Below are 72,089 nucleotides of genomic sequence, written 5' to 3' on the forward strand. Positions count from 1 at the left end.
TATGTTTTGTTATAAATTTGGTTTTTATTTTTGCATCCACCTACTTGCTAACCAATTTGAGCCTTATTTCCCTTTCTTGACTTAGCCATATTAAAAACCTATCGGCCTATGTTCTACCGATCCTTGTAGTTAGTGAAGCATTGGCTTGTAAGGTTCGAGTTTGAGAGTGTTGATTTTGAGCAAGAAAGTTGTGTAATCGGTTCAAGTAAGGTTATGAAAGTTAGTTAAGAATATGCAAAAGGTTTGTGAATAAAGTTGCAACACATGAAAACCAAGTGAAGTTGAAAAAAAAAAAGAGTTAAAAAAAAAGAAAAAAAAAAGAAAAAAGAGATGAAAAAAATGATGAAAAAAAATGAAAGAAATGAAAAAGGATGAAATAATGTTGTGAGGTTTGTATTGAAGGTTGTAATTTGAGGTTATGTTCAATTCTTAGGTTTTTCTTGAGAGATGGCCACTCTTTTGCTTCACTTAGGATTTGCCACCAAAATTTTCAAATTGATTCCCAACCTTAACCCCTAGCCATGACATTACAACCTTATTTAAGACTTGGACTTGGAGGAGCGCGGTTAAAGACCGATGGAGGGAGATAGATTTCAACCCTATGGAGAGAGTATGCATAGTTGAGATGTCGGGATGACCTTATGATTCCACATAACAATATCTATTTCCGGTTCCCTCGAGGGATCATGAGGAGCTAGCTAGGGGATGACTTGAAACTAGTGGAGAGAACGTGGACCGTCTTGGTTGGGACTAGGGCGGAGAGTGAATTCATTAGTTCTCTATGCTTAGCTTAGGTTTATCTCTTTCAACCCCGAGCATCTTATAACGTGTTTTCCCTCATTGAATTGAGAAAGGTAGTATTCTTTGGTGCATGTCTTTTCGTTCGAGTTCAAATGGAGCATTTTCTACATAAGTGCTTAATTGGTTTTCCTTAACCCTGATCATGTTATGTTTGTTGTGACTTTCTCTTTGTTTTGGCATTCCTTGGTCGAGGACTAGCAAGAGGCAAGTGTGGAAGAATTTGATGAGTGGCATTTATGCCACGATTAAGGTTCATTTTGATGGTCATTTTCCCACATTTGCGGCTTTTTTGCATCCTTTTCTTTGCACTTAGTTCCCTTTCCCTTTGTACATCTTCTTTCCTGGATTTTTCCCCTTTTTCCTACTCTTTACTTTGATTTCCATGCTTATGCTTTGTAGGAACCATCGGGGTTTTTAAGAGGAGGAAGCTAAGCTCAAGGAAAGCTGAAGGAAGCAAGATTCAGAAGAGGTTCGGCCGAACCTCCTGAAGGTGTGGCCGAACCAGGGTTTGGCCGAACGTCGAGGCAGAGTCAAGAAGCAATTTGGCCATTTTGCAGGAGTGGTCGAACCTCAGAAGTTCAACCAGACCAGGATCAGGGAGGTTTGACCGAACCTACCCATGGTTCGGGCGAACCTACCCTGTAATCCGGCTGAACCGACCCAATGTTCGGTCGGACCACTCCTCTATTTCAGTTGGCTCTATACGGACTATATAAGTCCCATTTTAGAACGTTTTGATGTAATTAGATTAACTTAGTTTTAATTTTCTGCACTTTTAGCTTAATCTAGAGAGAAACACTTTTAGTCTTCATTTGGTAAAGAGAGAAAGTGTGGATTTCATCATTGATGAACTTGGATTTTGAAGAAGAAGCTTGTTTAATCTTTTGTTGTTCTTCAACTTCAATTAATGATCAATCTTTTACTCTTTATCTTTACTTTTGCATTTAATTTTGCTTGTTTACTTTGATTTTCCTTCTTTGCTTTTTAATCATGTTGATGCTTATTGATTTGATGATTCATATTATTCTCAACATGATTTGTGAGTAGTCTCCTAGCCAAGGGTGTGGGGATGGTGTAGTTGCTAATTGTTCATGCTTATAATATTGGGTTTAAGTTAATTGTGATTAAAATCTTTGCATGCTTGATATTCTTTTATCTTCTTACAAGTGCACATTGTTAGAGTATTAAAGGTGAATCTTTGCTAACAAGAAACGAAAGTTGACTTAGTTAGGATTCATTACTATCGATTGTTTTTTGATTGCGCCTCCCAATATATGGTTCTAGTGTGGAAACATAGAGGCTATGTTAGGAAAAACCGATTAACCCCGGAAGGCGGTTAGATTGAACCTTATATCGATATTCATGCATGTTTAGTTCACTATTGATTTGCCTTTATGTTATTGCATGATCAAGCAACATCTACATATACCCATCTCCCTTGGTGTTTAGTTATATTGATTTTAACTCATTTTATCTTTAGTTTAATCTCTTAGTCATTCCTATCCTTTGTCCCGAGATAGCTTAAAGTTTAGTGATGAATGCGGTGTTTATGTGCTTCTCCCTGTGGTTCGACCCCTCTTCTTACCATATACTTGTATTAAGATAAGTCGAGTGTTAAAAATTGTATTTGATTTAGGTTTAGATGTCTAACGACGCAATTATTCCTCTATCAAATTGGCGTCGTTGCCGGGGAGACGGCTTCCATTGCTATTTCATTGCTTGTTTGAGACTATCTCATATTTTATTTGTTAGTGTTTGCTACTTTTGTTACTTGTCAGTGCTTACGTTCTTCTTAGCTTTGTTGTATGAACAGAGGACGAACCCGCTCAAGATCTTTGATTCGCATCGATCCAAAGCTAGAGAGGTCTTTGTCCCTACTTTGAAGAGAAGCAAGAGAAAGGAGTAAAAATTCTCACACCCCGACGAGAGAAGTAAGAGAATTAGAAGATACTCCACCCTCTTCACCCTCAAGTGAAGAATTAGATAGCCCTAACTCATCATCGAGTCCGGAAATCAACCCTTTCTCAACCTATAAGTTCAAGAGTGAAGAAGGTCCTAAAATGGGAGAGAATACGCCCTTGAGTCGTCTTGGGGCCCCTAAAGCCTTTAGAGCGCAAAGTGGGATCCTAACTTCTACTACTCAAGTCAACAATTTCGAGATCAACCTAATTTGATTGCTTTGATTGAGAGGAAACAATTCTTGGGTGGAAAGTTTGAGAGTCCTCATGAGCACTTAAAAGAGTTTGAGAAATATTGTGACACAATAAAGGCCAATGGAGTGACTCAAGAATATATTCGCCTTAAGATGTTTCCATTTTCACTAATTAGGAGAGGTTTAGAATGGCTAGAGAAGGAGGTGCCCCCTAACTCTCTCACAACATGAGACCAAGTGACTACGGCTTTCTTGAGGAGGTTTTATAACCATAGGAAGACCGTCGAGGCTCGGTCTTTGATTCAAGGTTTTCGCCAAAAGAGTGGTGAGTCTCTAAGTGCAGCATGGGGACGATAAAAAGAGCTTCAACGTCAATGCCCACACCATGGGATACCCAAGTATCAACTCATTCACACATTCTATGGAGGTCTCACACCTCAAGGAAGAACAAGCCTAGACGCCGCGGCCGGCGGTCCAATCATGAACAAAGGAGAGCATGAAGTGGAGTGTATTATAGAGGAGGCCGCAAAGCACTATGATGATTGGTATGAAGGAGAAAGGGATGCTACTTCTAGTAAGGGTGTTTATGCATTGGAGCAAGCCAACGCAATCAACAACCTCTCTACCCAAATCTCCAAAATGACCAAGCAAATGGATGAATTGATGAAAGAAAGGTCCAATCCTCATGGTAATACCTCCCCTTCAACCAAGGGAGGCAATGGTATGGATAGTTCCTCCTCCTCTTCTTACAATACAATGCCCCAAGGATGCATGTTTTGTTCTAATTGTGAAACCTATGATCATGATACCTCCCATTGTGTATACGCTTGTGAAGTTCAACCCCTTTCCCATGAACATGATGATAATATGGAAAATGTCAATGCTATGAATTTTGCTCCTAGAATGAGGAATGTAGGGAATGAGGCCAAACTCCAATTAAATGGGGAATTGGAATCAAGGTGGAAACCGTGGTTGGAACCAAAGTGGTGGCTGGTGGTTATGATAACCAATACCATGGTGGGGGAGGCCCTTCCAATTTCAATGGAAGAGGATACTCTAACCAAAGGGGGTATGGTAATCAAAACCAACAACCTAATTCCCGATACCATGACCATCAAAATCAAAATTTTGGTGATCAAGGTATGATAAGTGGCATTTATGCCACTATTTAGATCCTCTAATCGCGGTATTTTTCTACGTTTGTCCCTTGTTTGTACCCCTTTTGCTCCGTTTATCTCTTTATTATGTTTTTGTGCTTTTCCTCATGTTTTGTAGGCTTTTGGAGTTGATTTTAATAGAATGAAGAGCTTGGAGAATTGGAGTTCATTTGAAGAGCTACAAAGGAAGTTAAGGAGCAAGCAAGCAAGGCCATGCGGACAGCGCGGGTCGCGCTTTCAGAATGGCGCGGACGCGCCAAACCCAGCGCGGGCGTGCCTAACATTGGGGTCAAAAATATTGAAGGAGGCAGAATGTAGGCGCGATTTGGGCGCGGCTTAGGCGCGGGCGCGCCTAAGATAGGCGCGGGAGCGCAAGGGCCTGAACTCCAAAACTGACCTTTGTTCACTCGTTTAGCCATACCTTTTGATCTACAAATCGGATTGAGGGGACTCAAGTTGCATTGGAAACTAGACTTGAAGAGCTTTCCAACGGTAGGTAGCACGCCCCCAGAATCTTCCTAGAACAGAAGTTATGGTCGTCTGAAAATGAATGTCGCTGCCAGGCCAATCCCAGTGCGCGGGCGCGCAGGCCTCTATCGCGGGCGCGCACGAGCAGCTACGGGTCTTTTAAATGCTTCTTCCTCTCCTCTTTTTGGCCAAGTTTTGATGGTGGGTTTCTTTGGGGTTTTCTCTCTCCTCTTTGAGGGGTTAAACCCTAACATCTCTCCATCAATCTTCACATAAATTAGGCTTAGATTTAGTTTTAATCTTTGTTTTTATACTTTGTAATGTAGATTAAGAGTAATTTAGGGTATTTTAGAGAGAGAAAGTGAAGAGCTCCAATGGTGGATTGAAGAAGATGAAGATGCAAAGTGACATTGTTTTGGATTTCTTTTCAATACTTCAATGAGCATTCTAAACTCTATCTCATTTATTGTTCTTTCTTAATTTCTTGCTTGATTAGAGTAGTTGTTTAGTTTAATTGCTTCTCTTTGTTCTTATTGCTAGGTTTTGTGTTAGTTGTTCATGATTAGTGAGTAATTCCCTTTACTAAGGGATTGGTGATACCATGTGGTGAATCTTGAATGTATTAGGCTAGACAAATGTTGGTTATATGTGATTAAATATACCTTGTAACCATGTTTTACTAATTACTCCATGTGAATGGCCAATCATGTGTTGTAATTGGGTGGATTGAACTAAGTTATGACGATAGTGTAACTTAGGGATATCCATTAGGTGATCGATTCTATGCAAAAACCTTAACTTTCATAGCTTATGACGATAGTATGAGCATGTGTTAAGTTGGGAAAGCCTTTGACCCCGATAGGTGGTTAGATGGTATTGTTGGTATTGCCTTATATGAGATATTTGGTTTGCATGTAAACTCATTTCCATTGCCTAACTTTATTGAAGATCATTGTCATGTTTGACCCTCTCCCTTGGTGTTAGTTTAACTTTATATTAATCTCATTTTGTTTATTGTTCTATCCATCCTATCTATTTGACCTAGCTTAATTGGTGGTGGTGTTGATAGTGTTTATGTCGTCTTCGTGGTTCGACCCTCTACTTACCACTAAACTTGTTTAGTGTAGGTGTAGGTTTATAAATATTGTTTGGTTGATGGTAGTTAGTCCAACGACCTAATTATCCTTCACCAAGGTAACATGGGAAATAATCAACAAAGCAATGTTTCTAACCAAGGCACCGGAGGCAATAGGGGTCAATATGTTTCTAACTATGCCCAAACTAATAGGCCTCCGGGTTTCCATCAACCCCAACTTCCTCCACCTCAACAACCTCTTCAACTTGAAACCCCTCCAAATGATTCCGTGATGGCTAAATTAGATGCTCTATTGAAAATGCGTGAGGAGGACCAAAAGAAACATGAAGAGGCCCAAAAACGCACCAATGCTCACATGAAAATGCTTGAGACCCAAATTGCTCAACTTGCATCTAATTCATCCCCCACTTCTTCTTCTTCTTCTCACATTCCAAGTCAAGGAGTCAACCCAAAACCTTTGTATGTCGTGACAACTAGGAGTGGGAAGGTAGTAGGGAGTGACCCTTTAGTTGAGGAAGAACCCCAAGAAGAGGTGGAGTTAGAGAATGAGGGTGAAAAAACCAATGAGCCATTGAGTGTTGAAAAGGAAAAATTGTTGAGGTGCCAAAGGAAAAAGAAGCCACCCCCTTGCCCCTAAATCGCCAACCTAGAGAGGAAAAGCTACCCTTTCCACAACGATTTGTGAGAGCTAAACTTGATGCCTAATTTGGAAAGTTTTTGGAAGTCATTAAGAATTTTCATATTTTTGTCCCTTTTGTTGATGCTATGAAGAAAATGCCCCACTATTCCAAATTTTTGAAAGATCTTTTGAGTGGGAGAAGGGAGTGTGAGACGGTGAGTTTGCCCGCCAATTGTAGTGCAATTCTTTCCAACAAACTTCCTACCAAATTAAAAGATCCGGGTAACTTTTCCATCCCTTGTTCTATCAATGGCATTGAATTTGATAAAGCCTTGTGTGATTTAGGAGCAAGTGTGAGTCTCATGCCCTATTCCGTCTACCAAAAGCTTAGTGTAGGAACCCTCTCCCCCACTAACATTACTCTCCAACTAGCGGACCTTTCCGTTAAGTTCCCCATGGGCAAGGTTGAGGACATTCCCCTTAGGGTAGGAAAGTTCACATTCCCCGTGGATTTCTATGTGCTAGAGATGGATGAGGATGAGAGGATTCCTATAATTTTGGGTAGACCATTTCTAGCTACTTCTAGAGCTATCATCGATGTGAAGGAGGGTAAGATATCCTTGAAAATTGACAATGATTCCATTGAGTTTGATTTGAATAATGTCATGCAACAACCCTCCTCGAGTGGTGAATGCTTTAGGGTAGATGTTCTTGATACCGTTCTTAATGAAATTTCTCGCTCCTACTTGCATGCTACAAAGAAGACATACAATTCTATGAGGATTTGCTTGAGGAAAGCAAGAAGGAGTGCAAGGATGCGAGCATGGAAGAAGAGGCTCCTTACATTCATGACCTCTTTCAAGTGGAAGAAAGAGAAGAGAGCCCCAATGGTAAGGGAGCACCAAAGGTAGACTTGAAACCTCTACCTTTGGGCTTGAGGTATGCATTTTTTAGTCCTGATGAGTCTTTCCCCGTGATTGTCAATTCTAACCTAACGGAGGAGCAAACCTCCCTCTTGATCAATGTTTTGAGAAAACACAAGAAAGCTTTGGGTTATACCATTGATGATATCAAAGGTATAAGTCCATCTTTATGCATGCACAAAATTGATCTAGAGGGAGATGCCAAACCCGTTAGACAAAGGCAAAGAAAGCTTAACCCTTCCATGCAAGAGGTTGTACGGAAGGAAGTGGCTAAGCTTCTTGATGCGGGAATTATTTACCCAATTGCTCATAGTGATTGGGTATCCCCCGTGTAAGTTGTGCCTAAGAAAGGGGGCATGACGGTAGTGAAAAATGATCATGATCAACTAGTGCCTACTAGGCTTGTTACCGGTTGGCGCATGTGTATTGACTATCGCCAACTTAACACAAGTACATGCAAAGATCATTTTCCACTACCGTTCATTGATCAAATGTTGGAAAGGCTTACAAAGCATTCCTTATATTGTTTCCTCGATGGTTACTCGGGATTTTTCCAAATCCCAATTGACCCCAAGGATCAAGAGAAGACGACTTTCACTTGCCCCTATGGTACTTATGTGTATCGTAGGATGCCTTTAGAGCTTTGTAATGCCCCCGCAACATTCCAACGTTGCATGATGTCCATTTTTAGTGATATGATTGAGGATGAGATAGAAGTCTTCAAGGATGAATTCTCCGTTGGAGGAGCCACCTATGAAGATTGTCTATCTAATTTATCTCGTTGCTTAGAAAGGTGTGAGAGGGCTAACCTCGTGTTGAATTAGGAAAAGTGCCACTTTATGGTGGAAAGTGGGATTGTTCTAGGGCACAAAATTTCCCATGCCGGCATTTAGGTAGATAGAGCCAAGGTAGAGGTCATTGAAAAACTTCCTCCCTCCACCAACGTGAGGGAAGTGAGATCCTTTCTTGGCCATGCTAGGTTCTATCGGCGCTTTATAAAAGATTTTTCAATGATTTCTAAGCCTCTCACACCCCTATTGCAACAAGATAAGGAGTTTGTGTTTGATGATGCTTGCCAAGAGTCTTTTTGTAGGTTGAAAGAAGCCCTTTGCACCGCTCCTATTGTCCAAGGCCCGGATTGGTCTCTTCCATTTGAGCTCATGTGCGATGCAAGCGACGAGGCCATTGGATCGGTTTTAGGACAACGAAAGGATGAGAAACTTCATGTTATACATTATTTGTCTAAAACTCTCAATGATGCCCAACGAAACTACACAACTACCGAGAAGGAGTTCCTAGCGGTTATTAACTCATTTTGAGAAGTTTAGAACCTACCTCATTGGTTATAGGACAATTGTGTATACCGACCACTCGGCTCTCAAATATTTGATAGGAAAGAAGGAAGCTAAACCGAGGTTGTTGAGATGGGTTTTAGTCCTCCAAGACTTCGATTATGAGATGAGAGACAAGAAGGGAGCCGAGAATGTGGTGGCGGATCACCTTTCAAGGTTGGGCGGTGCAAGGTTTGAAGATGATGGTTTGCCAATAGAGGACCCTCTAAGGGATGATGTGCTATATGTCCTTGAAGTGAAGTCGGAGCCATGGTATGCGGATATTGTGAATTACTTGGCTTGTAGTGTCGTACCACCGGATTTCACTTCACAACAATGTCGAAAACTCAAGCACGAAGCCAAGAGATACATTTGGGATGATCCCATTTTATTTAAGAGAGGGGTCGATAGTTTGTTGAGGAGATGCATCCCCAACGATGAGGTTCAAAGTGTTCTCCATATGTGCCACTCTTCTCCTTGTGGTAGGCATATGAGTGCTCAAAAGACCGCCTCAAAGGTCCTACAATCTATGCCCTTTTGGCCTTCTCTATTCAAGGATGCTTGGATTTTTGTTAAGACTTGTGATAGATGTCAAAGGATGGGGAATATTTCTAGGAGGGATGAAATGCTGCAAAACCCCATCCTTGAGCTTGAAGTTTTTGATGTGTGGGCTATAAATTTCATGGGCCCTTTTATTTCTTCACATGGTAACAAGTATATTTTGGTTGTCGTTGACTATGTCTCAAAGTGGGCGAAGGTCGTGGCTTCCCCTACGAATGATTCTAAGATAGTGGTTAATCTTTTCAAGAAAGTGATTTTCCCGAGATTTGGTATTCCAAGAGCCATAATTAGTAATGGGGGGTCACATTTCAAGCACCACACCTTCGTTTGACTTCTTGATAAATATGGAGTGTCTCATAAGCGGGGGCTTGCTTACCACCCTCAAACAAGTGGTCAAGCAGAGATCACCATCAGAGAGCTCAAGGTGATCTTGGAGAAGACGGTTGCTAGAACAAGAAAGGATTGGTCTTCTAAACTCATCGACTCTCTATGGGCATATAGGACCGCCTTCAAAACTCCAATAGGGACCACTCCCTATAAGCTTGTCTATGGGAAAAATTGTCACTTGCCCGTAGAGATGGAGCATCAAACGCATTGGGCAATCAAGCAAATCAATTTTGATCTCCATAGTGCGGGTGAGCAAAGGCTTCTAGAGCTACATGAGTAAGAGGAGTTGAGGATGAATTCCTACGATAGCGCAAGCATGTATAAGGCGCAGACTAAGGCTTGGCACGATGATCAAATTGTCAAGAAGGAATTTGTCAAAGGCCAAAAAGTCCTCCTATTCAACTCCCGCTTGAAGCTTTTCCTGGGCAAGCTTAGGTCAAGGTGGAATGGGTCGTACATTATCACGGAGGTGTTTCCATATGGTGCTCATGAGATTTCCCAAGACGGACATACTCCATACAAAGTGAACGGTCAACGGCTCAAGCCCTACTACGTAGGATTCCCAAGTGATGAACCAATTTCTGTGACTCTTCTTGATATGCATCATCAATTTGACCCTCCTTGATCGATTCAAGGAACGTCGAGCTAACGACGTAAACCAAAAGCGCTTCCGGGAGGCAACCCGAGTCTCTAACCCTTTTCTCTTTCTTCCTTTCTTGATTCTTTGTTATTTTCCTATCTACATTGTTGGATTGTTGGATTTTTGAATTTTGATTGTGTTGGAATTTTTGGTATGCAGTCTGGTGTTTAGTGTGTTTTGAAGAGGGGTGTTTGTGCATATTGTGTTGCAAAATGAGCATTTTTTTAAAAAGCCAGGTGGTTCGACCGAACTCCATGAAGGTTCGGTCTAACCTTTTGAAAGGTTTGCCCGAACCTTCTTGAGTTCGGTCGCACCTCCTCTGGATCCTAAAGTTTAAAACTTTCTACCAGAATTGCAGAAATTAATAATCTAGAGTAGGTTTGATCGAACCTTGGGGGGGTTCGACCGAACCTTAGTTCGCCCAAACATTGCTGTGTTCGGTTGCACCTGCTCTGGAATTAAAAGTTGAAAACTTTCTGCCAGTTTTGTGAATTTCAAGTTAGAGAGAAGGTTCGACCGAACCTTGAGAAAGTTCAGCCGAACTATTTCAAGAGTTCGACCGAACTTACCCAAGGTTCGGCCGAACCTTTGTCGAATTTTAAAAAAAAGGAGGTTGTTCTTCATTTGACCTTCATTTCATTCGGCCCACTCTCTCTCTATTCTCCTCCTTCTCACTCTAAACTCCATTGCAATCCCCTCCTACAACCTCAAACCTCCATCAAACTCACTCCAATCTTCTCTTTTTCTCACTTATTTTCCATCCTCTACTCCATTTCTACAATCTCCACCCAAAAATTCCTCACAAAAATCCCATCTTTTCATTTTCCCCAATTTCTAGGGTTTGAGTGCTTTGGTGTTTTTGGGTTTCTACTTACTTACAATCAATTGTGGTATGGTTTTCCTACCTTTTGCAAGTTCATTTCTTCAATTTCTCATAGTTTTACCATGTTTTGCATGTTTAAATATGAATTGTGGTATTCTTGAAATTGTTAGTAATAACTTGCTTGATTCTTGTGGTTCTTTGGATTTACATGTTGTAATTGATTGGTAATTGATAGTAGAACATGTTGTTATCATGATTATGCATGTATACCTTGGTTTTATTTTATCTCAATGTCTTTGCTTAAAAATGTTGATTTCATGCTAGGGTGTTCATGCTACTATTTGATGATTGAGAAATTCATGAATTGGATGTTGTTGGAGATTGATTCTTGTTGTTTTTGGTATGATTTTGATGGTTTGGTGAATGAATATCACGTAATTAGGAGACATCATGCCAAAATTCACCTAGACTTTGTTAGGACTTATATATGAATGTCATAGGGTTTCTTGCCCATGCCTGGGTTTAAATGTGTCCATTTATGCCTTGAATTGTATTGTTGTCATCCTTTATATCTATTTCACAACTCAAGGCAACTACTTTCACGCATACACTTTTACCGTGGCTAACTTCTTATTCATCTCTTATCAAATTGTCCTAATAATAGCTCTTGGTAATTTTGTAGAATCATGATTTTCGGCAAGAGCAAGTCAAAGAGGAAGAGTGTGGGTGAATCTTCATCAACGAGTTTCCCGCCTCCTCCCGGCATAAATGATCATAGCATAATTACTCCGAATGAGCACTTTTGGGACGTCTACAAAGCCCTCATCAATCGTCCCATCCGTTCAACAAGGTTCTTTTGTCCTACAACGTTGCAAAAGCTCGGTATATTGGATGAGGTAGTCCGGTTAGCACAAAATTTTAGATGGGGTGAATTCATCTACCTTCATGCTCACACCTATGAGCGAGTGACTTTGGAATTCCTTCCCTCTCTCCGCATGGAAGTCATAGAGCCGGAGTTTAACGATGAGGAACCTCAACTTGTGATACATTTTCGCATGTTCAATGAGGATCACTCCCTCACCGAGAGTGATCTAAACGAGATTTTCCATTGGCATGCGACCGGGCTAGATCATCCTTGCGAGATGACTTCCACTCATCGCATCCCCTACAACGAGCAAGAATGGTGGAGGAGCATATCCACCAGGGATAGTTTCCGAACTAACACATCTAAGGTCAACAATATCATCCACATAGCCATCAGATACTTTGCTCGGCTTCTTCAATATGTCGTGTTCTTCAAAGCAAACCTCGGCTCAATGGTTAAGGATGAGGTAGCTTGTCTATTTTTGGCCGACAACCCTCATCGCCTCAAGTTCCAATGCTCCTCCAACTTCATCCAAAGGCTTTTGGATACTCGGGACAACCGTCTTGGTGACGACATTTTTATCGGGGGCATGATCACTATCATTGCCCTTTCCTTGAAGAATGGAGCTTACAAGGAACAAATAAAAATGCTCCCCTTTGTGCACCAAACCCGAGAGGAAGTCACCGACGAGTTCCTACCTATTCTCTCTCCCTTAGTGCTCTCCGTCACAACCGCTTCATCAACTACTCCACAAGCAAGCGCAAATTCATCCTCTTAGTGGACAAAGAGGTTGAATGGTGTGTCCTTCCGGACCCATCCCTCACTACGGTGGACCACTCCTCTCCTCTCAAATGGAAGATCCCCAGCAGCACATCCCCGATGAATTAAGAAGAACACGAGCCCGGGGTGCAGTTCTTCATCCTCCACCGGTCCACCGCCAGGAGCAAACTTTTCCCCCCTTTAGCGAGGGAGGTGAGGCATCTTCCACTTCCTCCTTCCTCCTTTGATATGAATGCCCTCCGTAGTACCCTCGAGGATATTCGCCGGGATAACCAAGCTTCCATTGAACAATGGGGGTACTACGGGAGGATGAATTATGATAACCTTGTACAAGCGGGCATCCAAGCGCCCTATGTTAACTACCCCTACCACCCTCCTCAAGAGGGTCCGGTTCCTCATTGGGACCCCTATGACCCCAACAACCCTACCCCCAATGTCTACCCCTATTGGGAAGGTCCCATTGACCCTTCTCAACGCATTGGCACCCCACCTTACGATCCTTATCGCCCGGGTGGGTGTGATCCGACTTATGATCCGGCTCGCACATCCACCCCAAACCCTTTTGATGGTGGTTGGGTGACTAGGGGTGGCCCTATAAGCATTTTAACCAACCCTTCCACCCATTTATGGACACTCCCGGGTTTGATTTTGAGAACCCCCCTTGACTTAGAGGGCAAGGATAAAGGACCCCATGATGAGGGTTCCCTTCCTCCCCCCGGAACTTCTAACTTTTAACTTTTGCTCGGGACGTGCAAAAGACTAGTGTGTGGGAGGATGTTCTTTTTGGGTTGGTTGAAGTGTACATAAGAGGGAAGTGTGGTAGGGTAGTGGCTTGTACATGAGGAGGACTATTGAGGATTGTGGCCTTATTGTAGTTGATGATGTTGATGTTGTGATGTGATGATGATGATGATGTGATGGTGATGTTTTGATGATGTTTTTATGATGATTTTTGCTGATTTTTGATGATTCTTGAGCTTTCTGTAGGTGAAGATGCTCCCAAGGAAAAATCCAAAATTCCCGACAATCCAAATTCCCTTAATCCAAACTTTGTAGATAACTTTTTTTTTTCTTTTTATCTATAACTTTAGTCTTTTTCTTTGGTTACTAACTTTTTTTTTCCTTGCTTTGTCATAGTTTCTTTTGTTTTGGCTCACCTTTATTGAAGCTTGAAAGTGGAAACGAAGGAAGTTAAGGAGCAACACAAGCTCCCTTGGTGAGATTGTATGAATTATCTTGTCTTCCATTTCAAGCGGCATTTGGTGAGTTCTTTCCTCTCTTTTATGTGCTCTTTCTTTGAGTGTTTAGTCTAGATTTAGCTTAGGAAGAAGTTGAATGGTTCGAGGATGTTTGCTTTTGGTTCTATGGAATCTGGGATCGTTGATGTTGTTATCGAACGATCACTTGTATGAAGATTGGGATTAAATTGGATTATATGCCTCGTGTGTGAACCTTTTTTATTTATTCCTATTTCTTTTGTTTTTTTTTCCCTTTTTTTGTTACAAACATGACTATGACAAGTTAAAATGATTTTTGATGTGGAATGTGCTCATTCATTTGGTTGTGTATGCCTTTTATGATGTTGCATCTTTGAATGCTTATCTTCTTAATTGATGAGGGTTTGCACGGTTTGAGAATGCTCAGTGTTGAGTTAGACACATTGTAAGCTAAGGTAGCCCGGTTTAGAACTTTTGAGAACATTTGAACCCCTAGTTCACGGAAAAGTGGTAAGATGGAGTTGCTCTCTATAGTGGATAGGATTCCCTCTAGTTAGTATTTGCTTATTTCTTATCCCATGTGAGCGTCATTTGTTCTAGCTTTCATCATTCTTGTGAGCGGCATTTTGGATCCTTAACTATGCATGTCTTAATCTTTGTGTTGGTATCTAGCTCCCGAGATCGTGACCAAACAACTCTAGAGGAGGAAGAGGGCATTTCTTCTCATTTTTCTTTGTTTTCTTTATGTTTTGTTACAAATTTGGTTTTATTTTTGCATCCACCTACTTGCTAACCAATTTGAGCCTTATTTCCCTTTCTTGACTTAGCCATATTAAAAACCTATCGGCCTATGTTCTACCGACCCTTGTAGTTAGTGAAGCATTGGCTTGTAAGGTTCGAGTTTGAGAGTGTTGATTTTGAGCAAGAAAGTTGTGTAATCGGTTCAAGTAAGGTTATGAAATTTAGTTAAGAATATGCAAAAGGTTTGTGAAGAAGGTTGCAACACATGAAAACCAAGTGAAGTTGAAAAAAAAAAGAAAAAAAAAAAGAAAAAAGTGATGAAAAAAAATGATGAAAAAAAAATGAAAGAAATGAAAAAGGATGAAATAATGTTGTGAGGTTTGTATTGAAGGTTGTAATTTGAGGTTATGTTCAATTCTTAGGTTTTTCTTGAGAGATGGCCACTCTTTTGCTTCACTTAGGATTTGCCACCAAAATTTTCAAATTGACTCCCAACCTTAACCCCTAGCCATGACATTACAACCTTATTTAAGACCCTTGGACTTGGAGGAGCGCGGCCAAAGACCGGTGGAGGGAGATAGATTTCAACCCTATGGAGAAGTATGCATAGTTGAGATGTCGGGATGACCTTATGATTCCACATAAAAATATCTTTTTCTGGTTCCCTCGAGGGATCATGAGGAGCTAGCTAGGGGATGACTTGAAACTAGTGGAGAGAACATGGACCGTCTTGGTTGGGGCTAGGGCGGAGAGTGAAGTCATTAGTTCTCTATGCTTAGCTTAGGTTTGTCTCTTTCAACCCCGAGCATCTTATAACGTGTTTTCCCTCGTTGAATTGAGAAAGGTGAGTATTCTTTGGTGCATGTCTTTTCGTTTGAGTTCAAATGGAGCATTTTCTACATAAGTGCTTAATTGGTTTTCCTTAACCCTTGTCATGTTATGTTTGTTGTGACTTTCTCTTTGTTTTGGCATTCCTTACTCGAGGAGTAGCAAGAGGCAAGTGTGGGAGAATTTGATGAGTGGCATTTTCGAGGCATTTCGAATTGTTTGTTGACACGAGAAAAGTCAGGCCACGATTAAGGTTCATTTTAATGGTCATTTTCCCACATTTGCGGCTTGTTTGCATCCTTTTCTTTGCACTTAGTTCGCTTTCCCTTTATGCATCTTCTTTCCTGGATTTTTCTCCTTTTTCCTACTCTTTACTTTGATTTCCATGCTTATGCTTTGTAGGAACCATCAGGGTTTTTAAGAGGAGGAAGCTAATCTCAAGGAAAGCTGAAGGAAGCAAGATTCAGAAGAGGTTCGGCCAAACCTCCTGAAGGTGTGGCCGAACCAGGGTGTGGCCGAACGTCGAGGCAGAGTCAAGAAGCAATTTGGCCATTTTGCAGGAGTGGTTGAACCTCAGAAGTTCGACCAGACCAGGATCAGGGAGGTTTGACCGAACCTACCCATGGTTCGGGCGAACCTACCCATGGTTCGGGCGAACCTACCCTGTAGTCCGGCCGAACCTACCCAGTGTTCGGTCGGACCACTCCTCTATTTCAGCTGGCTCTATACGGACTATATAAGTCCCATTTTAGAACGTTTTGATGTAATTAGATTAACTTAGTTTTAATTTTCTGCACTTTTAGCTTAATCTAGAGAGAAACACTTTTAGTCTTCATTTGGTAGAGAGAGAAAGTGTGGATTTCTTCATTGATGAACTTGGATATTGAAGAAGAAGCTTGTTTAATCTTTTGTAGATCTTCAACTTCAATTAATGAGCAATCTCTTACTCTTTCTCTTTACTTTTGCATTTAATTTTGCTTGTTTACTTTGATTTTCCTTCTTTGCTTATTAATCATGTTAATGCTTATTGATTTGATGATCCATATTGTTCTCAACATGATTTGTGAGTAGTCTCTTAGCCAAGGGTGTGGGGATGGTGTAGTTGCTAATTGTTCATGCTTATAATATTGGGATTAAGTTAATTATGATTAAAATCTTTGCATGCTTGATATTCTTTGATGTTCTTGCAAGTGCACATTGTTAGAGTATTAAAGGTGAATCTTTGCTAACAAGAAACGGAAGTTGACTTAGTTAGGATTCATTACTATCGATTGCTCTTTGATTGCACCTCCCAATATATGGTTCTATTGTGGAAACATAGAGGCTATGTTAGGAAAAACCGATTAACCCCGGAAGGCGGTTAGATTGAACCTTATATCGATATTCATGCATGTTTAGTTCACTATTGATTTGCCTTTATGTTATTGCATGATCAAGCGGCATCTACATCTACCCATCTCCCTTGGTGTTTAGTTATATTGATTTTAACTCATTTTATCTTTAGTTTAATCTCTTAGTCATTCCTATCCTTTGTCCCGAGATAGCTTAAATTCTAGTGATGAATGCGGTGTTTATGTGCTTCTCTCTGTGGTTCGACCCCTCTTCTTACCATATACTTGTATTAGGATAAGTCGAGTGTTAAAAATTGTATTTGATTTAGGTGTAGTTGTCTAACGACGCAATTATTCCTCTATCATCAAGCTACTAATAAATCAACAAGTGGCATGCTCACAAGAGAGGTTAGGTGAGGACCATTTGGAGAAGGGGGGACCAAACTTGCTCCCCACTCCTCTCCCATAGCCAGCCAACACGCCATCCTCAAGCCAATTACTTTGCGCCACGTGGCACCCCACCACTTGGGCACCAAGGCACCCAAGGTGGGCTGCTAGCCGCTACTTTACCCTATGGCCCTGCAGGCCACACACTAAGTATGCGGGCTGCTATGGCCGAGGCTTGTTGCTAGCATGCCACGCACCTTGTGCAGGCTGCTAGTTGCAGCCTGCTAGCATGCCTCGCACTCGGTGCGGGCTGCTAGCCGTTGCTTGCTAGCAAGCCTCGCACTTGGTACGGGCTGCTAGCCTCGGTTTGCTGGCATGCCACGCACCTTGTGTGGGCTGCCATCCTCGGCCAACTGCTAGCATGCCTCACACATGGTGCGGGCTGCTAGTTGGCCTTGCTAGACAAGGTGCGCTAGAACACTTTGCTAGCCACCTTGCTAGGCCATATGCCCCTAGCACTCGGTTTGCTCGGGGCATTCCGATGCTAGGGGTATTTTAGTAATTTTTTTGATTTATTAGTAATTTTCTCGTCTCGTCTTTTATTATTTTCGAATCGACTTCCGACGCTCGGTTTTGATGCTCCAAGCTTGAATTTCCAACACTCCAAGCTCAAATTTCTGACCTCTAAATATTAATTACTCGGGCAACTCATTAATTCCTTCCGAATTAATTCGTCACGTCGATTCGTTAGTTTCTTGGGTGTGAACCAAAGGGTTTAGTCAAGATTAAGTTGCAATATTAATTTATACATTAATATTACTGATCCGAAGCGGCCTCCACCCAGGAATTCCGAACACTTGACCTCACTGAATAATTAGCTTTCTAATAATTATGAACCCTCTATCGGAATAATAGACTTGTTCGAAGGACACCATTCCTTTCAATTTTCCTTAAACCATAACATATTTTCCTCTTTTGGTGTCCACATCACAAAACTGAGCTGAATTAATTTTGTGGCCTATAATTTTGATCCAAATATTATTTGGTTGGATAGGATGTTCAATAAGCTTTTCAAAGATATATCATAAGCCCAATTTCGATTAAAAACGAAGAAGATATGAGCAAAATACTAAACTCAGTCCAAATTAAAACCGACACCCTTTCACTAAAACGGTCATATCTCAAAATATAAAAAATCATTTTGACCTTAATATAATTGGGTTGGAAATTAGACTTGATAGGCTTTCCAACGATATATTATATGCCTTATTTCGAGTTACGGATCAAAAATTATCATAGTTTAAAAAACGCGTAAAAAACTAGAATTACCGCGCAACAGCTTAAACACCGTGTCACTGTACAAGATGACGTCTCACGATGCCTTATACCATGACACGATATTCTTCATCGTGTCACGGTGCTTTTCCGTGTCTATTCCGCGTTTTTTCTCACGCGCTTAAATGAATTTTGACCTTTTTTTAGCAGAATTGTGCACCGTGACACGACGCTCTGTACCGCCATGGTGGACAATGTCGTGACACGGTGTCCAGTATCGTGTTGCGGTACATAAACCGTGTCACGATGCCCAATTAGGGTTTTTTCGCGGCTCTATCGCTTCTAGGGTTTCGTGGAATCCCCGGTTCATTTCCTCTGTATATACCCCCATCATTTCTGCAATTCGAGGCACCAAAAATCATTCTCTCTCTCCTTACACCAAAAATCATTCTTTTCTCTCTCTTTAGCCTAAACCCTAGCCACCCTATTTTTCCATAATATTTCCCCCTAAGCACTCCAAGGAGTACATACTTGACCCGAGGTTCCATCCTTAAACCATGGCGTGAAAGGTAGAATTGACTGAGGGTTTGGACCAAATCAACTCTACTTTTTATTTAATTTAATTTTGTTTCAATTTGATTTATATTTTTATTGAAGTTACTAACAGTTTATTCATGATGTAGCAATTCAAGAAAACGCAAAAAGTGAGTAATTTACCACTTAATTACTCTTATTTTTATTCTTGTTGCTAGTATCATGATTAGGGTTATTATTATTATTTGATTTAACTGATGATATTATTGTTAATTTGCTTCCAATAATATTAATTTGGCCAACTAGTTTAGGTTACTTTTTAATCTTGTAATTTAATCAAGTAATCACAATATTTTAGAATTATATGTTGCATTGATATTCAACCAATTTTGCATAATAATAATTTGGAGCAAATTGAATCTTTGTTTGTATGCCTTTGAGATCGCAAGAATCACTTTTCACTCTAAGAATTGAGTAGAGGTCAATGCGGGTGAATGTGACTCCATGACTCACTTCGTACATTATGCTTTGACTTCCTCTTCTTACTCTCTCTCTCTGTAAGAAATGCATCAACAATCCCTTCAGTACTTCAAAGCTTGATTGTTCATCTTCACCTTCCTCAACAGAATCCTCATATTGGGAATTACTTGAGCCATGGTAATCTCCCTCCTCTTCCTCGGTTTTAGTATATTGCTTGGAATTCATGTTATAGGCATTTGATTTGTTGTTAGGGACAACTACTTTAGAAGACCCTTGTCCCTTAGGTATGTTAGAAGACCCTTGCCCCTTTAAAGGTCCTTTACAAGACTTCAAAGTGACCTAATACCCAAACCAAATATTTCATAAGTAAAATAAGCACAACACAAAACCTTACACAAAACTTACACCCTTTTGCCAACTAAAATTCCGAACCACATACTTTTTCTTCATAATTTTCTTCTACCTGTAGTTTCAACAAAGTAGCAATAAATATTCTCAAATCCATCAAAACCAGCAACCCATCAAAACCACATAACATAATAACACCACATATTAACAAAGCCTAATAATTTGAACTACATCTGTTGCATTCATCACATAGGGAAACTGTTAGCAGCTTAATCCAGTGGTTAACAACCAGCTCCACTGGGGAGCAAAACCTACACCTTTAGAATCGATCTGCGGGAATGAAAAAATTCACGCTCACAATTCAATCCCTAAAAACAACGCTACATAAAACTGTAAAACCCTAAATTTATATGCTTTCAATTGTTTGAGAAAAATATAACTTTAACAAATTTAAAAACCCGATTAATCGTTGTAAGGGGAAGGGAGTAAATTGGGGCACCAAACAAACTTCAATCAATTAAAAAGGAGTAAATTGAAGAACAACATAGACTACAAACAATTGAAAAGGAGTAAATGAGGAAACAACACAAATTACAAACAAACGAAAACCCTAACATTAAATTTCCCAATATCAAATCCAATCACTGTCAAACCAAAAATCGATTTCATAAACTACATATTCTACTTCAACCATTATAATCCTAACAACACGTCGATTTAGGTTATACCAATTACGTTTTCATCATAAAACTTTCTTGTTCGAAGGGTTGAGCTAGCCTACAAGTAGTGTTCTTCAGCTCCTCGACCACCGCTTCGAAAATTGGACGACGGTGTATAATTTAAGAAGAACGAAGTGAGTGGAGAAGGACGATGGTGAGCAAACACAAAAAGAAGAAGAAAATTCGACCTCAGAGGAGAGAGAATGAGAGAGGGAAAAATTGAATTCGAATCAAGGAGAGGATAAAAATAAAGCTCATATATGTAAAACATACAAGATACAATTTACATAGGAAAAGAAATACTGGTACAAAAAATACGCTAAAGAGCATAATGGTGTCAGACAAAAGCAAAACGGGATCCCAGCTGAAATTGAACAAAACAGCGCCAAAAGACCTTCTTGCCCCTAGTTATGCATTTACAAGTGCCTAACTTTCCTCCCTTTAAAATCCGAAAGTGAGAGAATATGGAATCAATATTGTTGGGTCCACTTGGTGAGAGAAATTATTTAATTATTATAAATGATTTCCAAATAAAAATATAGAACAAGTATTTAACGACGACCCAAAAAAATATTTGGAGTAAGTATTTAACAACGGAGGGAGTACCCAACTTTAGGTATCGCCCGTGTATGAAAAATTTTACCGTTGACCAATGAGCTGACGTAAATACCACGGACCCTTCACGCTACCCACATCTCTTGTAGGCTTGTATCCCAAAGCATCCACAGAAATCTAGCAACACACACTCTAATCATGGTGTCCGAAGCTCCCAAGGTATATTTACTACTCTTTTGTTTATTCTATCAATTCTACTCCTTCAGTTGATCAATTTTTTATTTCTGAATTTTCATAAATTTTTGGCCCTTTTTTTAATTTATGCTTGATTACTTCATTTCCTATTAATTTGATGGACATTATGGTTATTTGATTTGTCGCCGGAAAGTTCTGGCTTGCTGATTTTTATTTATTTTTTTAATTTTTGTTTGTTGTTTGTCCGATTGCAGAATTGGTGGTATTTTTCTTTATGACGATTCATATTAGGCGAACCCAAATTATTTTATGACTAAGGCGTTGTTGTTGAGTCCTAATCTTCTGATTTTTATTCTGCATGATATACCTTCGTCTAACTAGGGTTAATTGTTTCGATATAAGAAATTATTGAAAGTCACCCTTTTAGTGTATCTGAAAGGGTAATTCTGTTTAAGAAGTTGAAAATTTTGGATAAAATAATATCAATCAGCAATGAATAAATTTATATAATAATCACCTGTTTTAGGCTGTTGAGTTTAAAAATCTTATATTTAGTGAGTCCTTTTCTCATCAAATTTTGATTTTGTATGGGCTAGTATTTACCTGTTAGATCACCATGGCTTGGTTGAACTATTTATTTGACATAAAGTAGTTGATTATTACTATTATCGATTGACCTTGGCCCTTGGGTGTACCGAGGAGTGATGATGTTGCCCCAATCAACCCGGTTGTCGAAACATGTGATGCGCCTTTTGTGTGTGGGATGCATCATAAGGAGCATACCTACACCCACACTATTATCTACTAGGTAGCTATTTGTAACTTGCTGTCCCCATTTCCCAAACAGAGTTTTTGATAAGGGATTATAATGAAAGCCTATAATTGCTGCTTAGATGTATCTTGTAGTCTTGTCCTTGTATATGTTCTGTTGTTGAATTTTTTGTTGGTTTGGAATTCTTTTTCATCATTGATTAGTATTGTTCAATGTTAATTACTTTGTAGTTTGTACTACAATTGATTTAAGGGTGACTGATAGTTTTTATCAATATTTTGTTCATTTACAAGTACCTGTGAGCAGTATAGGGATGCTTGAGGGGAATGAAGTGTCCATACTTAGTGAGTCGATCCACCACTACTAGGATAGAGTCCCACTCCATGGACTTAGATAATTCCTTAATAAAGTCCATCATATGTTTTCCCACACCTTGTCCGGTATGGATAATGGTTGTAACAGGCCTAGAGGAGATAAGGTCGAGGCCTTGTTCTGTTGGCACACATGACATTGCTTAACATAGGAGGAGACATCTTTCTGCATTCCTGACCAATACCATTCAGCAGCCAGGCGTTGATAGGTGAGTCATGGTATTCCCTGAGCAACCGAGTCCTAAGCTCAGATTTGCTGGGTATGACAACCTGGCCCTTGTACTTCAGCACCCCATTCTCTAGACAAAACCACTTTGGGGCAACTTCTCCCTTCTGGAGCTTTGTTCGCAGCCTTTGCAGAGTTGTATCCTTCTCAATAAAGGCCTGTATCGCACACAAAGTTACCAAAGTAATACATTCCACCTCTAGTGGATATTTGCGAGACAAGGCATATGCTACTTTGTTTGTGGGTCCTGGTTTGTAATGGATGTCGAAGGTGTAGCCCATTAGCTTACTGACCCACCTCTGGTAGGCTTGCCCAATCTCTTGTTGCTCTAACGAAAACTTTAAACTCTTCTAGTCTGTTCAAACTATAAAGTGTCTGGCCAGGAGATAGTGTCTCCATTTTTCTATTGCAAACACGATAGCCATTAATTCTTTCTCGTAATTGGCCTTACTCCGAGCTCGCATTCCAAGTACCTTGCTGAAATAAGCTACTGGATGCACACCTTGCAGTAGTACAGCCCCCAGACCATGCTCTGATGCATCGGTTTCCACCACGAAGGGCTGGCATAGCCAGAATTGGTGCTTGAGTCATAGCTACCTTCAATGTGTCAAAATCTTGAGAAGCTTCCTGTGTCCAACCTCAATTATCCTTTCGAAGTTGGTCAGTTAGGAGTCCTGCAATCACAGTATAATTGTGTATGAATTTTCCGTAGTAGCCCGTGAGCTTCAGAAAACCTCTGAGTTCCTTAAGATTTTTATGTACTGGCCAATCCACCTTAGCTCAGATTTTGCGCTGTCCACTTCCACTCCCTGAGCTGATATCACATCACCCAAGTAGGCCACGTGCTCCTTCCCAATTTCACACTTCTTAAGGTTCGCATAAAACTGATGTGAGGCCAGAGTGGAGAGAACTTGCTGCAAGTGAACCCTATGTTCCTCTATGGAATGACTGTAGACAAGTATATCATCGAAAAAACCAAGACAAACTTGCGGAGAAAAGGTCTGAAAACCTCATTCACCAAAGACTGAAATATCGCAGGGGTGTTTATAAGACCGAACTCGTAATGCCCTTCATGCTATGTTACTCGGACTCTTTCATTTACTTCACGTGTCCGTGTAGACACGACACGTGTCGGACACCGACACCGACACTTGGACACTTCATTTTTAACTAATAACACAACTTTTTCGACACGTGTCGGACACCGACACCAACACTTAGACACTTTATTTTTAACTAAAAACACAACTTTTTCCAAGAAAATGGACGAGTCCGATGCTTGGACACCCGTGTCTAATTTGACACTTCATCCGAGTCCAAGTAACATAACCTTCATGTGTGCGGAAGGCTGTTTTGGGTACACTATCCTGACCCGAATCTGGTGGTATCCGGACTTGAAATCTAACTTTGTAAACATCGAAGCACCATGTAATTCGTTAAGAAGTTCGTCGATAACAGGAATAGGAAATTTATCTGGGACTGTTTCTTTATTCAGAGCTCTGTAATCAACACAGAACCTCCACAAGCCATTCTTTTTCTTAACTAATAATACTGGAATATGCACTAATAGAGGGTTGTATTATACTTGCCCTTAGCATGTCCTTCACCAACATCTCAATCTCTTCTTTCTGATACCGAGGGTATCTATACGGCCACATGCTAATGGGGTCAGTCCCATTTTTCAAGAGAATCGCATGCTCAATCTGCCTCGGAAGTGGGAGGCCCTCCTGAAACTCCTTGATTAACGGTTTAAGATAGGCAGGAGTGTCCAGCTCTGCTTCCTGAGTGCCCTCTAGGTGATTGAGCTCCAGCAGTAACCCATGCCCTTCCTTTTGAAGAGTTTTTACCATTGCCTTCAGTGAAATACAAGATCTCCCTAACTGAGGATTGCCCTTCAAAGTCACCATATCCCCTCCAGCTTGGAATTTCAGAGTCTGGGTTTTCTAATTGGAGGTGATAGAACCAAGCTTCTCGAGCCATTGAATACCAAGAATGAATTTCCCTATGGTAAAACAAGGAAATCCTTGATGATGGTCGGTAAATTCCTCAATAAAACTCCCTTCTTTCAAGAGGAAGAGATTCTCTCCAAAACTACTACTCACAACTTTTGTGAATGATACTACTCCCTTTCCCTCTTCTCTATTTAATACATTATTCCCTGTAACAAACTAACAGCTCAGAATAATAAACTTCTCTCAGATTACTTAATTGCCCTTTTCCTCACAAACTTCAGTAACAGAATTATTCCACATCAGCTAGCAAGTTGCATCAAGTTGCTGCTACTGGTTTGGCCTTCCTTCTAGCATAACAGTATGTTTGGATAAAGAAAGGGGAAGGAAAAGAAGGGGAGGGAGGAGAAGAGGAGGAGAGGGAAGAATGGTGAGTTTTCCTTCCCAATCTCTCCGTTTTTGGAGGGATGAGTTTCCTACAATTTAATCCCTCCATTTCTCTCCCCTCCAATTCCCTTACTCATTTTTTATCCAAATGAAAGATACTTATCTCTCCATTTCCTTCAATCCAAACACACCGTAAGTGATGTGAATAGCAGGCTTGGGCCAAGCCCTTGCACGCTCATCAGACACGTACAGTGTGTTTGGATAACATAAGAGGAAGGAAAAGAAGGGGAGGGAGGAGAAGAGGAGGGGAGGGATAGGGGGGGGGGGGGGGAGGGGGAGAGAAGAATGGTGAGTTTTTATTCCAAATCTCTCCATTGTTGGAGGGATCAATTTCCTAGAATTTAATCTCTCCATTTCTCTCCCCTCCAATTCCCTTCCTCATTTGTTATCCAAATGAAAGATATCACATCTCTCCATTTCCCTCCCCTTCTTTTCCTTCCATTTCCTTCTATCCAAACACACCGTTAGTGTTTTAGGTTTGGAGAATTGGTAATTTTGACGCTTTGAGGAGCTTATATCCCTCAGAAATTAGCATTTGGCAGTGACTTTTGGCCTTTTGAGCGTGTACATTGTGCCGAATGCTGGTAGCAAGGCCTAAATAATATAGGAGATTAGTGAACTTATTATTTAGACAATTATCTTTTGCATTGAATTCCCAAATATCATGATCTATTGACTATATCATAATACAGTGTCACAGTATTTCTTTTCTTCATGCTTTACAGGATCCTAGGGAAGAAGTCATCCAAGCATGGTACATGGATGACAGTAATGAGGATCAGAGGCTTCCTCATCACAAGGAACCTAAAGAATTTGTTTCTCTGGAGAAACTTGATGGTGTGTTACTTGAACTTTTCTTCATTTTGCACAACATTTTTACTCTAGCATGTCATTTATTTTTTTCCTTCTCTTGTAACCTGAAGAACTTGGGGTTCTGAGTTGGAAATTGGATGCTGATAACTATGAAACTGACGAGGAATTGAAGAAAATTCGTGAAGCTAGAGGATATACCTACACGGTATTAATTTTTCTTGCTTATTTATTTATTCTTTTGAGGAGAATATGAATTAAACATGTTTTATTTTTGACTTTTGGTCACCTCACACACTCTTTACGCGTGAAGGATTTCTGTGAGGTATGCCCTGAAAAGCTTCCAAATTATGATGAGAAGATTAAGCATTTCTTTGAGGAACATCTGCACACTGATGAAGAAATCCGCTATTGTGTAGCTGGAAGCGGTAATGTTTGAGCTTGCAATTTTTAAAAATTATTTTGTTATTTTCTTTTTCCATGGAGCAAGAAAGAAAGAGGAGAGGAGGTGGTGTTTATGCTAGAAGGAAAAATAAACTGATATTTGTGTATAATTCTTTGTTTAAGGGTATTTTGATGTGAGGGATCTTGATGATAAATGGATACGTGTATGGGTGAAGAAAGGTGCTATGATTGTATTGCCTGCAGGAATTTACCATCGGTTTACTCTGGATTCAGACAATTATATTAAGGTATGATTATTGGTATCTTTATTCATCTTGATATCAAAATTTACACATTGTGCTTGTCATAATGAGATATTTCTTGAAAAATGAGGACAAAGATAAAGATTAGAAATCAAACTCTCCTCATACTTTATGTAGATTTCTGGTCGGTGATATATGAGCGTTTCAGCTCTTGAGCATATAAAGTATTATCTCTAACCTGAATAAATTCATGAGAGTTCAAAACTTTCTTTAACCAGATGTGTAATAGCTTTCCTTTGCCCTATAGGCCTTGTATGTTATTGACTTATTGTGTATTCTTTCTCTTTTCATCTGCGAGCCTTGAATATTTGTACATCACATCTTCATTCATTATTTCACTGTTTACTTAAGGTAGCTTAACTTTGTGTAGGCCATGAGACTGTTTGTTGGTGATCCAGTTTGGACACCCCATAACCGCCCTAACGATGATCTGGCTGCCAGGTATGTGCTGGCATATTCCCTTACGAATTGGTAAATAATGAACCAATGTTTGTGTGACAAATAAATTGGATCTCTACTTATTGTTTTCAGGAAGGAGTATCTTGAAAATTTCGTGAACAAGGGCACTTCTAACCAGGTCTTTGATGCTACAGCATGAGCCACTTTCTTCAGACAAAACTAGGTGTTGATAAAGTTATGCTGGAAATCTACAAATACCATGCTGTTGATGATGCAGAATGAACAGCTTGCTGTAGAGAAAAATAAAGATATTGAACTGTGTAATTGCGTTGTATGTCTACAAGTGCAGATATGTATTGGTGAGGGGATCTTGTAGAATTTTAATTTGCTTATGGACTACTTCTGTAAATTGGCCATTTATGTTGGTGTTTGGCTCATTGGAGCACAATAATAATAATGTAACACCTCAAATTTGCTCTTATTTCATTGGGGTTTCAATCAGTTTTTGGGACAAGGATTTAAGTAGATATACTACCTCTGTTACATATTATTTGCAACGATTAGACATTTTTTCTCTCTACTTTATGTAAATCGTTGCAAATAATATCATTTTTTAAGAAAATTACTTGGGCCACTATGTAAACAACAAATCATCATTTGCATTTTTGGTTTGAATCCAAATTAGTCAACTCTAATGGGATTGGTTTGGATTTTATAGAAATCATAATCTAAAAACCAAGCTATAATACAAGTTTTTTAGTGCTTGACTGCTTGTATCAAATCCAAATCAAAAACCAAAACTTCCATCCCTGTTACCAATTGCTCTTTTTATAACTGGTATTAATTAGCTTATGATTCCCACTTTATTTACTTTCATTTCCAGCACACAGTTGTAATCCATGGTTAATCTGTGGTTATTGCTGCTTTTCCATTCAGTTTCTGCTGTTGATAAGGAGGAACCTGACTGTACCTCATTCAGTTTCTGCTGTTAATACTCATTTGTACTGATCAATATTTTGTACGAACCATGTCTCAAATTATATCTATTTTGATAATGACTACAACCAGTTTCCTCTATTGAGGCAATGCTTCCCTCCAACGGAAAGAAAAGTACATCAACCGAGGCTAATCAAAGTAACTTTTTGCAACATATTCACCTAACGTACAGCCAAAGTAAGGATAAATAAATAGAAAGTGGCAAAAGAGGGATCTATAAAACAAAACAGCCAAAATACACTCTGTTTTTCGTATCTAAATCTAGTAAACGGCAACAAAAAAATTAATAGCTGCAGCTCAAACACGGTTGTAACCCACAGACTTGCTGAACAGTTTACGAATGTAAACGACTTGAAGCCCACTAGCTGCTATCAGCATCAAATATTCGGCCAATGTATAAAAGATGACACGCTTTCTAGTGCTCTCGTTTGCTGCAGCAAAGAAGCATGCAAAATAGCTCAGTTAGGTTGCAAACAGCAAATAAATAATTATAAAAAATAAGCCAAATCAACTAACTAGTATCGATGTTGATGCAGAATATTAATAAGTTACAACCTTGTAATGATAAGAGAGGCTTTTACATGCCTCAAAGTGATAGGAACGTGAACTTGAGTAGTATCCAACTTTTCATGTAATAATCATTTATTCAACTATAAATTTTCCACAAATTAAGGGAGAGAACTAGAACAATAGAATGGGAATTGAAAATCAAACATGTAAGATACATCCTGCCAACAGGAAGTAACCTAAAAAAGCTGTATGGCACAGTAATAAAGATGCAAGACTCGTAGCACATCCTCAATGAGATAAATTCTCCAGGAAAAAGTTCTCTAGTCCCAAAGATATAAGAAAATTCCATTCACAGTTCCTTCAGCAGTCAAAATACAACAGACAATCTGATGCATTGAAAAGCAGGAAATGTGAAGCTTAAACTGATAAATATAGCAAAATTTATAGGTATATATTTCAACAAAAAACGGACTAAAAAATGTTTTGAACCAAGTGGGGATCCTCACACACCAACACCTTCGATTGAGTCCAAAAGACACCGCAGTTGAAAAATAAGTCATAAAAATCAAGTGAACAGAAAGAGAAACAGAAACTTAAATAACACGTTTCGTCAGTGGAACAAAAATGCCAGCTCCATCTTTATAGTTAATTTACTGAATCTCCCAAAGAAACTTAAATCACTGACCTCACTCAGAAAATTGCAACCTAAAATTGCATGTATAAGTCATGCAAGAATGTTAATATGATGCTTAGTGTATCAATCACTTCTCTAACAGTCAAGCAAGCAAAGGTTTTCTGGCTACAATGGTGCCAAGAAAAATTGTATCAGAGCCTCAGAGGGGTGCTAGTTAACTAATTTCTAAGCAATCAAATTCTGCACATTCGTCAGAAGCCATTGGGTTCTCCTGGGATCGGGCTAAATGAGTGCACCAACAGAGTAAAGATACAGATTTTATCCTCTATCAAACCTGTGTATACTCCTTAGGTATTTGCTGAAGTCAAATGTATTATGAGATCCAGAAAATACGTTAAATGGATAATAACAAGTTATCTTCATCTATATTCCCTTTTATCTAATGCTACATCACACATTGTAAGCCCACTTTCTCCATGTCCTTTTTAACTCTCTTCATTCAATTCATCTTAGGTCTTCCTTGACTACATTTGAAATCTCCAATACCCCAACTCTCCACCTTCTTTACTGGTACATCTTCCCATCGACATCTTACATACCCAAACCATCTGATTCTTCCTGTCTTATTCTCAATATTGAATTGCAACTTTAATGTACAATTGTACATTCCTAATGTTATCCCTCAATGTAACTTTCCTCCAAAAATGTACATTCCTAATGTTATCTCTCAATGTGTTCCCACGCATCTCTACTACACTCATCGCTTAATGTGTTTCTTCATAAACTCCAAATATTCCAATCCGTACAATAATGTTGGTCTAGTTGTCTTCTTATAGAACTTCCGTTCTGAGCTTTAAGGTATATTACGATCACGAAATTACCCAGTCAATCCCTGCTTTGTTCTCCATACTCCATTTGAGCCACCCATACTTAATTCTATGAGTTACGTCCAGATTTACGTTTCTGTTTCTATGTAGAATCAACCAGAGGTACTTAAAACATTCATTAACAAAAAACTCCTTAATGTCTATACCATCCAGTATTCCAGTGTCACAGCATCTTAGCTTGACCCCCTTTTAATGCCAACACTAGTGTGTGACCCCGGGCTTTGCCCGGGTGACACTTTGAATAATTTTTATTTTAGACACTTTAAAAGACATGTTAATTTTTTTTATTATGGCCGTATGGGTATTTTATTTTTATTTATATTTTTTTGAAACCATATTATGAGTATATTCTAATATAAAAAATAAAAATAAAAAAAAAAACTAATTTTGGATTTTTTTTATTGTGTTTATTCTATATTATAATACTTTTATGTATTTATATATAAATGTGGATTAAAAGATCAAGAATGAATGTGTGTTTTTTTAAATAATTATATACACTTATGTATATTTCTTTTTCATATTTATAATATGTGTGATAATTGGTTTAGATGGTTGTAAAGTCAATTTTGTTATGAGTGGTTTGGGGTTTGAATCTCCGAGTCTTCATATTTTTAATAATATGAGATGTGGCGTTATGAAGTGTTTGTGAAGTGATGTGGCAAAGTGACATAGCGACATGAATTGTTTGTGAAGTGACATGGCGACATGAATTGTTTGTGAAGTGACATGGCATAATATAGAAGAGTCTACGTGGCACATGGACGATTTTATAAACGCCTTTTAATATATTAGTATAGATGACACTCCATGTACTATGCTTTACTCCTACAAAGACTAAACCTCCTAATTTTAGTTTTTATAGCCATGTCTTTTTTTTTTTTTTTTTTTGAAAACTTGTTTTTATAGCCATGTCTCTAACTTTACAGTAATCCCAGCTTTTTGTTTCATCTATCAAAACGATATCATCTGCAAAGCAAACACCACAAACACCTCATCTTGGATAGACCTTGTTACTTCATCAAAACTCTTTTGAAAAGGGAAGGGCTTAGGGCTGACCCTCAGCAAAATCCAATTGTAATAGGAAAATTCTTTGTTAATCCAGAACTTAACATTTGTTTTGGATATACCTTGTAAAGATGATGTGTACAGTGAAATTTCAATATTCAATATTTCAATATTCAATATATCAATATCAAATATTTGGGGGGACCTGGGATAGAAATTTAGCAAGTGGTCTACACTTTTTTTTTCAAGATAACACCTTATACCTATGTCAAATTTCATTATAGAAAAAATTATCAGATTCACTCCTTATAACAAATGAGGTGTCTGGTTCCTTGGAGCATGGTGAAGATAAACCAACAAAGAAGTCTCACAGCTTCAAAAGATTGCTAATCAAGGTGAGCAACAAAGACACAGCAGACCAGCTGACTAGCCTTTATGTTCATCTCCTTATTTCAATAAAACACTTAATTTTAAACAAAAGGAAAACAGGACAACAGGAGTGTAGATCTGCTAGAAAATTCAGATGTTTTCATTTTGTCATAGTAGATTCAAGTCCTATGGACACCCTTATAAGCCAGGAATATGCTCAAGATATATTCAGTCCTACAATCACAGTGATTATCCCAAAGATAGATTTACATTGATTCAAAGACAGATCCCAGATCTTTTAATGAGGTCACAGCATGTAAATAAAACTTGAGATCAGTCTTATGAAATACATCTTTGAAAGTTTCATTGACAATTCTCCTTTATTTTCATATTAAATATTTCTGTTTCCAAGCAACCTAGACTCTCAGTTGGCTTTGGCATGCATACATCATTGCTTTTTTCAAACAAACTAAAATAATACATAGATTAGAATATGATGCTATCTACAAATAATCATAGTATACTAGCATTAATTTGAGGAATATGGTAGTCTGTGGGTCTCCCTATATTGGCAATATTGAGATTCAGGAGATGTGGTCCCCTAAGTCTTCGGTGAACAATTCTTTCATGTAATACAAACTTCACCTTCACCTTCTCTCACTAAAAAAATAAGCAATCTCTTGCAGTTGAAGGCCATACCAGTAAAAAATAACAAAAAATTCATAATGCCCATGGGCCCATCTCACATTTTTAAAAAAGGACGAGAAAAAAAAGATAACATCATTGTAATTTAGTTATAGAAATACAATAGGAACTTACTATGACGATGACGTGTATCACGTGCTTTCAAATACTTCTGCTCTGCCGTTACAGACTCCAGTTCTTCTCTGAGCTCAGCAATTTTGACATTGATTGGGTCCAAGTGCTCTACATAGCAGTACAACAACAATGTGTAAGACGTGAAAGACTGACAAAAGTCTAAGAACATCAGCATACTCTCTAAGAAAAAGAATATTTAATTGATGGAAACATTCACAAACCATCTTTTGCAATATTATGCTCGCTTGGAATATGGCCAACGTGAATGTAGAAAGAGACGGTCTCTGGTGCTGAGTATGGATTGTGAAAACAGAATTTATACATCCCACTTCGGGGAGCTTTCAGTTCAAACTTGTCACCAGCTGTTCCTTTCTGATTATGGACAACATTACCTGCCGGGGATGTCACCTGCAATGAAGCCACAATAATCACATATGAACCAATTGGGAGCGAGTACATAGATCCAGCAACCAGGCATATGGTTACATAACTGGAAAAAAGTACAGCTTTGAAAGCACACATGGTAGGAAGGTATATCCTGACCAGACAGTGAAAGAATCTTCCATATTAGATCAGACAAAAAATATAAGAGAGAGGGAGAGGGGGGGGGGGAGGTATGTGTGGTTTCACTAATCTTTTAAATTTGCTGTGGACTGCAATTAGTTTTACAATAATCCACTAATCATCTAATTAACGAATGCGAGAGCAAAACCAGAGTTTGACTTGTGCAAACCATTATTTATTATAATGCTGCCACGCCTGATCTGCTCACTAAAGAGGCTAGCAAACTGTTTCATGGCTACTAGCTACAGCAGATTTTTCAAGGAGCATGCTTAGTAGATGTGCAGATGATTCTTGACACCCAACTATGCAAGTAAACAATCTTTCTCAATTTATGAACAGAGATTTCTTTCAGCTATATGACTCCTTGAATGGGGAATGTCAAGAAAGTCAAGACTTAAGACTTTCAAGACAATTAAACATTCTAACGCCCTCTTTCGTTTTCTTCTTTTATTTTTCAAAATATAATTAGACAAAATTCATATTATGAAGATGTCTTCAACAAATTGCTGGAAACCCCTGTTCAGAAGCATCATGCTGAGTCTGACAAGAACCTATCCTGCCTTATTGCTAAATAGTTTGACTAAGCTTCTCTTTTACTTCTATCCTGAAATTTATGTTTTCCTATCTTTTGATACTTGTATATGATATGATGTATCCACAACAATAGGTATAAAAATAATATCAATATTTTCAGTGATGGACCATTGGATACACACAAACAATTCTGAATTGTTGCTCTATCTAATTGCAAGGACTCAGCCTAAACCGGATATTCGTTTCACTTATGCTAGAAGAATCAGGAAATAACCAGAAGTGCTAGAAGGATCAAGAAATAATCAGAAGATAGAAGTTGCTGAGCTGTCAGGTGGTTAATTTCAGATTTGGGAGAAGGGTAGATTGGTAATGTGAGGGAAAGTTTGTTAGGATTCTGTTATTATAGGCTGGCATTTGTTTATGGCTTATTTTTGGGGGTATTAATAGAGAATCAGGGAAAGGGGAATGTATCAGAGAATTTAATTAAGAAGTAGATTTGGGAGAGCTCCTTCCTCTCAAAAGAAGGTGGTATTGTTGGATACTCCGTTCAATAATATTACTACATTCCCTTGATTTCCTCTGTTTTTTTTTTTATCCTTTTAGCTTGATTCTTCACTGATCTTACCTTATTCTCTAGCAAATTTGGTATCAGAGCAGTGACGTTCTGGTTTGGATAGGAAGATGGCACGCTTGAACCATGGACAACAGTTGGATTTGCTGGAACAGGAGATTGCTGGGCTGCCGTCGCGCGTTGCTCAGGAGATCACCACCGCCATGGCAGCATTCAAAACTGACTTCGCTTCCCAGATTGCTGCTGGGCAAGAGCGAATTCGAGCTGAGTTTGGTTCTTCGCTAACTCAGAATCAATGGGATAACCCATTTTCTTCACAGCCTCGACTGGAAGATCGTAGTGGTGGTTCACTCGGTGGACATTCGAATTGGAAGTTGCGCAAACTCGATTTGCCCCTTTTTGACGGTAACAATCCTGATTGGTGGATCCTCCGTGCTGAGAGGTTCTTCCATTTCTACCGGCTGACGGAGGAGGATCGCTTGGAGGCTGCGGTGGTGGCGCTCGACGGAGATGCGTTACTTTGGTACCAATGGGAACATCGGCGCCACCCTCTGATGACGTGGGAGGCACTAAAAAAACTGCTTCTCTGTCGCTTCAGATCCACCGCCACCGGAACGCTGCATGAGCAGTGGCTTGCCCACCAGCAAACCGGGTCGGTGGCGGATTATCAACGGCGTTTCATTGAACTGTTGGCTCCGATTGAGGGAGTTCCAGAGGAGATTGCTAAGGGCCAGTTTATAAATGGCTTGAGTGAAGAAATCCGGGTCGAGGTCCGACTCTTGGATCCGATCACCTTGGATCGGGCCATGGAGTTAGCGATGCGGGTTGAGGAAAAACTTAAACTCAGCCCAAGGCCCAAACCTGCTACTGGGCTACCCAGTTGGCGATCTCCCTTACCAAACCCACGACCCAACCTAAACACATTACCCAGATCGATACCAACCCTAAACACAAACCCGACCCACCACTCCACCACCAATCAGCCTTTTCCGACCCAAAACAACCCCAATACCCACAAAAAAAACCACCGGATTTCGGCGGCTCACCGAGAAAGAGCTTCAGCAGAAGCAGGAGCAAGGTCTATGTTTCCGTTGCGACGAAAAATGGAACATAAATCACCGATGTCAGCGCCGCGGTTTGAGCGTTCTGCTCACGGTGGAGGAAGAGGACGAGATAGATGTTGGTGAGTGCGCCATGGTTGAGACAATTCCTGAGACGATCCCTGATGACCCCCTACCTCCTCCACCAGAACCGACCCGGACCCCTGGTGTTTCATTATGTTCAGTGATGGGGTTAACGAGTCCAAAGACAATGCGTATGGCAGGTGTGGTGAATGGTTGCTTGGTGGTGGTGATGATTGATCCGGGTGCAACCCATAACTTCATTTCCAAAGTTGCTGCCCAGAAATTGGGTCTGAACCCAACTGATTCCAGAAGTTTCGGTGTTACACTTGGAACGGGAGAAGCGGTGCAAGGGGAAGGTGTATGCAAAGGCGTTTTGCTGGACCTTCAGGGGGTGGTGATAGTAGAGGATTTCCTCATTCTGCCGTTGGGAAGTTCGGATATGATACTAGGTATTCAATGGTTGGAAAAATTGGGCACAATCACGACCAATTGGAAAACTCAGACCCTGAAGTTTCAATTGGATGGTAATATGATCACCTTGACAGGTGATCCACACTTGGGGCGTACTGGAATTTCTTTGAAGGCTATGATTAAAAATTTGCAGAAAGAAGGACATGGTTACTTGCTTGAATTTAATCATCTGGAGATGGCAAGTGAGGAAGGACCCATAATTCCTCCTGCCTTCCAACCTCTGGTACAGCAATTTCAGGAGGTTTTTCACATGCCAGAAGGCTTGCCCCCACATAGGCAGATTGAGCATGCCGTTGTACTGAAAAGTGGAGCCAATCCGGTCAGTGTTCGGCCATACAGATACCCCAGTCACTGAAGGATGAGATTGAAAAATTAGTCACAGATATGCTCAATGCAGGGATAATTCAGACCTCGACCAGTGCCTATTCTAGCCCCGTTTTGTTGGTTAAAAAGGACGGTTCATGGTGATTCTGTGTCGATTACAGGGCTTTAAACAAAGAAACAGTCCCTGATAAGTTTCCAATTCCCATCATTGACGAATTACTTGATGAATTGGGGGGTTCAGTGATTTTCACAAAATTGGACCTAAAATCTGGTTACCATCAGATTCGGGTTAAGCCCGAGGACATACACAAGACGGCGTTTCGAACCCACGAAGGACATTTCGAATTCCTCGTAATGCCCTTTGGGCTCACCAACGCCCCAGCAACCTTCCAGTCGCTTATGAACGAAGTCTTCAAGCCGTTCTTGCGTAAGTTCGTGTTGGTTTTTTTTGACGACATTTTAGTATACAGCCCTTGTGTGGAGACTCACAAAGTACACTTGCAGCAAGTGTTGCAAACTTTGGCAGACCATCAGCTTTTCGCTAATTTTAAGAAGTGCGAAGTAGGTAAGGAAAAGGTGGCTTACTTGGGTCACGTTATTTCGGCTGCTGGGGTTGAAGTGGACTCTTCTAAGATTCAAGCAATGTTAGATTGGCCTCCTCCCACGACTTTGAAGCAACTTCGGGGATTTCTTGGCCTTACGGGGTATTACCGCAAGTTCATAAGAGGCTATGCTCAGTTGGCTCTTCCTTTGACTGATCAACTACGGAAGGAAAATTTTGGGTGGACAGAGGCTGCCACTACTGCTTACCAGGCTCTCAAGACTGCTATGGTCAACGCGCCCATCTTAGCAGCACCTAATTTCTCTCTACCTTTCATTGTAGAAACGGATGCATCAGGGCATGGATTGGGGGCTGTTCTGTTACAAGCAGGTCACCCAGTAGCATATTTCAGCAAGGTTTTGGGCATCCACAATCGAGGGAAACCCATCTATGAGAAGGAATTAATGGCAATCGTCCTTGCGGTGGAGAAATGGAGACACTATTTGTTAGGACGACACTTTATTGTTCGCACTGATCAGAGGAGCCTAAAGTATCTTTTGGAGCAAAGAGAGGTGGGTCAAGCCTACCAAAAGTGGATTAGCAAATTGTTGGGTTACACTTTTGAAATTCATTATAAGCCGGGTCCTACCAATAAAGTGGCAGACGCCCTTTCTAGGCAACACAACCCCGATATTGAGTATGGTTCCCTGGTTACTTCCTGTAGTCTTCGTTGGGAGTATGTGCAGTCCTTTATAGAGAAAGATGAGGTGTTGCAACGTTTGATTTTGCAGCTTCAAAAGAAGGAAACCACCCCCAAGTGGTTTTCTCTGGAGAATGGAGTCTTAAAATACAAGGGGCGGGTAGTAATTCCAAAGCACAGTGATCTGACCACCAGGCTCCTCAGAGAATATCATGACTCTCTGATAGGTGGGCACGCGGGTGAACTCAAGACATATCAAAGATTGGCAGGAGAATGGTTCTGGTTTGGGATGAGGAAAGATGTAGCAAATTATGTTCAATATTGCCACGTGTGTCAACAGAAAAAAAACCTCTACCTTGTCTCCTTTGGGGTTGCTACAACCATTACCAATCCCGGAGAGGGTTTGGGAGGACATTTCGATGGACTTTGTCGAAGGTTTGCCTAAATCTCAAGGGTGGGACACCATACTCGTGGTTGTTGATAGACTAACCAAGTATGGACATTTCATACCCCTCAAACATCCTTTTTCTGCCTAGAGTGTGGCACATTGCTTCATGTCCGAGATAGTGAGGTTGCATGGTATCCCTGGCTCCATTGTGTCAGATCGGGACAAAGTGTTCCTTAGCATTATTTGGACTGAATTGTTCAAGCTTCAAGGTACGCAGCTTATGCGCAGCACGGCCTACCATCCTCAGACAGACGGCTGAGGTGGTCAACAAGGGAGTGGAATCGTATTTGAGATGCTTTGTGAACGGCAAACCTCATACTTGGGCTCGTTGGCTACCATGGGCAGAATATTGGTATAATACCTCATTTCACACGGCTACCAATTACACCCCGTTCAAGGCACTTTATGGCAGAGACCCCCCTCAACTGATCAGGTTCTCTGCTGGTAGCACTGCTGTGTCTTCTGTTGAGGAACAATTGCAGGAACGCGATGCCATTCTTGATGACTTGAAGTTCCACTTGGTGCAAGCTCAGGTGTATATGCAACAATATGAAGACAAGGGTAGGAGGGAAGGTGAGTTTCAGGTGGGAGATATGGTGTATCTCAAACTCCAGCCTTATAGACAGAGGTCCTTGGTGAGAAGGTCTAATGATAAGCTGTCACCCCGTTTCTATGGTCCTTACCAGGTGATTCAGCGGATTGGCAAGGTGGCTTACAAGTTGCAGCTTCCCCCAGGAACTAAAATACACCCTGTATTTCATATTTCTCAGTTGAAGAAGGCCATTGGTTCAGTGAACAAGCCTACTAATCTTCCTGCCCAGCTAGCTGCTGATTTGGTGTTGGAAGTTGAGCCTTGGGCTGTGTTGGGGGTCAGGAATTCACAAGCTGCCATGGAAGTGCTCATTCATTGGAAGGGCCTGCAGGACTTTGAGGCTACTTGGGAGTATTTTGAGGAAGTCAATCTCAGGTTTCCTAGTTTCCACCTTGAGGACAAGGTGAAACTTTGGGTGGGGGGTATTGCAAGGACTCAGCCTAAACCGGATATTCGTTTCACTTATGCTAGAAGAATCAGGAAATAACCAGAAGTGCTAGAAGGATCAAGAAATAATCAGAAGATAGAAGTTGCTGAGCTGTCAGGTGGTTAATTTCAGATTTGGGAGAAGGGTAGATTGGTAATGTGAGGGAAAGTTTGTTAGGATTCTGTTATTATAGGCTGGCATTTGTTTATGGCTTATTTTTGGGGGTATTAATAGAGAATCAGGGAAAGGGGAATGTATCAGAGAATTTAATTAAGAAGTAGATTTGGGAGAGCTCCTTCCTCTCAAAAGAAGGTGGTATTGTTGGATACTCCGTTCAATAATATTACTACATTCCCTTGATTTCCTCTGTTTTTTTTTTATCCTTTTAGCTTGATTCTTCACTGATCTTACCTTATTCTCTAGCACTAACTTGATAGACCTTAGTACATACTCATATTACATAAGACTCATAACTCATAATGATATAACATTTGTACGTAACTTAAAAATAAATAAAGAATGCCTTGTCAATTTCCATAGTAATACAACTCTACCTCAAATATGTATGCATTTTTTTCCTTAAATTTTCATTCCTACTTGTTAATACTTGGAAATAAAATTTGATTGGAAATAAAAATTTGTAAAGCTAAACACATATTAGGATATGTAATGTATTATTCAAAGCGTTACTATGGACTTTGGCATGTGATCTTCCAAGCAAAACAACACATGGATTCATTACCATAAGTCCATTACTATGACTCATTATTGTCAACCAAACACCTATACCCATAAGTACTATCGATAATTCCGGAAAATGTCAAGTTCAAACACCTATACTCGAACTTTAATCAGCACCATTTCTAAGCTAATGGAAAAAGCTCAATTGTAAGTTGTAAAGCTTTAATTTATAATGAAAATGTCACAATATATTAACTTCGTATTAAAAAATAATAAATCGAAATAGTTGGATTAACGTCAAATGCTTCTAGATTTACTCCAATACCACACCTGAAGACTCATCAGCAAAATCTCTAGCTATTACTCGTAAAAAACAAACATTGTAAGCTGGACATGAGCTACTTCGAAGTCTAATATAAGCATCAATGAATCGGAATTGCACTGCCTTTCCCAGTACCTTACTCCGTACATGTATAAATATAATCTTGTAAAAAAAATTACATTACCCAATAATTTTCGCCCGGCTGAAAGCTCATCAAAACAATTACTAGCTATTACTCGTACAAAACAAGCATTGTAAGGACATGAGCTACATCAAAGTCTAATACACGCATCAAAGAACCAGAATTGCACTGCCTTTCCCAATATCTTTCTTTCTATATGTATTATGAATCAACATACAACTATAATCTAGTATAAAATTACATTACCCTACAATTTCGAGTCAATCAATAACTACGAAAAAAAAACCTAAGCAAATTATTACAAATAATCCACCAAAATATTTCCCCAAAGTGCATCTAATTAAAAAAATCAAAATTTATGTAATTTTTCGACAAATTGAAGATAAACAGATACCACAATAACCCTAATCAACTTAAATCATCAATCAAAAAATCAAAACTCAACAAAAAAAATTATCAGAAATTGTAGGAATTAGGGATAAACATACAGTAAAATCGATCCCAGGGTGATCGGAGCTCCAAAAAATATCATGATCAACAACAACGAAGTTTCCAGAAATTGTATCGCCTTCGTAAAGAACATATTCATAGATACATTCGACATCGTTTACAGTGACGGAGAGAGCAGAGATGTTCGAAACATAGCAGCTCAATAAGAGTCCAAGTATGGTGTAGATCTGTATCAATCGATTTCTCTCTCCTTTGACCGCCATATTTGCCGGCAAAATCCCGGTTGTTTTCCGGCGAAGTTTGATTTGACGGAGAATAGGAAGGGGGGATGTGGAGAAGAATTGCAGAGGTGATTTTATGACGGTGTCGTTTGTTTTTGTTATACAAAATTTGTTAATTTGAAGTGGCGATTTGTGATTGGCGATAACACGTAGGGGAACATGGCTTAGAAGGGAGAAACTAGTTTTGTATTCCGTGGAACGCTGGAGTTGTTTATTAACTTTTAAGATAAATTATTTAGCAATTGATGTGTTTTCGTGACGATTTGCAATTTATTAGGCATGTAATGACATTAAAAAGATTAAAAATTAGCGAAAAAGTAAATTAAATAAAAAAAAAAAAAGGTTCAAAGCCAGTTGGGTTAACCCGAATCCAAAACTTTAGGCAAGAGTTAAACATTTCTTGGCCCGTAACATGAAGTGATCCGATTTGAGATGACTTAGCTCATGACCCGACCCTGATTGATAGGTCTACATACTAATAAAATTATACAGTATTAAATTGTGAAGTATATTATTTTAACCGATTATGATATATATTATAAAGGGATGATTTACGTTTTGAACTACTTTTTTCGCTCAAAAAATATTATGATATAAAAAATAAAATCATATGATAACCTTTTAGAATTATAATCTAAAACTTTTTTAGAATAAAATTATATTTCAATTTGTATATCTGAAATATTTGTATTTTATCAAAAATAAAACTATAAACTATAACTTTATCCTGAAATTCTATCCAAGTTTGATTGAAAATAGAATTCTATACTAATTTTTTTCTTTTTTAATCCTACAAGTCTATTTTGTTCAACGTGGCGCGACACTTGGCGAAAAGTTGGAACGCCAAGTGTCACTGTCTCGTGGCCTGGAAAAAAGTTTAGCTATATATATTAATTATATGATAGAACTAATAGGAGTACAAGATTTTTTTTATAAGGAAACTAGTTTGTAGCTCGGACGATGTTTCGCGTTTTGTTTAACAAATTTTGTGTGTAGTTGGCGACACTGTGTGGCCAACAAATACATGAGTAATCTCTGATAAGGTAATCCTTGTCGATTGAGTAACCTCGACCAATAAGTAACCCCAGAATGAGTATCCCCTGACCAAGTAACCCCTTACCAATCGAGTAACCCCTAATTGATGAGTAACCCTTGACCGATAAAATAACCCCTAACTGAGTTACCCCTAACCAACCGAGTAACCCCAAATTGACCGAGTAACCCATAACTAATCGAGTAACCCTTGACAAAATAACCCCTGGCTGACTTGTTGGGGTTTGGTAAGTCCAACTTACCGCGGAAACAACCCCGACCCAAAGAACCACTCGCAATTAATAAAACCATAAAGCATAACAAATAAACATAAAAGGATAAAATCGGAATTTACTTTTGTAGCGTGCTTCGCCCTCAAAGTCGGGCTCTTACTTGAAAGCTTTAAGCTCCGAAAATATGCGAGCCTCCTACGGAAATCCACCCGCAAAAACTACTAGCGACTTTTAGGTCCGTTACATCGAGGTTAGCGAGGTCCGACCAAAACCCGAGTATTATGTGAGTTTAAGAGTTTTTGCTAATGCAATGCTCTTTTGAACTCCTACTCAAGCAAGCAATTCTCATGTCATGCTTTGGCTATTTATAAGGAAGGATAGCTTGTGAATTCCACTCATCTTTCAATGTGGGACTTTTCACAAAAAGATCCCACATGGAAAGATTGATGAATTCAATTCTTAGTTAAATAAACCAAGGAAAAAGTAACAAGTGTCACATGGTTAGGTGAGGACCACTTTCCCACTTGGTCCCGAAGGCATTTCACATGCAATGTGAACTAACCATGTGTCACCTAACCTTGAGCCCCAAGTTAGGTTCGGTTGGGCCATTTTATTTTGGCCCGTGTCCATGACCTATCGCCCCGGGTCCACGACCCTTGCCACATGTGTCGCCATAGTGGCGCGCTGCCACGTGTGCTGCATATGGCGTTTTGCCATGTGTGCTGCCACGTGGCACGCTCCTATTGGGCGCGCTTTCCTAGCATTTCGAGTGGCTAGGATTTTACTAGCTTGTTACTTGAAGCAAGTTCTCGTCTTGCCAAATCCTAAATTTTGGCTCGTCATTTGAGATTCTCTGACGCTCGGTTTTGACGATCCAAGCTCGAATTACTGACGTCTAAATATTTAATACTCGGGCGACGAATTAATTTCTTCCGAATTAATTCTTCGAGTCGGTTTGTTTACTGCTAAGGGTGTGACCCGAAGGGTTCATTCAAGATTAAGCTGTAATATTAATTATGCATTAATATTACTGATCGGAAGCGGCCTCCACCTAGGCATTCCGATCACTTGACCTTGCTGAATATATTAGCTTTCTAATAATTCTGAACCCACTAACGGAATAGTACACTTGTTCGAAGGACACCATTCCTTTCAATCTCCCACTTGTCCTTTCGGACAAGTGCGCATTTAGTGTACAACCTTTTTCCTATATTGCTTGATGTCTCTTCATGAATTATAAGGTAAGATTATTTCGTCATCCTTATTACGTCCAGAAGTGTTTCTCGATTCCGAGTCCGACTGTCAATAAACAGATGATTTCTAAAATCCATCCGAGCACGGCCATGCATTTTGTAATCCCCCATATTTTTAAAATAATTTATAAATGGAATTTTATTTCATTTATAATATATATTTGTATTTTTCCGGAATTTAATTTCAAAGGTTTCAATTTTTAATTTGGGTCGAAAATTATTTTGGTACAAATTTTTTTTACATACCATCATTCTATAATTCATGTCCAAACAATCAAAGTCAACTTCACTTTACTTATTCAATTAGCCCATTAATTTTATGAGGCCCAATATTCATATTTACCCTACAAATCTATCTCCTATAAATACTCCATACATCCCCAAATTTTCCCCACACAAAAAGGTTAGTATTTTCTTTTCCCTTTTATTTTTTTTTTTCCTTTCTTTTATTTTTCTCTCTCCTTTTTCTTTCTTTTCTTTTTCTTTTTTTTTCTTTTCCTTTCTTTCTTACGTGAGTTTTCACTCACCTTGCTGCCCCCACCGACTGCCACCTACTGCCACACCACTGCCGGTCACCGGCACCGCCCCCTGACTGCCGGCACACCACCAGCAGCGCGACCCACGTGGCTGCTTGCTCCCTCTTCTCTCTCTTCCCTTTGTATTTTTTTTTTGTTCAATGTTTGTTAAATTAGTTTTGGGTTTTGATTTTATAATATACAGTTTATATTTTTAGTATCAAATTCATGTTTTTGATAGCTTAAACTTATAATTTCAGATTTTAATTATGTTATAAATTTTCAGATTTTGTGATTATAAAACCTAGGGTTTCAATTTATTGAAATAGGGATTTTAGGATTCTTATGATCAATTAATTTGGGGCTTTTATTCCTATTGTATTTCTAATGCATAACTAAGCATAAAAACATGTTTTTGGTGAAGTTTTAAGGAGTTCTAATCTAATTTATATTGCTGGAATTTTTGGTTAAGTATTAATTTATTGTTGTTGGTTGTTTTATAGGAAGTAATTTTTACATAGGAGACTTTTAATTGATTAAAAGTGGCACAAAGGATTGTTTATACGAGGTACGTACATGTCTACTTCGTTATAAGTAGTATCATGTTTAGGTACCAAAAGGAAAGAACTTAGTTTCATGATTAGGGAACACTTGGATGGAAATTGTTTGGTTATACATTGATTTAATTCATGTGCTTATGTTTATGAGGCATGTTATGGTGAATTGAGTATGTTTGTATGGAATTATGGATGCAAGCATGTTGAATTATATTGGATTAATTCTTTGTATGGAATGTTGATACAAGCATATTTTTATTGGATTTGTTTATTAACCACATTTGGATTATCAAAGGATTGGAATTAAATGGTTTGAGTGGAATGAATTTATTAAGTATTCCACAAGGTTATTATTTATTTATTTATTACTCAATCATGACTTGTTAGTATGTTGAGTAAAGGTGGATTAAGCCGAATTGGCTAGGTGGGTTGACTATGATCAACAATTTTGGATAATTTGGAAGTTTAATGGAATTAAAGGTCAACCATTGTCCTAAATAAAATTAAAAGTGAATTGATGTATGATTGTTATGTATGTTCTACTTGATTGAGTCGGCTATTAATTAAAATTGTAATCACGTAAAGTGAAACATGGATGAGCAATAAAACTCTGGAAAGCGTGCACTTCTGGAGTATTGACAATTATGGGTTAGGGTACACGATGGTAGCCCGTGGCTTTTCGAGGCTTTTTTGATCAACATGTCCTCTTCTCTTTTGGTATTTACATTATATTTATAATGAAAGTTAGATGGGATCCTAGACTAATTTTGTGAGAATGGAGTCGCGCCCATTCTTGCATCGCGATAAACTTTTATTTTAAATGGTCATTTGGGACCAAAATGATTTGGTGGATTGGAATATTCTTAAAATTAAGATCGCTTATCTTAAAGAGGCGGTCTAGCTTTCTCATTCTAGAGACCGCCTCTAAAAAGCAGTCTCTTTGCCAAAGAGACTGCTGTGCTAGAGATCGCCTCTAAGGCAGTCTCTTTGGCTAATTTGGACGGGTCTCTTCGGCCAATTTTGTAGTAATTGATTAGGGGATTTTTATCCACCAATCACCGTCTGACAAGTGGACCAACCAGGTTCCGCCACGTGTCCTTCACGAAGGCCAATAGGAGCCTGCCACGTGTCAATCACAGATACGTCCTCTACGGACCAATCGAGGCACGCCACGTGTCCACCCATGCCAAATGGGAAAACCGGCCAACAAGGCCCAATCCTGTCTAGAGGCCCGGTCAGCCCTAGGTTTACCCTAAACCTAGAGAGTGGCACGCTTCTCAAGACTATAAATACTTAATTAATCCTCATTAAAAGGGATCAAGCAATTGAGAGGCAATTGATCAAGCAATTAATCTCACCTGAAGAACAGAGAAGAACAGAAACATTACGGAACATTAATAACCGGCTAATCTCGCTAACAAAGCAGATTACCAACATTAAACACTCTCACCTAGAGAGGTCTTATTACTTTAATTTCCGTATTAATTACTCCTTAATCAGGTACTAACTTGACCGTTGGAGGCGGAGCTCTCAGGAGTCTCCGTTATTTTGCAGGTACAGGCGTCCGGTTCCAGTCTCGGAATTGTAACTCTCCCGCAGGACATCAGAAAACCCCGAAACATTTGGCGTCGTCTGTGGGGAGAGTACTTCAGAGATGGCATCCAAGTCTGTACCGACTCCTGAAGAGAGGCGTCCCCTAAACGACCCTCAAGTTCAGTCGGACCATGACACCGAAAGTGAATTTGAAGTGGAAACTCATACAGCTCCAGACGGGACCCTAAGGGCCCGACGTACCCGTCATACCGAAAGGAGGGAACGGGAGCATCTTCAAACAGGAAGCGAGCCAGCAGGCGCACCGCCTGCTCGGCAACAGCCGACTGATGGGTCTGCTCCCATCACAAGGAACGAACTCATGACCTTCATGAGGGACTTCAAGGGAGAGATTCAAGAGTTGATCAACAAAAAGCCGCCTGCTTCAGTCAAAGAGCAGTCGGCCAAAAAACCTTCCACTTCACTGAAGAGGAAGCCAGTTCAAGGGCGAGAGGCGACTCCTCATCCTAAATCCAAGAAGCGGGAGCCACCTGCTCTTGATTTCACAAAATTCCGTTATCCTACGGGAAATAGGAAACCGGTTCGTCATATTCAGGCGGACGGGTCAAAGCAAACGTTCACAGATGCTCGGCTACTGCTAGAGCAGAAGAAGAGTGACCGATTGTCAGAGTCGGCTTCTACTTCAAATTTTCAAGACAGTTAGCGAAATGCCTCGATGAGGCATACTCAGTCGTACCATGAGAGTCAGTCAGGCGGCACCTCCCGTCAGTCCGGCTTTCATAGTGCCCAGGCGGTACCAAACTTACCATTTGTGCCGCAACAACAGTATTTTATGCAGCCACCTCCATTTGGTGGACCTGCAGCAAAAAACGTCCAACCTATGGACTGGCAGCTACGGTTGCTTAGACTTGGTGAACAGCCGTCGGCCTTCTCCAAGGAAATTACTGAAGCCGCTCAGCCGGCCAAAGTAAAAAATGTACTAGTAGGCGCCTATGACGGCACTACTAACCCAGAAGACCATCTGATGGCATTCACCAACCTGATGTACCTTCAAGGGTTGGATGATCCCACTTGGTGCAAGTGTTTCCCAGCGACTCTCAAGGGAATCGCACAGCAATGGTTCGGCAACCTGCCGACTGGTTGTGTAAACAACTTCAGGACGCTTGCTTACTTATTTGCCTCCAACTTCGCCATGAACATCCCTGCGAAGAAAACGACCCTTGATTTGGGAACAATTCAGCAGGGCGAGAAGGAGGGGCTTCGTTCTTACATCAGGCGGTTCAACCTGATGAGAATACAGATTCAAGGGTTACCGGATGAGGTAGCTTATACTGACTTTTTTAGAGGTCTCAAAGACGGGTCTACCTTCAAATTTGATTTAGTTCGAAAAAGGGTGGCGACTCTTCAAGAGGCCTTGATTGAAGCAGAAGCCTATATACAGGCGACTGATCTGTGTACGATAAAACAGTCGGACGGGAAAAGGTTCGACAAAAGAGAAGGACGACAGAAACAGTCGTCTAACAAAGATGAGAAAAGAAAAGAGGTCTGGGCGGTTGATTCCTCTAAACACCCGGCCCAGAAAAAGAAAAAAGAATTCAAACCATACTCCCCAAAGTATGTGTTTAACAAGGATAACCAGTTTATCCTAAAAGAAATAAAGGGACGGTTCTCAATTGAGAAGCCGGTCCCCATGAAGGGTTCTGCAAACAACCGGAACCAAGACAAAATCTGTGCTTATCATGATGACGTTGGTCATCACACCAATGACTGCATCAGTCTCATGCGGTACCTAGACCGCTTGGCTGAGCAAGGTGATCTTGACACTTATGTCAAGAAATCTACGGGGAACACTTCCTCAAAAAAGCAGTCGGCCAAAAAGAATCAACAGGCCGACAGTTCCGATATAGATGATGCAGTCGTCTACACCATTGCAGGCGGCTTCTCAGGAGGCGGCCCCACTATTAGGGGCAACAAAGATAATATAAGGCGGTTAGATGTAAATTCCGTTCACCAAGAACGGCCGTCCAAATATACATTTCCTGAGATTGTCATCACTAAAGAAGATCTAGGAGGGGTAAGGGGGCCGCATGACGACCCTCTCGTTATTGAATGTAAAGTGGCCAACCAGAGAGTTGGCCGAATCCTCATAGATACCGGGAGCTCCTCAGATCTCATCAGCAGCAAATGTCTGTCAAAACTGAAATATCAGACGGACTGCATACATCCGGCCTCCCACCCTTTAATAGGGTTTGGAGGAGGAGTCGTCCACCCACTGGGACGAGTAGATTTACCCATTCGCCTGGGCGAAAAAGGGGAAGGACGACACATGGTAGTCCGGTTCCTAGTAGTAGAGGAACTCTCGACCTACAACATGATTCTGGGTCGACCAACCCTGAATAATTCTAAGGCTGTTATAATCCCGTCTCTTATGCTGCTTAAGTTTGAGAGGGATAATGGAACAGTCGGCTCCCTAAGGGGAGATCAGAGGATGGCCCGAGAGTGCTATCTCTCAGATGTCAAGCCCACTGTTATGGCCACTGGGTCAAGTGAAGAAAAAACAGACCTTGACAATGTCAAGGAGAGTGCGCCTGTTCAAGAAACAGGCGACAAAAAGAGAAAGGCGTCCCAGACAGAGTCCGCAAGAAAAGCAAGAAAATAGCAATCATTGGCAGAGGAGCGGCCGGATGAGTTCCGCCCTCAGCCGGCTGGTGAGCATGCGGACCTGATCTTAGACGACTCACGTCCTGACCGAACAGTCAAAGTTGGGACGACTGCTCTGAGAAACCTTGGTGACGACTTTCACAACCTATTGAAAGAATACAACGACATCTTTGCATTTGAAGTCCATGAAATGCCAGGCATTAGTCCTGATCTGGCAGTACATAAACTCGCTGTGGATCCGAAAAAGAAGCCGGTACGGCAAAAGAAGCGGAACCATGGCGAAGAAAGAAGTCAGGCGGCAGCCGCCGAAGTTAAAAAATTACTTGATGCAGGGTTCATTCGGCAATGTTACTTCCCAGACTGGGTTGCAAATGTGGTGCTTGTTAAAAAGCCGAATGGCACCTGGCGAATGTGTGTAGACTACACAGACTTAAACAAGGCGTGCCCCAAAGACAGTTACCCTCTGCCTAAAATTGATAACCTGGTCGACTCAACAGCGGGTCATGCCTTGATGAGTTTTATGGACGCCTATTCTGGTTTCCATCAAATTCCCTTATGGAAGAAAGATCAGGAGAAGACGGCCTTCGTCACTGATCAGGGGTTATACTGTTACACGGTCATGCCGTTTGGTCTTAAGAATGCCCCGGCTACCTTCCAACGAATGATAAACACAGTGTTCTTTGATCAGATTGGGAGAAACGTCGAGGCATATATTGATGATATGATTGTCAAGACTAAACTTCAGAAAGATCATCTGACGGACCTCCGAGAAACTTTCGCCACACTCAGGCGGCACCATGTCATGCTCAATCCCAAGAAATGTGTATTTGGAGTTGAGTCTGGGAAATTTCTCGGATTCCTTATCAATCAGAGAGGAATAGAGGCGAACCCTGAGAAGGTGCAGGCGGTCATTGACATGCAGTCGCCTCGTACCATCCGAGAGGTTCAGAAGTTAACAGGTTGTCTGGCGGCCTTGGGAAGATTCCTAAGCCGATCAGGCGACAAATGCCTATACTTTTTCCAGGCAATTAAGAAAAAGGCAAGGTTTGAATGGGGGCCGGATGCTGAGGCCGCCTTCCAGAAATTAAAAGTTCACTTGCATTCCTTGCCGAGGCTGGTCAGCCCTTTGCCCAAAGAGGATCTCTACATGTACCTGGCCGTCTCTGATCATGCGTTAAGCGCTGTGCTCCTTGCTGAAAGGGACGGCTGTCAGCTCCCGGTCTACTTTGTCAGTCACGTACTGAAAAATGCCGAGTTGAGGTATCCCCTAGTGGAGAAATTTGGTCTTGCACTCTTCATGGCTGTTAAAAAATTGAAGCCCTACTTTTTGGCACATGCAGTCGTCGTGTATACCGACCAACCAATCAAGCGGCCACTTACCATCATGGAGTCGTCAGGACGAATGATCAAATGGGCCATAGAAATACAGAGCCTCGAAGTTACTTTCGAGCCTAGAAAAGCAGTGAAGGGCAAGCCTTTGCTGACTTTATTGTAGAGATGACTCGTCCTCCTGACTCTCAAGTTCCAGACCAAGTCTGGAAGGTATATGTGGACGGAAGCTCTACTTCAAATGGTTGTGGAGCAGGCGTCGTATGTCAATCTCCAGAGGGCGACAGGTTCGAGTATGCTCTACGCTTCAGTTTTCAGGCTTCAAACAATGAGGCAGAATATGAAGCTTTACTAGCCGGGATCCGCATGTGCAAGGCGGCAGGGGCAAGAAAAATAGACGCCTGTTCTGATTCACAATTGATAGTGAGTCAGTACAATGGCGAATACGAAGCAACCCATCCGGCCATGATCAAGTATTTACAGGCGGTCCGACAAGCAGTCGGCTCCCTTGAGGATTTCCATCTGATCCAAGTGCCGAGATCAGAAAACAACCAGGCAGATGCACTGTCAAAATTAGCATCATCCGCCTCCTCTGATACTCCTCGAACTGTTTTTTGGGAAGTAATGGAGAAGAGAAGCATCGAGGAAAACCCTATTGGAATCCTAGACAGAAGCTCAACCTGGATGGATTCAATCAGGGCATATCTGACAAACGGTACACTGCCGGATGATCCTCAACAGGCGGCAGCACTGAAAAAACGAGCCTCCTGTTTTGAAATGATTACAGGGAGAACTTCACAAGAGGGGGTACCTTCAACCCTTCTTAAAGTGTGTTACTCCTGAAAAGGGACGAGAGATACTAGATGATCTTCACTCTGGTTACTGTGCTTCTCATATAGGTGGTAGGATGCTTGCTCAAAGGGCAAGGCGGCAGGGCTACTTTTGGCCTACTTTGGAAGCAGATGCAATGGAGATGGTGAAAAAATGTGACAAGTGCCAAAGGTTTGGCAAACTAATTCACCGTCCGGCTACTGACCTCACTACCATTCACAGCCCACTACCGTTTGCTAAGTGGGGCATGGACATTCTGGGTCCATATACGCCTGCTACAGGCGGCAAAAGGTACATACTTGTTGCCGTTGACTACTTCACTAAATGGGTAGAGGCGGAGGCGGTAAAGGGAATCAAGACGAAGGATGTAATTTCATTCATTTGGAAAAACGTCATCACTCGGTTCGGGGTTCCCATGTCTATGGTTTTTGATAATGGTCCCCAATTTGAGATGCCTGTTCTCAAAAGCTGGTTGGGAGACCAAGGAATTGCAAACTACTTTGCATCTGTCGGCCGTCCACAAGCAAACGACCAGGTAGAAGCTTTTAATAAAATCATCTCAGACGGTCTCAAGAAAAAGATTGAACGAGCAGGCGGCCTATGGGCGGATGAACTACCACATGTTCTCTGGGCCATTAGGACGACTGAAAAAGGGGCGACTGGAGAAACTCCATTCCTCCTAACTTACGGTGCGGAAGCTGTTCTTCCAATAGAACACTACGAGCCGACTCTTCGAGTAATGCTATATGACGAAGAGGCAAACTGGGAAGCCATGCGCCTGGCATTAGACTCACTTCCTGAAAAGAGGGGCAATGCTGTCTTTGCGCCATGAGATCTATCGCCTGAGAATGACTAGATCATACAACAAAAAAGTACACAGGCGTCCACTCAAAGTAGGGGACTTTGTACTTAGAAAAATGGAAGCAGTTGGTAGGGCTAATGAGTCTGGCAAACTAACTCCCAACTGGGAAGGACCCTACCGAATCTATGAGGAAGTCAGGGACGGTACCTACCGTCTGGAAACACCAGACGGACAACCGTTGCCTCGAACTTGGAATGTAGATAATCTTAAAAAATATTTCTTCTGAATGATGTAAAGTAAAGAGCTACTTAATAAAGTTTGCACTTACTATTCAATTTTGTATTACGAGGGGCATGCCGTCTGTACCTTTACAGTCGGCTACTCTCCATTGAGTTTTTCACTCTATCTTCAGAGGGGCATGCCGTCTGTACCTTTACAGTCGGCTACTCTCCATTGAGTTTTTCACTCTATCTTCAGAGGGGCATGCCGTCTGTACCTTTACAGTCGGCTACTCTCCATTGAGTATTTTACTCACAATACTTAGCTAAAAAGATTAGGGCCTGGCCGACCCTGTGCCTAACAGGCGGCTACCCTTCTTTTACTTAGCACCTACGTTCACCAAGAACTTACCAAAGGCCACAGGCCGAATGATCAGACCAGGCGCCAAGCCAACTGATCAAATCTACAAAACTAATACGACCTGTCCCAACATCATAGCAGGCGTCCGACGGCATCCCTCCGGATGAAATTCGTCGCAGAGAGCAGCTCCCTTTTGGGTGGAACATTGTTCTATAAACTAATTACACGGCACCTATACGACTGTCCCCAAGGGCAACCACGTAGCCGTTTTTGAGACAAGGATAACTCTATCACTAACCAAACCAGTGGTAGCAGTTGACATCTGAGTCAGATGACCGCCTGTATTACTTGGGATAAATGCAGGGGGTACCTATTGAGTTAATAGCCAACAAACATTGGCGAATCAAGGGGTCTAGCCGGCCTACGCCGCCTGGTACCTCTACTTCTCAAACAAAAGTGACGGCGACTGAGTAACTCCAACGTTAACTCATAGTCACTCCCTCAAATTTGGTATGGAACCTAAAAGGTTTGAGTCGTCCGCCTGTTTTTAACAAACAAGGGCACTCAAACCCCTATTCCTAATAGGTAACCTATTGAGTTAATAGCCAACAAACATTGGCAAATCAAGAGGATCAGCCGGCCTCCGCCGCCTGGTACCTCTACTATTCAATCTAGAGTGTGACGAAGACTAAGTAACTCCTATGTTAACTTAATAGTCACTCAAACTTAGTATGGAGCCTAAAAGGTATGAGTCGTCCGCCTGTTTTTAACAAACAGGGACTCTCAACCACTACTCTTGCTAGGTTAACAAATTATGAGTTAAAAGCCAACATTGGCAATAAAGGGAAACAACCGGTACCCGCCGCTTGTTATCCTACTTACTTAATTCCTTGGCGACTAGGTAATATTCTATTTACTTGGTCAGACCACTTTCCTACTTGGTTAAAATTACAAAAAGACAGGCACGCCTGCCTAAAAAGGATCCAGACAAAATAGTTCGAATACCGATTGAATAAATGGCCGACTGATCGTCTATCCTGGAAACAGACAACCAGTCGTCCAGGGGCATAGGCGGCGTACTAACTATCCGTACCTGTCTGCAACGTTCGGCCATGTACAACAGTCGGTCTAGTAAACGATGGGATATTAGATATGGAATACTTGGACAAATTTGAAGCAAAACAAAAATTCATTAAAAATAAGCCGGTCATTAAAGACCAGCAAAATATTCAAAGCCCCGGCCCCCTGGCCGGGTAAATACAAAGAAAACGGCACGCAGGCCGTGGAAAAAATACATTAAGCTTAAGAAGGGGGCAGTTCAGTATTAGCAGCTGCCGCCTGGTCAGCAGTCTTCTTGCTGGACTCGGCTTCAGCTGCATCCTCTTTTGATGCCTTACCCCCAAGTGGCACCAGCGCCACAACCGGCTCTTCCCCCTCCTCCAACGCATCTCCCAACGCCTCTTCTTCAGCAGCCGCCAGGATCTCTTGATTATATGTTTCCGAACACTGGCGGTACGTTCTTTCCCAAGAGGCAAAGTCGGCATTGGGGAACAGGCGGCCCCAGGTCATGCGCTGGATTTGAGCGGAGTCTTCCATCATCTCCCGGACGAGCTCTTTCTTCTCTTGCTCGGCCTTTTCCGAGAGCTCTTGGGTAAGACTCTTCTCTTGGCTCACCAGGCGTTCTTTTACGTTGGCCAAGGATTTCTCCATGGCTTCGTAAGAGTACATTTTTTGGCGAAGAGGTTTCAGCTCGGCCTTAAGATTTGTGATGGTCGCCTCCAGCTCGTCATTCTTCTTCTGGGCCACCTCTAACTGAGCCCGAACAGCGGCGGTAGCCTGCGCCTGATAATGAAGAATATCAATGGTCAGTACTTCATTTTGGGCAATTTGAAACATTGCCTTATCACAGTTAGAGGCGGCCATAGCTTTTGCAGCCTTTACCTCTTTGTTTTTCCGATCAAGCGGCTTGCGAAGGCTGTTAACTCGGAGCAGGGCCTAAGTACAAAAAAACAACAGGCGTCAGTTTCCAAACAAAAAAGATAACAGGCGTCCTGGAATTCAAATACTCAAAAGAGTATACCTCAGCAAGGACCCCTGCAATCCCATCAAGGTCAAGGGTGCCGGCACCCCTGACCGCCTCCCTTTCAGATGGAGGAACTACTTTGATCATGGACTTGGCTACCTCTACCAAGTCAAGCCCCTGAGGGCCGGCTGCATCAAGCGTAAAAAAGCAAGTTAGACCTAGTCAAGAAGGAAGCAAGTGTAAAAGTTTTTACAAGTAATTGTCCATACTTCTAGGCGGCCCCGCCGGGGTTTTAGAAGAAGTGGTCGGCTGCTTCTCAGCCGCCACTGTTTTCCTGGAAGACCCAGGAGAGCTTGCAACAGTCGTCCTCCGGGCCTTGGGGTCCGGCTGTTGCGAGGAAGAAGCTCTTGGAGTGCCCGACTGAAAAAATAAAGAGTTAGTATATGCATAAGACAACTCCTAAAAGAGGAAGAGTTTCGAAGCCTACCAAGGGTGCCCCCTTGTTGGGGGAGTCGGTACAAGACTGTTGCATGAGAGAGGCCCGCAACATGGCCGCCGCAGTCTTGGATGCTGTTATTTTACTCATGGCGTCAGCTGCAAAAAATAAACAACAAAGTTAGTAAAGATCCCAAGTAAACAAAGCGTGAAAAAACAGAGTATTTGTCAGGCCGGCTACCTCTAGAGCACCGACTGCTGAGGCCACAGGCGGCCAAAAAGTACTCGTCATAGAGCCACTTGAAGCTCGGGACGCAGTTTAGGGGTACTTGCTCTCGTACCCCTGAAGTAGAGTTCACCCTAGTCTCTACTTTGAAGAGTCCTTTGTCTAGGATCTCTTTTTTAGCCTTTGGGGGAACAGGTGGCATGCTGCGGCCGCCTGCGAGAAGAGGCGGATCCCTATTCCACTTGTTAAAGCGTTTGTTCAGCTCCGTGTCTGAACCCTCGATAATGAGGAAGGTGTTCCGCCAATCCTTCCATTTGTTCGCCTTACCTCTCGTCATGAGGTAGCCCCTATGGCTTGTTAATTGATACCAGCCGGTACCTCCCGACTTAGGGGTCCGGCTGAGATAGTTCATGTGGGCGAAAGCCTCAAAGCTTGGCTCCACCCCGTACATTTCGCACCCGGCCACATAGCCGAGTACGTTTACCCAAGAGTTGGGGGCTAACTGCCATAACCCCAAATCATACCCATCTAAAATCCGCTGAACAGCCGGATGTAATGGGAAGCGCAGTCCAGCTTTGATGGCCGCCACATAGCAGCCAAAGCAGCCGTCATCATAGCTGGTACCAGCCGGCCAGACGACAGTGTCTTCTGGATCCGGCACGAACAGTAAAAATTCCGGGCCCATTCTGTGGTTAGCTATAAAGCTCTCCACTTTGTCTTGCATGGCTGCGATCCGGCCCCGGGGTACCGTGCAGTAGTAGGGGGTGTTTTCCTCTCTGTAAGAGGCGGACGGCTCCGCCCAATTGTCCCCCTTCTCAACTGCATGAGAAAGCCTCGCCTCTTGTAGGCGGCTGTGTCTTTCTTCTGAGCCTGGAGAAGCGTGGCCAGAAGAGCTGGACTCGGACTCGTCCTCTGACGAGTCCGAAGAGGACAACTCCTCCCCTCTCCCAGAGGGGCCCGCCTCCTCTCCCTTAGAAGGAGCAGGAGGAAAGGTAGACATATCAACGGTGAAATGGGAAGGGACCACCTTGACCCCTCCCTCAGAACTGCCGGCTGTCAAGCCGCTTTGCTTCACTTCTACATCTGGCGCCTGGTCAGATGTTTCACTAATGAGCACCCTTTAGGAGGAGCCGTCCGAGTTTGAGATCATAGCAGTCTTTTTTGTTCTGGCCATCACGTTCTGCATAGACACAGATACAGTCGGACTTTGTATAAAGGGCAAAGATGGGTCCAGAAAAGGGCAGGCGGCACTCCTAGTCCTAGATTCAGCCGTCCCCGGTGACCGGCAGATCACTAACTTAGGTCGTGTCGTGTGCTTCCGTGGTGCCATTTCAAAAAATAAAAAGAAAATTAAGAGTAAAAGAACTGAGTTACCTGAACGAGTGACGGTTGATGAAGTTCTGGAAATCCGGTGCAGTCGGCTTGTCAGAACAGGCGGTAGGCAGAAAAGGTCTGAAATGTCAGAGCAAGTTCAGGGGTCCGAATGTTCTCGCAAAGTTCTCAAAAGTGAAAATGACCGAAGTCAGCACTTCCTTATATAGGCAAAGTGAGAAGGCGAAGGGTCGCTTCCAAATTCAAAATTTGGGCGGGAAAATCTCTCGGCCATTCATAAGGTGACACCTGTAGCAGGCCGTCGCCTGTCACCGTGCGACACCTGTCACAGGTGACACGTGACCAGTCACGTGCCGCCTGTGAGGGGCAAATGATTAGGGGATTTTTATCCACCAATCACCGTTTGACAAGTGGACCAACCAGGTTCCGCCACGTGTCCTTCACGTAGTCCAATAGGAGCCTGCCACATGTCAATCACAGATACGTCCTCTACGGACCAATTGAGACAAGCCACGTGTCCACCCATGCCAAATGGGAAAACCGGCCAACAAGGCCCAATCCTGTCTAGAGGCCCGGTCAGCCCTAGGTTTACCCTAAACCTAGAGAGTGGCACACTTCTCAAGACTATAAATACTTAATTAATCCTCATTAAAGGAGGAAGCAATTAATCTCACCTGAAGAACAGAACAGAAACATTACGGAACACACTAATAACCGGCTGATCTCGCTAACAAAGCAGATTACCTACATTAAACACTCTCACCTAGAGAGACTTTATTACTTTAATTTCCGTATTAATTACTCCTTAATCAGGTACTAACTTGACCGTTGGAGGCGGAGCTCTCAGGAGTCTCCGTTATTTTGCAGGTACAGGCGTCCGGTTCCAGTCTCGGAATTGTAACTCTCCCGCAGGACATCAGAAAACCCCGAAACAAGAAGGTCTTTAGAGCTTGTGATGTAAGGCTTAGGGTAAAAGGTAGGATATATTTGGGAAAATGTGATAGTAAAGCCATGCTTAAGGGAGCCATAATCCTAATAAAACCAAGGTCAAAAAATAAATAATGACCAACCATCTCCAACATAACTTAACTCTACCAAGAATCACCAATCAAATAATCCAATCATATGAAACATTTCCAATACTTACAATTTCATTTATAAAAATATAATATGGTAAAACTTGAGTGAATAAACAAACTTGAACCTTTTAATTTGAATTTTTTGCCTATTGAAACCCATTTTTTTTCTTTCTTTTCAACCTTCACTTAGAACATTTGTAGATCAGACAATTTTTTCCTTTTTGCTCTTTTTTTTTCTTTGATGTTCACTTTTTTTTTCTTTTTTTTTCTTGAACTTCTCTTTTTTTTTTTCACTATCATGCTGTATTTTTTTTTCAAGAATTTCAACTTTCAAAACCATCAAAAATAAAACACAATCAAGAACAAAACAACTTCTCATAACCACCCAAATTGTGCAGATATTAAGCACAATACAAACTCCCTCACCTTACTCACTAATAGCTCCCCCAAGACAAGTTTTGGACAAGTAACCAATAGGGAAAAATCGGCTTGTAATGTGGCTAATAAACAACAAATAGTCAAGGAAACGACATAGGTAGCAAGAAGGGAACAAATGTATCTAAATTCATCTGAAGGCTACTTAAAAGAATAAATGCCTTTGTCCTCCTGAATATGCATAGTAATGAGTCATACAAACACTACTCAAAGTTGCAAACCAATACTCAAATTTATTGACATACCAGGAACTAACACACATTCCTTACCAAATCAACTAGTCAAGCACTATATGTACAAGTAGTTGGACAAAATTGACTCATGTTAAGGCATCCAAGCAATCAAACATCAAATCATAGCTAGCCTATCCACGATACTCATTATCATATACCAAGAATCAAAACAATTTTTCATTCATATGTATGAGGCACATGAAAGCATGATTTATCATTCATTGGATCGTATTTTGTACTTTTTTTATTTTTCTAATTTTTTTGTATTTTTCATTTTTTTCAAGGAAATAAAATCTATATTAGAAAGCATTATAAACTATACTGAACACACCAAAAATAAAAGAGAAAGAAGAAAAAAAAATACCTAAATCCTAAAATCTCCCTCAAGCCAAGATCAGACAATGTCCTCATCCACCGGGCCAAATCCTCCGCCTCTACCACCTTCACCACCAGAAAAGCTACCACTAAAATAGTTAGGGTGAAAAGTCCCCCTGGTAGCCCCCCAAAAGGAATGTCCTGGTGTAGGGAATATTTCAAGCATTATCCCAAACTTGAACCCCACTGTGATCATACACTAAAGTACGGTGGCGTCCAAAGGGAAAGAAGATAGAGCAAAAGAGTCGCTATAGGGAATAATTTCAAGCTTTAATCCCACTAGCTTGAACCCCACTGTGATCATACACTAAAGTACGGTGACGTCTAAAAGGGAAGAAGATAGAGAAAAAGAGTCGCCAACAAGTTTTTTAGGAACTTGTAAACTGTTCACAAGGTGAAGGTTACACCCCTTAACGATCCAAGAGATCGTCAACTCCATAAGGTCTAGAACCAAATAAGGGTTCGGGGATGAAGGTACAAAGCCAACCTAAAAGAGATTGAACCTGCCCTAATAATAGGCCTCTACTTTATTCTGATCGTATTCATGTGCGCTTTCTAATTAACATGCAATCAATAGGTTTAACCCTAAACCTGTTTATCTATGTTGGTTGAGTACACTACAAGAAAACAGGTCATTTCCGACGGAACCGTTCCGATGGACAAGAAAATCCGTCGGAAAGTACGAAATTTTCGAACGGAATTAAATTCCGTCGTATATTTACGACGGATTTTTAATCCGTCGGAAATTATACCATTTCCGACAGAAAATTCCGTCGGAAATGGTATAATTTATGACGGATTAAAAATCCGTCGTAAATTTACGACGGAATTAAATTCCATCGGAAATTTGCGACAGATTATAACCCGTTTCCGACGGAATTTAACTTAAAAAATAAAAAGAAAAAACCCCAAAACCCTAATATTAAAACGGCGCCCCAACCCCCCTCATTCACAATTCGCCTCTCTCCTCCCTTTCTCTCTCCTCACGCTCTCTGTCTCCTCCCTTTCTCTCTCCTCACGCTCTCTCTCTCCTCCTCCTCCTTCTCTTCTCACGCTTTCTCTTTCCTCTCCTCCTCCTCCTTACTCTCTTCTCAAGCAAGCTCTCCTCCTTTTATGTCGTTTATGGTGATGTTAGTCAAATTAATGGTTTTTAAGGTCAAATTCGACCATGAAAATCCTAGATCTAGGGTTTTCGTGGTCGAATTTGGCCTTGTTAAACCAAGTTCGTGGTTAATTTCGAAGTTTTTTTTTATCTCAAGGTACGTTCTAATTTTTAATTTTGATTTTTTATTTAATTTTTGGATGATTTTCGGTGGTGGTGGATCTAAATTTGGGTGATTTTCGGTGGTGGCTGTGGTCTGGGTCGTATTATGGTGATTTTTGTGGTGGTTGTGGCTTGGTTAGTGTATTCGGTCAGGGTGGTGTGGGTTTTGGTGGGGATTTGTTAGGGGTGGGTAGTGTGGGCTCGGTTAGGGGTGGCTGGGTTTTGGGTAATTAGGTGGTGTGGGTTTGGTGGGGTGGCTGGGTTTTGGGTAATTGGGTGGTGTGGGTTTGGTTGGGTGGCTGGGTTTTGGGTAATTCGGTGGTGTGGGTTTGGTGGAGTGGCTGGGTTTTGGGTAATTGGGTGGTGTGGGTTTGGTTGGGTGGCTGGGTTTTGGGTTGGGTGGTGTGGATTTGGTGGGGTTCGATCAGGGATGGGTGTGGGTATGGTGGGGTTCGGTCAGGGGTGGCTGTGGGTTGGGGTTTTGGTGTAGTGTTTCGGTTAAGGTGGGTAGGTTGTGGTGTGGTTGAGAGGGGCGTCTTGGGTGGTTGGAGGTGGTGATACGTCGTGCCGGTGGTGGCACGACGTTTTTTTTTTTAATTTCCTGAAATTATTTTCCGACGGAATTTCCGTCGGCAATTCCCGATTAATTTTAAATTCCGTTGGAAATTTCCGATGGATTATGCCGGTACCGGAAAATCACTAACGACGGAAAATTCCGTCGGAAAAATGTTTCCGACGGAATTTTCGTCAGAAGAGGTCATTTTTCCTACAAACACTTTTCCAACGACGACTTCCGTCGGAAACAAGTTTTCCGACGGAATTAAGGGTGTTTGCGACATATTTTTTCCGTCGGAAATGGACGAAATTCTAGTAGTGGTATAATGCACAAACAAATCTATTATTGGCGATCACTTGAATTATAATCATAATTAACCCTAAACAAGATTATTAATATCTTATTAAGCGTGATTACAAATACCAAATTCCCTTTAAACATGCAATAAAAGGCGTGATCAAGAAATAACAATAAATAGCATCAAGCAACATAATAATAATAATAATAATAATAATAATAATAATAATAATAATAATAATAATAATAATAATAATAATAATAATAATAATAATAATAATAATAACAATAATAATATCATCATAATTAAAATAATCATCATCAAAATAATAATAATAATAATAATATTCATAATCATCATAAATTATAACAATTATAAACATAATCATATTCATGTTAATATTAAAGCATAATAATAGCAAGATCCTAGGCATGATACTAAAAATATTAATAGCAAATCCTAGCATGTCACTAACCAATAAAAAATCAAATCTTTAGCCCTAACATGATACTAACAATCATAAATATTAGGAAGAACATAGGAAGCATCATAACAATCATATTTAATATTAAAATTACCCTAGACATGATACTAGGAATATCATAATAACAATGTAAACAGGATTCCTACATCATAACATCAATTAATCAATTAAAGTACTTACTTTGATGTCTCGTACCTCTTTCTAATAACAAAATACACGCGTTAGTAACTTCAAGGAAAATAATAAACAAACAATTAAATTAAATAATTGAAAGAGATTTGGGACCAAACCCTCAGAAATTAAACCATTCACGTCTAAGGCGTAGACAACTTCGAATATGGCTAGGTGTTTCTAGATCTTGTGAATGCGGAATTTTGTATATGAAAACAAAGTTGTGAAAAGAGAAAGAGAGATGAATGAAGGAGAAAGATGGATGAATAAGAGAATTGATTAAGGAAATCTTGATGAGAATTAGCGAATGAAAACTGATTGTAGATGAATGAAAACGGAGTTTTTAATACGTTATTTATAGAGAAATCAGCCAAAAAGATAAAATATCAAAACAGAGCACTTGGAACACGCAAAACGAGATTGGCGCACGCAAAACAGAGCTGGCGCCAGCACCAGCTAATTGGCGCCAGCACCAGAGCTGGAGTCAGGCGCCAGGCCTGTTTTTGACGCGTTTTCGAAAATCAGATAAGTTTGCCGTACTGGAGGATAAAATCGTATCTTTTACTTGAAAATGCTTTTTGATTTTAATTAAAACTCTGAAAAGTCAACAAAAGTCAATTTCTTTTTGATTTTAATTAAAACTCTGAAAAGTCAACAAAAGTCAATTTATCAATGCTAATTGAATTAGGAATGAAAAGAACGTTCTAGAAGAATCTAGAAGACTAAAACCATTCCTAATTGCATTAGGAATGATAAATCATATTAGGCCCTCCTCAAGATCATTGGGCCGCAGATAGGCTCAAACCGGGCCCAGTTTAGTAAAATGCCCATAACTTCCACAATATTCATCGGAATTGGGCTTATAATATATCGTTGGAAAGCTCTTGTCAAGACCCATCCAACTACACTACTATTGGACCCATATCATGGACCAACCAAACTGGATTGGCTTTTTTCTTAAAAATAAGTTTTCAAAAACAAAGAGAAGAGAAAAGAAATTAAAACTATCCGCAATTAGACCTGGCAATCCTGACCCAGACCCGATGACCCGACCCGAATGACCCGACCCATGACCCGAAATCGACCCGAAACCAGTGACCCGAAATTGACCCAAAACCTGAATGAACCCGACCCGACCCATACCCGACCCGACCTTGACCCGAAACCCGAAATGACCCAACCCGAAACGACCCAACCCGAGATGACCTGACCCAAAGTTGACCCGAGACCCGAAATGACCCGACCCGAAGTTGACCCGAGACCCGAACTTGACCTCACCCGAAAATGATTCGACCTTTAACTTCTTTTAGTAAATAATTATATAAGTTACTACCTCCGTTAACTTTTTTTTGCAATTTTGGAATATTTTATATCTCACAAATAATACCCCAAAGTTACAAATAAAAGTTAACGGAGGTAGTATAAAAAGTTTATATTAGGAAATTATACATTAAAATAGACCCAACAACATTTTACATGACTACATTGACTTTCACATAATAGCTAAAAAAGATGGTCAAAGTGAGATGTGTGAATAGTGCAAAATGTCAAATCGTTAAGAGTAATTTGGGACGAAGGGAGTTAAGAATAATTCAAAGAAATTATTACAACAATGACAATGGTAATAAGAGTACGTATTAAAACTAATATCAATAAGAGAGTGAGGTATAACTCAATTAGTTCTTCTTAGTTTCACGATATCCTGAAAGTGATTCTTAATAAATAAATATAGTGAGTTTTTTGTCAATAAATAAATAAATATATATACAGAGTTGAATTTAACCCAATGAATCACCCGAATATGACTCGACCCGAAGTTGACCCGGAAACTGGATCCGAAAATTGACCTGACCCGAACTGACCCGACCCGAAAATTGACCCGACCGAAACTTGACCCGACCCGAACTCGACCCGAACAGTTGACCCGATACCCGACCCGACCCGATTATCAGTCGACCCGAAATCAACTCGAAACCCGAAATGACCCGACCCGACTCGAACTTGACCCGATAATCATTTGACCCGAACTTGACCTGACCCATACCCGACCCGAATGACCCATTTGTCGAGTCTATCCGCAACACTACACTTTCTACACTTTCGCTTCATTCGATTATGATTCGACGTGAAAGACACTCATCACCGGGTTTGGTTTTGGGGAGACACAAATGGGTGTCTACAGAAGCCCCCACTTTGACTGAGTTTGGAGAAACGCGAGTTTCGAAAACGAAAGTCAAAGTATCGATAGGGACGGAGAATGATTCAGAACGTTCTGCGATCCTAAATCAATCTTATAACGTCGATACCTGCAAACTAGCGTTAGTTAAACAGATAAAAGAGTTAAGAAACGCGTATCTTGCACCGTCGAGCACACGTCTCTGAAAGTAACCGATTTGCTGCCGCTTTACTGTTGTTTTGATGACCTTCTACAAGCTAGAGAATGTCATCCCGATTGAAAACCGCTACGCCCGTAACTGCTTCCAAATTAGAATATTGCTTCGCCTGAAACTATCCTCCTTCGTTATGATAGTATTCCACATCCAAGGGAATACCATCGAAGATTGCTTCTCTTGAAACAATCCTCAGTTGTTTGTGACAACTTTCCACAATCTAGGGAACGCCACCTTGGTGTTTCGATGTTCACTCGTCTCTGAACAAAGAGCTTCTTTTTTATATGTTCACGCGTCTCTGAACAAAGAGCTTCTTTTTGATATGACTCCAATTTTCGCTGTGATAGTCTTCGAAAAGATCACTGCTTCTTAATGCTTGCTATGCTAGTACGTCGGCGCTTTGCTGCTTGTGAACCAGTATGTCGACAATCCTCTTTTATTTGGGAATAGTTGCCAACACAACTCTTGTGTAATGTATGACAATCCAATTTAGGGAAAGTTGTCGATGCTTCGTAACAATACATCCTTGGAAATGTTGCTACTATGACGCGACAATCCGTATCTCGGAAAATTTGCCAAAATCCAATTTTGGGAAAAGTTGCCAATGTTTCGTAACAATCTTTCATAAGAACTTTGCTACGATCGACAATCCACATCTTGGAATATAACTCTTGAAAGCAATCCACCTTGGAAATTTGCCAACGCTATGCGACAATCCTTTTGGGAAAATATTGCCACTGTTGACAATCTGCTTCTTGGAACATTTGCAAAAAAGAGTCGACCAACAATATCCTTCGGGAAAATTTGCCACTTATTAAAATGAATGACAATCCACGTTGAGGAACCTTTTCCGAAATTTATGATGAGTAGAGACCTACGGCAATCCTTTGGGAAATTTTTCCATAGGGAACTGGGTGTATGACAATCCAATCTCGGAAAAATTGCCAGCGAGCCGATGAATGTATGACAATCCGAACTTGGAAAAACTTGCCAATAAAGAAGGAGCACGACAATCCACGCTTGGATACTTTGCCAGAGATAACAATCCAATCTTGGAAAAATTGTCGTTTAAGAAGAATGCGCGACAATCCATATTTGGAAATATTGTCGTTTAAGTGCTTGCTTTTAAACCGATTGTAATGAGCCAGTGTTTTAGGCGCTTAAGCTAAGTGAGACGATCTTTCATCAGGTCGACCACTTATTGTGATTATAATCAAACTGACTACTTAATCATGTCAAATTGCTTATAGGGGCTAACTGGCGTACCAAGGAACCCAAAATTTCTGTATGAGGTCGAAATTACCTTTCTGAGAGGCTTCGAGCTCTGTCGTCGCTGAGATATTTCTGGCGCCAGGAATTGGAGTAGGGTCCACCTTATTCTGCTGCACCTGTATTTATTTTGACTATAGAACTTTGCCAATCTTTTTAATTATCTTACGGTTGACCTAAGGTTTAATATTGCTTGACTCATTGACTTGACACGACTCAAGGCATAAACTTGACTCACTATGATTGACTAACTCGAGGTTGACTCGACTCAAAGTGAAATGACACATGTGTGCATTGTAATGTGATCGTGAGACTCGAAAAATGAAAAAAAGCAAAAAATTTCCGTCATTTCTGTGGAGGGTACCGACTTTCTCCCGAAAAAGAAAGACGCGAAAAAAGAATCGAAGTTTGAAGATGCATGTTGAATGAGCTTAGTCAAATGTTGTTTGAAACTATCTCTCAAGGTGTAAGGATTAATCCATCCTAGGCTATCTCAACTGTTGACTCCATGATGAAAGTATTTAGGTAACTTAGGCACGGAGGCTAAGTACTTCATACTTCGTGATGCAATGACAAATATGACTGATGAGCGATGTTGATATGACAAGGCATGCTTCAACGTTGTGATTTCATGACAAAGGGTTCCTAAGGGAAATATATTTGGTCATGTATTTGTGCAGTGTGTGAAAGTAACACTAAAGTTAGGCCGCAAGAGCTAAGTGTGTGGAAAGAATATTATTTCAAGAAGAGTCAAATGATGGTGACTCCTAGGCTAGGTAAGCTAATGATGTAGGGATCAAGCCCCCAAGTCTAGCTCTAAATGAAAAGGAATGAGAATAGGAAATCCCTTGATATGATCATGGTGTAAGTGTGTGAATGTGAATATGAATGCATGTTTATTACGGCCGCACCTCGATGTGAGGTTGCCTACGTATCCGTTAGGAATCAGGCCGAACGTAGCTCTAGCCGAACCTCGCACAAGTATGTGTATACCTCAAAAAGGTCTTTTTAAAGGTTGTAACGTGGTTAGGCTAAAGGTTTGAAAGAAGAAGGGGATAAAGGCTCAAGACCCTAGATAAGCCCCCAAGGTGTGCAACCTCGTTTTTGAATCTTTATATTTTTATGCTTGAGTTTCTACTCTTTTTTAGCTCTCTTTTATCTTTTGCTTTAGCATCTATTTTATTTTTATAAACGTGGGCAATCCCGATCATGCGGTCTATCACTCACTTGGCATTCATGTTTCTCAGGCACGGTACCGAGCACTCGATAAGAGACGCAATCTGAGACGTGTTCATATCAAAGACATGTTTATGTCAATGACATTGGAACACTTACCCTTTTGTACACTTTTATTTATTTTTTGCTTATTTTTGCTATTTTAATTTTTTTGAATTCACTCAAACCTTTTTGAAATTGCATAAGTTACACACCATCCCATCCCAAGGTTAGGTAGATGTAGGTTGAAAAAAGAAAGGTCTATCGTTAGACGAGGCTCAAAGTGGTTTATGAAGAAAGGATTTATAATTGAAGGGTGAAAGGTAATAGAATGTGGCTACAAGGGGTGCCTTAAATCATTGGTATACCTTGTGCTTAGTCCGACATGGTTTTTTTTTTTTTTTTATTTTTATTTTATTTAATTTTTATTTTTTTTATTTTTATTTTTTTGTTTTTTTATGCAATATAATGAAATGAAATGATCATATGCAAGGAAATAAATGCTCATTTTATTAAAGAAAAAGAAAGAATCTACAAAATTAATCTAAGGGAAAAGAAAAGGTGCCTATGCTAGACTTATTGGGGAAAGGAAAAAAATGAAAAAGAAAATAGAAAAAGAGGTCATGAAATCTTGTCGTTGAAGCTCGCCTCTATCTTGTGTTGTTTGCTCCGTCATCATCCAGTCTTCTTGCTAGCTAGAGGCAATGGGATCTTATTTGCCTCTATGAGATCTTGAATGAGGTTTTGAAACCTGTAGCATTCATCAGTAGTATGACCGTTTCCTCGATGGTACTTGCAATAGGAGTTTGGATTCCATCTCGAATATCGATTTTCTGGTGTTGGATCCTCGGTAGGGCCAACAGGTTTGATTAATCCTCGATCGTAGAGACGATCGAAAGCAGCATCGTAGGTCATTCCAATGGGTGTGAACTCTCGCCTGGGTTTCCTTTTAGATCCCTGATTGTCCATGGCTAAGACACTATTATGGTCAAAGGCACTAACATTATTACTAGAGTGGGCGTTTTCGGAAGAAGAAGGATTGTCGTTCTTCTTTCCTTTCCAGCCACCGTGGTTACTATTGTTAGTAGCTTTTTGCTTTGCGAGGTCGTCTTCGATTTCAATTCCGATGTCATAAACGGCCTTGAAAGTATTCAAGTTGTGTTGATATTTTAAGTGCTTTGAATACTTTTCTTGGAGATTCTTGATAAACATCCTCACAGACTCCTTTTCGGTGGGGACCTCAATAATCTTAGCGAAAGTTTCCCTCCACTTATTAAAGAAAGAAGTAAAACCTTCATTCTCTTTTTGTCTTAGCATCTCAAGTTGTCTATGGTCGGTTTCAACTTGAATATTGCACTTGTACCTATCAATGAAAGCGTTTACTATCGATTCCCAAGTAGAGGTTTTCTCTTTGTCAAGGGAGAAGTACCATTGTTGGCAAACGGTTTCAAGAGATAGTGGGAACAGAGAGGGGAAAACCTTCTTATCGATACCCTTAATGCTCATTATAGTTTCAAAAGCTCTTAAATGAAAATAAGGGTTATCTGTTGCTGTGAATTTTGGGATGTCGTTGGCATTGAAATTCTGAGGAAGAAGATAATACCGAGAACCCTTGTGATGTAAGTTCTTGAAACTTGTAGTCACTAGACAACTTGCTTAGACTCTCTTGCATGAGGTCCATCTGTTGTTGCTTCACGGTATCATCGATCTTGAGTGCGAGAAGCTTTAGTGTCTCAGTCATGATAACTAGTTGGTTCCTAAGATCATTGACTTCTTCTTGACTTGCCATTATCTTTTTAGCCTTCCTCTTTTGACGAATCGGTTTATCAAAAAGCGAGACCTGAACAAAGGTGTTGTCCTTAATTAATCGCCCTTCTGTCCTCGACCAAGTAATGTGGAAAAGGAATTTAGGGATATTCATTGTTAATTATTTGACTCAAACTTTATTCAACAAGAAATGGATGGAGGAAGTGTAGAAAGATTGGAATAGAATGTGAAGAAGAATGATGTAGATGGAAGGATATGAAGATTTAGGAGTAGAATGTACCCCCAACTTGAATGACGGAAAAAACCGACTCATGCATGAACCTAAGACATGGTCATGGCGATACATACTCGAAGTGTGTGCTAAGACTAGTGAGTGTAGGTGATATATTAAGACTCGTGTCATGACCATGTGGCTAGACTATGTGACTAGACTCAAGCAAAGACTAAGTTAAGACTTCACGTATATGCATTAAACTGGACAGACTGTGGTATTTTAGTCATAACTTTTTATCTGTGACTCTGATTTAGATGAAACCAACGCCAAATTAAATATAAAACTCGGGGCTACAGATCCATAGGTTGTAAGACTCGTATTTCTTTCTAGAACTCCAGCTATGACCAAAACAAGTTGACGCTTGTGCAGTATACGGGAATAAAAATCTGGGTTGACTTAAAGGAACTATGACTCGATTTTATGTTTATTTATTAGCTCAAATTAATTAATTAAACAAAGTCCTTTAGTCATTAATCAGTTTATTTAGTCTTAACACAAGTCAAACAAACGGTTAGGAAAAATCACATAGAGTATGCACAACAAATAATGCACAATTAGTCAAGTAGGCACAATATGATGCAATGAGTTTGTAACCTAACCATGGCTGTAGTTCTCTAAAGTTCGGGATATGGTTTAGTCAATATAGGGTCCATGGTTAATTGTCCGGATGCACCGCACGGAAGCCTAACCGTGAAGGGTTGGCGCGAGTGGATGGGACATCGCGAGTTTTAAAAAAAACTCGCTTCCATGGTTTGGTGAATTCAACAATCTCGGATGTACCCTTTGTTGCACGGAACGTTCAATCGGGTAGATGGAGCATGAATTCCTAGAGGGTTATGTCCATATGTAGAACACATATGGGTTTCAGAAAAGTGAGAAAAAATTCAATCAGGAAGTAGGATCGAGCAAACAATACGAAAAACCGGTCGAAATTAGAATGCATATTTCTGGCTCGGTATTGGGGGAAATTGGCGTCAGCAATCAGAGACTGGCGGCAGCTTTTAACTGTAGCGCCTGGCGCCAATGCTGGCGTCTGGCGCTACGGCTAAAATGCTGGCGCCAATGCTCTGTTCATTGGCGCTACTTCCCACATGTCTCAACAGCTATCTGTGCTCGATAAAATTTTCCAGTTTCGCGTGGTGTTATTTCGGTCCTAGTTGTGAAAGATATTTCTCAAATTTCCTACGTGTAAAATCCTATGTTTTTAACTCATTACGGATGGTCTTTCCAATGAGATCTTTTTTATGCATATGACAATAATGTTAATCAAAGTTACGCACATGAAATACTTAGAACGCTTCGAGTCTCATCCACTCATTCTAAAACATTGCCGAAACAAATTCAGGAATTAAAATAGAAATCCTCCCCAGTGGAGTCGCCAAAAACTGTAGGGTATAATTTCAAGCTTTAATCCCACTAGCTTGAAACCCACTGTGATCATACACTAAAGTACGGTGACGTCCAAAAGGGAAGAAGATAGAGCAAAAGAATCGCCAACAAGTTTTTTAGGAACTTGTAAACCGTTCACAGGGTGAAGGTTACACCCCTTAACGATTCATGAGATCGTCATCTCCATAAGGTCTAAAACCAAATAAGGGTTCGGGGATGAAGGTACAAATCCAACCTAAAAGAGATTGAACCTGCCCTAATAATAGGCCTCTACTTTATTCTGATCGTATTCATGTGCGCTTTCTAATTAACATGCAATCAATAGGTTTAACCCTAAACATGTTTATCTATGTTGGTTGAGTATAATGCACAAACAAATCTATTATTGGCGATCACTTGAATTATAATCATAATAAATCCTAAACAAGATTATTAATAACTTATTAAGCGTGATTACAAATACCAAATTCCCTTTAAACATGCAATAAAAGGTGTGATCAAGAAATTACAATAAATAGCATCAAGCAACATAATAATAATAATAATAATAATTATAATAATCATAACAATAATAATATCATCATAAATAAAATAATCATCATCAAAATAATAATAATAATAATAATATTCATAATCATCATAAATTATAACAATTATAAACATAATCATATTCATGTTAATATTAAAGTATAATAATAGCAAGATCCTAGGCATGATACTAAAAAGATTAATAGCGAATCCTAGAATGTCACTAAGCAATAAAAAATCAAATCCTTAGCCCTAACATGATACTAACAATCATAAATATTAGGAAGAACATAGGAAGCATCATAAGAATCATATTTAATATTAAAATTACCCTAGACATGATACTAGGAATATCATAATAACAATGTAAACATGATTCCTACATTATAACATCAATTAATCCATTAAAGTACTTAATTTGATGCCTCGTACCTCTTTCTAATAACAAAATACACGCATTAGTAACTTCAAGGAAAATAATAAACAAACAATTAAATTAAATAATTGAAAGAGATTTGGGACCAAACCCTCAGAAATTAAACCTTTCAGTCTAGGGCGAAGGCAACTTTGAATATGGCTAGGTGTTTCTAGATCTTGTGAATGCGGAATTTTGTATGTGAAAACAAAGTTGTGAAAAGAGAGAGAGATAAATGAAGGAGAAAGATGGATGAATAAGAGAATTGATTAAGGAAATCTTGATGAGAATTAGCGAATAAAAACTGATTGTAGATGAATGAAAACAGATTTTTTAATACGTTATTTATAGAGAAATCAACCAAAAAGATAAAATATCAAAACAGAGCACTTGGCGCACGCAAAACAGAGCTGGCGCCAGCACCAGCTAATTGGCGCCAGGCGCCAATGGCTAGCACCAGGCGCCAACGCCTGGAGTCAGGCGCCAGGTCTGTTTTTGACGCGTTTTCAAAAATCAGATAAGTTTGCCGTACTGGAGGATAAAATCGTATCTTTTCCTCGAAAATGCTTTTTAATTTTAATTAAAACTCTGAAAAGTCAACAAAAGTCAATTTATCAATGCTAATTGAATTAGGAATGAAAAGAACCTTCTAGAAGAATCTAGAAGACTTAAACCATTCCTAATTGCATGAGGAATGATAAATCATATTAGGCCCTCCTCAAGATCATTGGGCCGCATCTAAGGCTCAAACCGGGCCCAGTTTAGTAAATTGGCCATAACTTTCTCAATATTCATCGGAATTGGGCTTATAATATATCGTTGGAAAGCTCTTGTCAAGCCCCATCCAACTACACTACTATTGGACCCATATCATGGACCAACCAAACTGGATTGGCTGTTTTCTTAAAAATAAGTTTTCAAAAACAGAAAGAAGAGAAAAGAAATTAAAACTATTCGCAACACTAGACTTTCTACACTTTCGCTTTATTCGATTATGATTCGACGTGAAAGGTACTCATCACCGGGTTTGGTTTTGGGGAGACACAAATGGGTGTCTACAGTCGCCAACAAGGTTTTTTAAGGAACTTCTAAACCGTTCACGAGGTGAAGGTTACACCCCTTAAAGATCCAGGAGATCGTCAACTCCATAAGGACTTGAACCAAATAGGGTTCGGGGATGAAGGTAAAAATCCAACCTAAAAGAGATTGAATCTGCACTAATAATAGGCCTCTACTTTATTCTGATCGTATTCATGTGCGCTTTCTGACTAACATGCAAACAATAGGTTTAACCCTAAACCTGTTTATCTATGTTGGTTGAATTTAATGCACAAATAAAACTATTATTGGCGATCACTTGAATTATAATCAAATTAACCCTAAACAAGATTATTAATTATCTCATTAAGCGTGATTACAAGTACAAATTCCCTTTAAACATGCATAAAAGGTATGATCAAGCAATAACAATAAAGATCAAGCAACATAATAATAATCAAAATAGATCATAACAATAATAGCATGATCCTAGGCATGATACTAACAAGATTAATAACAAACCCTAGCATGTCACTAAACAATAAAAATCAAAGCTTTAACCCTAACATGATACTAACAATCATAATATTAGGAAGAACATAAAAGGCATCATACTTTTAATCATACTTGATATTAAATTTACCCTAGACATGATACTAGGAATATCATAATAACAACCTAAACATGATTTCTACATCATAATATCAATGAAAACCATTAAATTACTTACTTTGATGCCTCGTACCTCTTTCTAATGACAAAATACACATGTTAGTAACTTCAAGGAAAATAATAATTAAAACAATTAAATAATTGAAAGAGAAATTTGGGACCAAACCCTCAGAAATTAAACCTTTCACGTCTAGGGCGAAGGCAACTTCGAATTTGGATAGGTGTTTCTAAATCTAATGTATGCGGAATTTTTATATTTGAGAAAACCTAGTTTAGAAAAGAGAGAGAGAGTAATCAAGAGAATCTTGATGAGAGTTGGTGAGAATAAGAATTGATGAGAATCGGTCCCTTAAAACGGAGTTTTTACGGTGTTATTTATAAAGAAAATCAGCCAAAAAGATAAAATATCAAAAATAGAGTTCTGACGCAAAAAATCGAGTTGACGCCATACGCTGACCTTAGCGCCAGATGCTAAGGTTGGCGCCAAGTCTAGCGCCAGGCGCCAAGTCTAGCGCCAAGTCTAGCGCCAGGCGCCAATCGTAGCATCAGGCGCTAACTCAATAATCCACGCGTTTTCTTAAAATCAGAT

The 72,089-nt window shown here is 40.4% G+C and overlaps 2 protein-coding genes across 2 annotated transcripts; one reads left to right on the top strand and one right to left on the bottom strand.

Moving 5' to 3' along the window:
* The first annotated feature begins 21,086 nt into the window (after window positions 1–21,086).
* Window positions 21,087–27,408, top strand: LOC110738094 (1,2-dihydroxy-3-keto-5-methylthiopentene dioxygenase 2-like). The gene is made up of 7 exons (XM_021918462.1): window positions 21,087–21,237; window positions 25,704–25,815; window positions 25,902–25,996; window positions 26,102–26,216; window positions 26,356–26,480; window positions 26,866–26,936; window positions 27,027–27,408. Exons 1-7 carry the CDS (start codon window positions 21,217–21,219, stop codon window positions 27,091–27,093), a joined length of 606 nt encoding a protein of 201 aa, XP_021774154.1. The 5' UTR covers window positions 21,087–21,216; the 3' UTR covers window positions 27,094–27,408.
* A 500-nt stretch (window positions 27,409–27,908) lies between these two features.
* LOC110738093 (transmembrane emp24 domain-containing protein p24beta3-like) lies at window positions 27,909–40,444 on the bottom strand. The gene is made up of 4 exons (XM_021918461.1): window positions 40,047–40,444; window positions 32,339–32,525; window positions 32,118–32,225; window positions 27,909–28,321 (listed from the first exon to the last, which is right to left on the bottom strand). Exons 1-4 carry the CDS (start codon window positions 40,269–40,271, stop codon window positions 28,188–28,190), a joined length of 654 nt encoding a protein of 217 aa, XP_021774153.1. The 5' UTR covers window positions 40,272–40,444; the 3' UTR covers window positions 27,909–28,187.
* Window positions 40,445–72,089: the final 31,645 nt, after the last annotated feature.

The sequence above is a fragment of the Chenopodium quinoa genome, unplaced genomic scaffold (genome assembly GCF_001683475.1).
Source record: "Chenopodium quinoa cultivar QQ74 unplaced genomic scaffold, ASM168347v1, whole genome shotgun sequence".
NCBI classification, from domain to species: domain Eukaryota; kingdom Viridiplantae; phylum Streptophyta; class Magnoliopsida; order Caryophyllales; family Amaranthaceae; genus Chenopodium; species Chenopodium quinoa.

What these genes read in the sequence shown, in the direction of transcription:
- LOC110738094 (XM_021918462.1), top strand. Translation starts at nt 21,217, where the DNA reads ATGGTGTCCGAAGCTCCCAAG. An exon ending in TGGTGTCCGAAGCTCCCAAG is followed by an intron (nt 21,238 to 25,703) that starts GTATATTTACTA and finishes CATGCTTTACAG; the next exon opens with GATCCTAGGGAAGAAGTCAT. An exon ending in ATTCAGACAATTATATTAAG is followed by an intron (nt 26,481 to 26,865) that starts GTATGATTATTG and finishes AACTTTGTGTAG; the next exon opens with GCCATGAGACTGTTTGTTGG.
- LOC110738093 (XM_021918461.1), bottom strand. Translation starts at nt 40,271, where the DNA reads ATGGCGGTCAAAGGAGAGAGAAATCGATTGATACAGATCTACACCATA. An exon ending in ACCCTGGGATCGATTTTACT is followed by an intron (nt 32,526 to 40,046) that starts GTATGTTTATCC and finishes GCTTCATTGCAG; the next exon opens with GTGACATCCCCGGCAGGTAA. An exon ending in GCATAATATTGCAAAAGATG is followed by an intron (nt 32,226 to 32,338) that starts GTTTGTGAATGT and finishes ACTGCTATGTAG; the next exon opens with AGCACTTGGACCCAATCAAT.